Source organism: Lepidochelys kempii, chromosome 14 (assembly GCF_965140265.1).
Source record: "Lepidochelys kempii isolate rLepKem1 chromosome 14, rLepKem1.hap2, whole genome shotgun sequence".
NCBI classification, from domain to species: domain Eukaryota; kingdom Metazoa; phylum Chordata; order Testudines; family Cheloniidae; genus Lepidochelys; species Lepidochelys kempii.
In genome coordinates, this window is record NC_133269.1 from 16,158,923 (window position 1) to 16,215,911 (window position 56,989).

The following is a 56,989-nucleotide window of genomic DNA, read 5'->3' on the forward strand; positions in this document are numbered from 1 at the left end:
AAAAGTTGAGGGGGGAAACAAGGTCTGGGATGGGCAACACCCCCCCTTTTCCCCATAGCAAATGGTGCCTCTGCTTCTCCCGTGGCCCATCCATTCCTCTTTAAGGTAGGGTAGGGAGAAGTTGGATTTTGATTTTGGCCCAGAAATATCCCAGTTATGAAGAGCAGAACAGGTTTGTTGTCCCATGGGGTTCACCAGTAAAAATGTAATGGGATGTTGTTTGTCCTTATAGGATTGTAATCTGATTAAACCCAAGGAAAAAGAAAAAGCTAGACAGGGAAAATAGGGAGGGAATAATGCATTTATTTACCATAAGTTTTGCCTGCATGAAGTCAAGACAATCTCCATTCAGATTTCTGGTCCTGTCCGTCGTCCATTCCGTTTCTAGTGCATCTCTCTGTTCAATTGTTTCAGCTGGCAGGGTTCCAGCTGCCATATTTGTGTTGCTTCCAGCGCTACAGAACATACCAAGTGCAGACCACTTGGAAAAAGTCTTGTTTCGAAAAAGGTGGGGTGGGCGTTTCCCTGCTCAGAGCCTGGATCTTTGTCAAAGCTGGAGTCAATGACCATTGTTAATTAACACGCCTTGCCATGTCCAAAAGACATTCCTTACCATAAAAGCCAAGGAACTTGTGATGCTCTTACCCTGAACGCTGTGCACTGTTTGATCAGCCCTGAGCAATCAGGGTCAATCTGCTGCAGCCTGGAACATGAGAGTCTCTCGCCTTTGTTCCAACCCCAAATAAAGACGGGGAGACGGGAAGGAAGAGGCGCTAGTGTTCCAAAAGCGGGCGTGGCACTATACCCACTTCTAGCTGTCAGGGGGTCCAAATCAGTTTACAGCACATTCTTCCTCTCACGGGATACACGTAATGAAGCTCAGTGAAATGGCGGCTCTTTCCCAGACAACCGCCAGAGCAGGTTTTTAAAGTGACAGGGATTGAACAGAGGCTAATGTCTTCCCCCTTGTGACTGCAAACAGGGAACCCTGTTCCTGGCTGTCTTTTTAACGACCTTGGTTTCTAGAACAGTCCCCGTCATGCGATCAGCAACATGTGAGATCAACCACATTCCACCCGTATTTCCAGGGCTTTACAATGCAGCCTGTGAGCACGGTCTCGGAGCACCTTCCATGAGGAGTCGGCACAAAAAACTCTCTGTGGGCAGGAACAAGCTTCAAGTTATTGACTTCTTTAGATGTACATAACTAATGTGATCCCCAGCCCATGTCCTGACAAACCATTAACAATACAATTAAATATGATCGGCATTAAAATGATCAGCTCAACAGGAACTCTGCCGGCGAGCTTCAGAGACTCCTTTCCACCCTGGCGTTGACAGAGGAAGCAAACCTTCAAGGCCCCCTCCAAAAACCCTGATTGCTGAGTTGTTTTAAAGATATACAGTTAGAGTTTACCCATGTGGCTGATGGGGGAACTCCAGGAAAGCTGTGTCAAAGAGACAATATCTTCTCACCCCAGAGGAGAGTCCAGCTCACGCCCCCTGACTTCGGAGCTCTCTGCCTGTCCATCAGACCCTCAGGCTTAGTTAACATTGGCCAATGAAGAGGACCTTTGCTGCCCATTTGCGTAAAGGAGAGAAAGACACAGAAGTTCACTATGTCAACACGTTTTGGTCCTGCCATGGCAGGCAGGGGCGAATGCAAGAACGAAGCCTGCAGTGTGCTGAATGCCTTCATCTTCACAGTAGTGAATAGGAGCAGGATTGGGCCATGCAAACTAACTTCAGAAGGGAGGCTAAGGGCACCTAACCTGATGCAACTTAGATGTGACCCCAACAGGCTTGCTAACACATAGCCACATGGAACATGCCCCGTCGATGACACACTATCTTGGAATCTGGCCCATCCAGTCTACGGGGGTCTGAGCTGGTGTATCATGCATGCTGAGGGAGCAGGGGAGAGAAGGGAAGGCAGAAAAGCAGCTAACAACGTACCTGTTAAAGCAGCACATGCACCCCACTTACAATAACTTGCACTTTCTTCTAGCTGCTCAGTGTGTCAGTTACACCAGCTGACTCCTTTGCGCTCAGCACATATTGGGGCAATTTACACAGCACCTTTGGTTCTGGCCTTTAGCAAAGCCTTGGCCACTGTCTGGAGTCCTGGAAATTGATTTCTCTACCTGGAACTGCACATCATTAGTCTCTAGGGAAAGAGCACCAAAGGGGCACAGCATTGTTTATCTGCAGCCACTCAAGGCAAACAGCAGCCACCCAACCCAGGCATCAACAAGGCACTTTGTACAGAGCCATTGCATACAATAGAACCTCTGAGAACAATACATTAGCCACAAGCACCATGCCTTGCAAAACAAAAAAGAGAAGCACTGAACAAATGAAAGCAGCAGCAGCCCAAGTGGGAGGGCTGGTGTACAATAATTGGCATAACAGCTCTGCTGTTTCCCTAATAGGGGATAGGAGAGAAAATTGAAGCAAGTTCCTCTTGAATCGAACATTATCAGGCTCTGAGCAACAGAAAACAAATCGTACCTCAAGAACAAGTACAGGGGCAGCAGGGAGCCAGCAGGCCAGGGGAGATCTTGTACATATAAGTGTAGGAGCAGTTGAATCCCGAGCCATGTCCACAGACTTCACCTTCCTGGGCTGCTCTCATGGTCCCTCTTGCCCCGCCACTGAAGCCAATTAAGTTTGGGAGCCAGTGCCCTGAGCGCTGCTCCTGACTTGGGTCTAGCTTAGATGAGACAAGAACTCATTTGGGAGTCACTGATTTAGCCACTGTTTCTGCATGCTCCACAGCTAGCAAAAAGCCGTTCGGGTTCCTGTGAGCTAGCTAGCTGCACTCAGGCCTGATTAATAGTGCGGTTTTTGCCCTGGCTGTTCCTGCCTGCCTGCAAATGGCACAGAATATTCTGAACTCTAATCTCCCTAATAAGAGAAGGTCAGAGTGTCCCAGGCTTGACATGCAGGCCCTGTCCATGGTGTAACATCCCGGCCTTTCCCTGCCAGTCAGGCTGGGATAAAACACTAATCTTCTCTCTGCTATGTTCTACAGCTAACACCTCCATTGCCTCCCGGCGTGCTGAACAGCCCTTCTGATAGCAAAGGTGTAATAATCATATCCCTATCGATCACAAAGTCCACTGAGAAACACAACCATCAAGAGGCAGATCCGAGACACAATGACTTGGGGGCAGAGAGGGAGCTTGGGTAGAAAACATCCTTGGGTAACCCAGTCCAAGTGTCGAACATCCAAGGATGGCCCATTAAACCCGCCAGTGCAGATCCTCCAGCCAGACACGAACTGGCACCTTACCAGCCTCTGCTAAGCCCCTCTCCATTGTGGAGCCCCAATTCCTCAACATTTGGAAATGCTGAGACTCCCCTGAGACTGAAGTCCACATGTGGCCTCTGCTGGACAGTGGCAGATGTCTGGGAACACTGCCAGGAATTAAAAACACAGCAGCCTCTTGACAAATGTGGCTCCAAGGGGTCCAATAGACAGAGTTTCCTGCAAATCCCCAAAGACCTCACTTGCTTTACCTGACGGCTTCACCCACCTCCTGTTCGTTCAGCGATCGGCAGACTGCACGGGGTGGCATTTCCCCAGCTCTGGAACACCCCAGAAGCATGAGGGAGTAACACACTGAGAAGGCAGCAGATTTCTTAAGGGAAAGATCTCCCTGTGGGGCACTACAGAGGCCAGAAACTCTTTTGGCTCAACCCCTGCCCCCCTCGAGAGTCCTTCACAAAGCAGGGTTCTGCCCTTCCCCTGGACAGCAACCCCACTCCCTCTTAAGTGGGGACAAAATGACAGCTCGGTTTCAGTAAGTCCATTGGCATCGAAAAGTCATGGTGTGAGTATGGTGCCTAGCCAGGGATTCTCAGTGGTGCAGGGGCCAGATGGGTTTGACACGGTGGGTGAAACCCTGCCCTCGGCAGCCTGGGTTCACTAGGAGAGAGTAGGCAGAGAGTGCAGGGACAGCCACACCCCCAAACCCTCCACCCCCTGTGAAACAACATGATTGGAACCTACTGCTTGAGAGCTTGTCAGCTTGGGGGACTAGCTAGCCCCCCAGGTAACACCCACCCCACTTTGTGTTGGCACATCTCCAGCAGAAGGGTTCCTAAGTTAATACCCCCCCAGTACCTTTTCCTTGGCCTCACACAGCTGCCAGGCCTCATCTCTTCAAGTTCCACTCCCCGGGAGCTGCTGACAGTGGCAACCCCATTGGTAGGCAGAGCAGGCGTTGGGTACCAGATCCAACAAAGCAAAGGGGCTTCTCTCTCATGTGGGCGCTCTGCCCAGAGAGGACCCCCGAGCATCTCCCCCTAGCACACAGCGGGTATCATCGAACAACACACTCACACCAATAGCGCACAAAGGTTCCATATACGAACACTATGAACAATTAGAAACTAGTAGCTATAGGCACAGTGCTTAACAGCTCGTCCTGCACCATGAGGGCAAAGCAAGTTTCACCACAGCTCCAAGGACATGGGGCTATAAATCCTGATACAACATGCTCCGAAGGGTCTGCCTGCTTAAAGACACGATCAGGTCATTAACACCCCTGCCCCTCCAGGAACCTCTGGCTAGTTTATTATTTTAACAGTGTGAATTGTGCATTTATGAATAGTCTCAAGGCTTTTCAAGCTGGTACCTGAGTCTCATACTCAGCTCCAGGATAGGCACAGCATGAGCAGTAGCAGGGCAAATCTTCTCCTGCCGATGGGCTTCCACCTTCCTCTGGAAGGTCCAAAGGGTCGAAATGTCTCCATGCTCCTTTAGTCTGGGGCTGCTCTGGTTTGTCATGACTAGGAAAAGTGGTCAAGTCTAGGTTAAGTTTAGCTTAACATGTGCTAGCTAAGCCTGACCTAAACTTGACCTTTTCCCTAGCATGGATGCAGGGTACAAATCTAGGCTACAACTCAACCAGCTAAAGATTGAGCTAAAATTAAATTAACATTTTGAAATCTCAGCCTTAATGTATAGCTTCACAGACAGACTTGTGTGTGATGTACTGGGTACAGGTCTGGTGAGACAAAAAAGATCCCATGGTACATTTCATAAGGGGAGTGTCCTGAAATTCTCTCCCCAGCTTTCCCTCTCCGCACGGCTGTGTGCTTGCTGGTCACACTAGAGATGGCTGCATTTCAACCGTGCTCTCTGAGCATAGGTTCTCATCTCGCATTCCTTGCGCATGCAGACATTCACTGAAGTCAGACGGTAGCTTGCATGTGCAAGGTGGCACCTTTGCAAAGTGCTTTGGAATCCTTTGCTGCTTTAACGACATGGATCATCACCATCACCTCGAGCCATTTAAAATGGCTGCAGTGTTTAAACGTTTTCAAGGTCTAATTGCGCAGACCTGGCCCACCAGTTGGAATTGGCCTAAATAAACAAGTACTTGAAAGTTAGCAAGAGTTGAAGAGGATATTTGTACCCCAGTCAGTCAATATTTAACTCTTCTTTTTGTGTCCGAGGGGTTAATGATACTTTCAGAGAGTGAATAAAAAGACCAAAAAACAAAAACCAGAGGGAGAAAGCAGCATCTAAACAAACAAGAGTCTAGGCATGGGTCTGATCATAAACATGAGACACAGAGGAATGGAGATCACTGCACTGTACTGCAAAGGGAAACAACTGGTCCCCCATGTCACACTCACAGTGGGTATTGGTTACCCTTTGTGAGTGATCATTGAAAGGTACATGAAAGCCCAGGTACATGAAAGTCCAGGAAAGTACTCACTCAGGAACAGCTGTCAGACAAAGGAAGAGGCAGATGGTCCACCGAGAAAGACAGCTCTGTAGTGTCAAATGGAGAGGACGAAAATGGGGAGAAGGGCTCTGGCACCATAACCAAGGCCAAGCAGATACCCCGATGATGGGGGCCCTATAAGAATGCAGACAGCTGGCTCCCTGAGCATTCCTCACACCACTTCATGTCTGGATCACCTGGTGGAATCCCGCGGCCTGCACTGATGCAAAAGGGCACCTTACCCAGGTAAGACTGGCTCTTCGCTTACAGCTCACTGATTGCAGGCAATACCGGCTGGTGCTGTAGCTGGGATTTCCTGTTTAAGCTGACGCCAGGGAACAGTGCGGTGCAGCTGGCGGGAGCACAGACACGGGGGCCAGGGTTCTGGGCCCTGTTCTGCCGCTGACTCACTGGAGGACCTTAGGCAAGTCATTCAGAGACAAATTTTCTAAAGTGGCTTCTAATTCTGGGTCCTTTGGTTATCCTACCTTCAATACCTATGTGCTGATGTTGAGCACCCCAACTCCCACTGGCTTCAGAACCTCTGAAAATCAGGCCCCAACACCAGCATTTTCAATGTGGGGTGTCTTATGTTAGGCCACTACATCCACACTTGGGCTCTGTGACATTCTATACCTTGGGGGAGCGTACTCCCGTATTCCTCATTTCCACATAATCGTGATCTTACATATAAAGCACGCCTTATAAGGTAGCAGGGGACAGGTTATGATCTGCTGAAAGTCATTTCTCTATCCGTGTGTGTGTATCCGTACTGCATATGAAGTTATGAGAGTTGTGTTGTATGGTGGTCACTAAAACATGCTGTAAGTTGGGGAATCAGCCAGATATTAGCTACCCAGGGGCAACAGCAAAGAAAGTAACAACGCCCGGGTGGGGTGTCAAACAACCCACCAACAGTCATTGTCCAGCAAGGGAGCTACAATGCAATGACTCTCCTGCATGAGGCCACACCAGGGGAATTGCTCGACCTTGTTTGGAGAGACTCAGCAATGCCCCCAGACATGCCTGGACTTGTGCTCCCCAAGCACATGGACTGAGGGTATAAAACAGACACAGTGGACGCATACTGGGCCCTTCTCCTGCCCTCACCTTCACTGTAAGCAACTAAGACACTGAGAAGACAAGACTCCAACAGAGGAGATTGGCCCAGGTTTAAGGAACAAACCTCTATATTAAGGACTGCACTATCCAGTGGAGTGAGAAAAACTGCTTCATCTAGATGTTGCCCAGTCTAATAGGGCTGAAAGTTTAGACTGCATGCTTATATTTTCTTTTCTTTTGGTAACCACTCTGACTTTTCGCCTATCATTTAAAATCTATCTTTGTAGTTAAAAAATCCGTTTGTTTATTCTACCTGAAGCAGTGTGTATCCAGACTGGTGATCTGCTAGGTCACTCCAATCCTTGACTCTGGGAGCCAGCCTCACCCGGCTCAGCCCCCACTCCTGGGCTGTTCGCGCACAGCCTCTGGCATGTAAGCCGCTCCTTGGATTGTGCAACCAAATGACATTAGCCAGTATCTCCGGTCCCAGACACAATCCTAGGAACCTCCATCTTGCAGTGTCCAGTTATGCCCGCTGGGCGCTGCAAGCTTATATGCGTTTGTCAATTTAACAAAGAAATTGATATGCACCAGGCTTGTTATCCCAAGGGGAGTCTCTGACATGCTTCAAATCAAATGCACCGCTTCAGGTAGAACAAACAAACAAATTTATTAACTACAAAGATAGAGTTTAAGTGATTATAAGTGATAGGCTCAGATATGCCTACCCAAGAAGGAGGAGTTGTCATGGTCCATTCAAGGCGCAAACCAGGCCAGTGAGGGGTTGTGTCACTACCTGCCCTGTAACCTTGGGCGCCTCACAATGCTTTACCATTGTAGCTCCCAACCTGGGCTACTCACAACCAGCCTACCAGCATGTAGGTCACACCCTGAGACTGCCTGGGTTCAGCATCTCTGACCCCAGCTGCCTGTCTACCGCTCCCACCAGCCTGTTCTACAACTTGCAGGTGACCCCAACGCACTCCCAGACCCAAATTTCCCCAACACCCGTGTACTCTAATGTCCAGCCCTCTCCTAGCCAGGTCAGTGAAATAATATGGTTAATTTTTTCCTCTAAAGACACAAAAACACATGCCAGCTTATGAACTAAACTGGGGGTCAATACGCCCTTCCCTTTAAACACTGCACTGCGTTGGTTTATGGTAAAAATGAAATAAATGCATTAACAAAAATGTACATAGGATTAAGTGAGTTCAAGAATAAGGAATGAAGATAGTTACAACAAAACAAAACATGCTTCTAAAGGTCTAAAGCTTAATTTAGCAAGATATAGCCTTTGTTCCAGATGGTTTCTCTCACCAGCCATTTTTCTTCCCAGCCATGGCTGACTTTCCCTCAGTCAAGACCTTCCACCAAAGTCCAAGGTGCTGGCTCCCCTTGTCTTCTTAGGTGAACGATCTTTGCCTAAGCAGGTTTCTCACCTATCTTCACTTCCAGAGACTTCAAGCCCCACATCCCTGAGGTTGAAGGACCTATCTTTCTCAGCTTGCCCCAGTTCTGGCCTCGTGTCTGTCTAGCGGTGATGCCAAAGATGGCTTCTGTCCTTGCTTATAGCTTTCTAAGTTCAATGACCTTGTTTCAAGAGACAAGGGGATTTCATGCTCTTCTTCCCTTCCTGTGGCCTTCCCATCCCCTATACGTAAATGGGGCTTCCATTGTTTTGATTCTATCATGCTTAATTTACACAGGAACCAGGTAAATAGCTACCCCTCCCCTCATCTGGGCGGGAACTATTCCTTATTTTGTTCAGCCACACTTTTTAAAACATACTATGAATGAGTATTCATAATTCCTCCTATAGCATTCATACAGGCATTTTACAATATCACCCACCAGCGTATTAGAGGCATTCATAAAAGACCTCACATGGTGCACAAATATTGCATTCAATTGGTTGATTCAATTGCTTATTATTTGAGGCTTAGCCTCCCTGTCTTTATAGCCCAGTAAACCTTTGAACTAGATTCTTCTGAAAGTGAAACCCAGACCAAGCCTCTCTCTCCTGCTGGGTACAGCCATGCTGTCTCTTCCCCCGCTTGTTAGCTTTATCTGCCATGCCAACGTGCCTGGTCTAGACATGCTGACCCCCAACCATCTTGGAGCTTAATAATTCTGTTTACTGCACATGTAAATTGCAAGCCCATTGTATCTACTCAACCCTGTGTCATTTGTATTCAAGACCTGGGCGGACCTGTTTTCCAACTCCCTATGGCATGCCTAGTTTAAACACACTTTAATCATAACTGCAGACTGTATTCATAACAATGGACGTCGTGTACTTCCATCACACAAGAATATTAACAATCAGCGAGTTATTTGTTTTCAAATGATACTTCACAAGGCATATTTTGTACCAAGATTATTCCAAAAGCATGTAGGGTGGGAATATAGGGGTGCTTAGCGTCACAGGAGTGGAGAAGAGGACACAAGCAGAGGTTACACAGTGGTTGTAAGAGCCCTTGTGTCCCACACCATAGTGCAGAATGCCTAGATGGCTTCCCTTAATCTTGGCCAGCTACAGGGTCAGGAAGGCTTGACTAATGCCCACTGGTGGAATGGACTCTGGCAGCCAGGGCACCCAAGAAAATCATAGAAGCCTCATCCAGCAGCCTCTTGGCCCTTGCCACTTACAAACTGATGTGGATTCCTCTGAATTCCTCAGTCGTGGTATGACCATCAGCTGTCGTGGGACAAGAACAATTTCACTAGCAGGTGCTTAGAAGAACCTCCCATCCCATCCCATCCCCTCCCCTCCCCCACTCACTCACCAGTCGTTGCAGAACCTGGAAGAATAAAAGCAGACGCAGCAGGGAGCACGTGCAGTGATCTGCATAACACCACACAGCCTGTGGTCCCTGCCCTGTCTCCCCATCAGCTGCTTGCAGCCAACACACTGCAGGACCAGAAGATCTGGACTGGCCATCAGGCGAGCTGGGGATGAAGAACACTTGTTCCCCTTTCATCTTTCCAAAGCCTTCCAGCCACGCTCCCTCTTTCACGGTATGCAGTCACGTAGCCATGAAGCAGAAGTGAGACTCCAGGTCGTTGTCCCTCTGCTGAAGGTTAGATATGGCGTGGAAAATTAAATCCCCCCATGTGACACTCCAAAGCAATGGGGAAGTGCATTTTTATGTCCCTCTGTGCACTGACAGTAACTGAAACTACGATCTCTTTTACTAACCTTGCGATGTCACCAGCTGTCATCTGAGCTTCATCTCTATGAGCAACACAGGTGGGTGAGTGTGAGCTGCCGAGCCCAGCTCCTGCATAGACAATACCCTCTAGAGTCAAGCCACCGAGAATCTCCTCTAGTCTCCTGGAAGTCAAGGCTCAGACTCACTAATCTCACATGAGGCAGATTTGCATTCACCTCTACAAAAGGCAGAGCCAAGGGGTCTCGGCAAATGTCATTTTAATTAAAAAAAAAAAAAAAAGACATGAAAGTGCAAGTGAAGGGTGCTGGATTGAAGACTGACTTCATTATGCATGGGACATGGCAGCGTTCACGGCCACATGTGTTGCAACTAGGACAGGCAGGAACCACTCAGACTGGAGAAAATTGTTCCGTCTACATGGCCTAGACAAGGCCTTGGGCTCTCTGCAAAGATTGCCAAAAAGGAGGGTGGCTGAGGGGGCGACTAAGATGTGGCTGCTTAAAATCACCAACTCATTTCACAGAAGGCGCCAAAAAACTGCCAAGACAATAATGGCTTCTGGGAACTTGTATTGAGCCCAAATGGGTCAGTTCCAGAACCTGCCATATTAGCAGATGCATAGCCCCCGCACTTGAGTTACATTCCAGCTGTCGTGAGAGCAAGTGGAAGATCTTCTGTCTTGTAGGTATATATGAAGCCGGATAAGAGAGAATCTATAAGGTTTATCATATATAATTGGGGGCCTGGTTTTCTTAGGCCCCTTTGAAAAGCCCAGCCTAAGTTCTCAGAGGTTGACACACACACCGTAGCTCACTGCAAAGCTCTTACACAATGGGAAGGCCCAGGGTTTATTTCTATTTCGCTCTGATTCTGTGGAATAGGCTCCAGGCTACACTACTTATTGCCATGCGGACGCAGCAGGAGTGCAATCTCACACCAGCACACCACAAACAATACAAGGCAGGGACCATCTCTAACAGCCCCCCATGCACTCCTTTCACATCAGATGCAATCAGACATTTCTTAAAACAATGCCGGTGCTGGTTCCACTGGACCAGGGGCTTGGGGCAAGTCCAGAAGTCAGAGGCCTCAGAAGCTCAACCACTGCACAGTAAATTGGGCTGGTTCATCCCCAGCCCACTCACCATGGCTTATTCAGTAAAGACCTAGCTCTACACAATACGTGAAACCACAAGGAAAGGAGCTAAGCCAGGAACTCTCCAGTTACAGAGGATGAACAGGGCACTGTAGCTTTCTGCACAGCCTCCTGTTTGTACAACTGGCCTTTCTAAAGGGAGGGCCTGAAGGGGGAGTTGTGTTAATCTTGTCATCAAAGAACAACCAAACAACTAGCCCTGGTCAGCCAAAACTGAAATTTGTTGCAAGCTGATGGCTATTGGGTGACCTATGAAAGGAGAGCCTGGTTGCTGTCACTGTCCAGTTGCCCGATCTTTAAATCAGACTACTAACAAAGCTGACAATCTCGGCAGGAACAAGGACAAAACGGGCAGAGAGACTTCCTAGTAGGAAAAATATTCCAGGTCCAGGTGGGCTGAGGAGTGGGTTTGTGGGGGATCAGCTCAGTCCCTACTGTAACCGTTCGGTAAACTGAGGATTTCAATCCAGTATCTTTTGGCAATACCACTGTAAATTAATTTACACATGCAGATTAAAGCCCACTAAGCCTTTTTTCACCCTGATCTGAATCTTTCCATTTCAAATAGCTATGTCACAGACTTCTAGAAAGAGACTCAAAATATACAGCAGAAGTTTGCAATTTTTTCCACTATAGAACAAACGCCATTATAATATCCAAACGCCCTATAATCCTTATCCTATAGCACAAGGCTCTCCACTCACTTAGCAGGGACTGGCTTACCAATGAAAGAGAAACACTGCTGGGCTCTAAAAAGAACATTCTACAATCGTCAGTGACTAATATATGTTTGCAACTTATGGACTTTAGTGCAGTGATGGGAAAATCCTTAGAGATCTAAAAGAATCCCTCAGGGGGAACTGAGATACCAGAACACTTCTCTTAGCACATCAGAGTTGCAAAGAAACCCATATATTCTCCACCAGGACCAAGGATTTCACCCTGAGGAGATAAGTATTTACAGAGCTCACACATCTTGCCTCTCCACTAAGAACCTCTCCATCTGGAGACACATGAACATAACAAAAACCACTCTGGAGTATTTCATCTGTCATCTAAAAGCTTTCTCCGTGATCCACTTTAAAAAGGCAAAGGCAGACAGGATGGAGTGTTTTCACATGTTTATAAATCCAATAAATACAAGTATAACACCAACCCACCAGAATGGGGCAGGGAAGGAGGCCCAGAGGTGACCAGGAAAACACTGACTACCATATAAGTCAGCGGTTCATGCTGATGTGTCGAACAGCTTCTCAATCATCTCGCCCACCTGGTCAACTCTATACTTGATGTACTTCTCAGGGTTCTTGGTGAAGGGCACATTGCCATACCTGCCGAGGGCAAGCAAAACAACCCCAGTGTGACACACAGCGGACACTGCACAAAGCCACAGCACCTGGGACTTCCCTTTTCACTACCATCCAGTGCTGCTCTGCTTCTGGCCCCCTCCCAGAGAAGCAATATTCCAGCTCCCACATCTTCTGTTTGAGAGGGTGACAGACACTTGGGTAGAGCTCTTCACGGGAAGAATACCTTCTAGCAGGGTTGGTTCAAATGGGTATTCCTGGGTTTCCATTAATATCAAGAGATTTCTCAATGGAGCCCAGCTTTCCACTAGCTAGAACATGGCCACCAGTTGTCTTGCAATTAGAAGCCATTCACAAATGCCGCGATCTAACTGAGAACAATCATATCAGCCAACCTCAGCTTGCAGAATCTCAAGGGCATATTATACAGAGCTGAGGATAGCTTTGGAAAGCCAGAGTGCAGCAAACTGCCTCACTTTTGGTCTGCTCTGGGCCCAGGAGAACTCAGCATATCCCCAGAAGAACCAGGACAGAGGACACTGCTCCTGGAGAAGAGTGGTCACCTGTGTAAGAAGGCACTGTAGGTCTCTTTCACAATGGTTTTCTGGGCCTTGCGGATTTTGTCCCTCTGCTCCATGTCAGGGATGGCCCAGGCCTTCTGGATTTTACACAACTCCTCCAGGCCGTCATTGAAACCCTTGCCATTAAAACAGGAGAAAACGGTTGGACACAGATGTGTCTAAGTTTCATATGGCGCACTGTGCCAGGCAAGCACAGCTCAGGGTTAGCACTGATCCAGGGAAAGTTCTCTGGCCCCACAAAGGCTTCTTACCTTAAAACGCTCCTTTATCATCTGCCTCTCCTTATCCTTGAGCTGTGAGGAGAGAAGAAGAGATGTTATTTCCCCCTCCCAGTATAAATGTCCTCACTGCTGCTCACTCTCTGAATTCATGTTTATCTCCACCTGGACTGACGAGCCTTCAGGAGAAAAAGCCAAAGGCTTTATTCTTCAAGAGCCTCCGAAAGGCTTTTAGAATCCCACCACCCACATGGTGCCATCTTTATTATCATTCACTGGGTCCCACTCCCCACACCAACTCTCTCCTGCAAGTTTGTCTTACATGCTTTAGCTAGGACTCAGGAATGGGAACATGTTGGGGAGGAGAGAATCCCACTTTCAACGAATGTCACTCATCTAAAGATTATTTAAATAGGGAAATTTGGGGCCAGGACAGGTATTACTGTGCTAGTTGTGCTAGGTTCTCAGGAGTTTTACAAGTAGCATCATCTGCCCCAGTTTCAGAGAGAGGCGCCGAGCGGTGAAGGGATTTGACCATGGTCACACAGTAAATCTGTGACAGGAGAAAATAGACCCCAAGCCTGATTCCTAATGCACTCTCCACAATGTAACTCTGCCTTCCAGTAGTATTACTGCTTTCCAGAGACATTCGCCCTGGATTTTAAAAATATATATCTATATATAGCAGAGAAAATGCTTTGGCCGATTTCCATTGTCTGAAATTCATCCTTATCTATCACCTCACCTTGACTCCTGATTGAAAGACAGGCAAGTTTCTCTCCGAGATGTATTCTGTTACTTTTAACCAGCTGCAATTGACATGAGAGGGGATGCATTACAGACATAAGAACAGACACTCTGGGTCAAACCAATGGTCCATCTAACCCACTATCCTGTGTTCCAACAGTGGCCAATGCCAGGTGCCTCAGAGAGAGAATGAGCAGGCAATCACTGAGTGATCTATCCCGTCGTCCACTCCCAGCTGCTGGCAAACAGAGGCTAGGGACACCCAGAGCATGGGGTTGCAACCCTGACTATGCTGGCTAATAGCCATTGACGGATCTATCCTCCATGAATTTATCTAGTTCTTTTTTGAGCCCTGTTATAGTTTTGGCCTTCATAACATCTCCTAGCAATGAGTTCCACAGGTTGACTGTGCATCATGTGAAGAAGTACTTCCTTTTGTTTGTTTTAAACTTTCTGCTGATTCATTTCTTTGGGCGACCCCTGGTTCGTGTGTTATGAGAACGAGTAAATAACACTTCCTTATTTGCTTTCTCCACATCAGTTAAGATTTTATAGACCTGTATCGTATTCCATCTTAGTTCTCTCTTTTCCAAGCTGCAAAGTCCCAGTCTTTTTAATCTCTCCTCACGTGGAAGCTGTTCCACACCCCTAATAATTTTGTTGCCCATCTCTGTACTTTTCCAATTCTAAGATATCTTTTTTGAGATGAGGTGATCAGATCTGCATGCAGTATTCAAAATGTGAGCATACCATGGATTTATATAGAGGCATGATGATATTTTCTGTCTTATTAGCTATCCCTTTTTATCTATAGACAGTGAGTTATCCAGCAAGGAATCTCACAGGAAGCTAGTACATACTCTCCTTAGGGCTAGAAAGTGGGCAGTTTCCACATCACATGTCTAGATGTCTTTCCATGATGAACACTTCCCATACTATGTTAAACTCTTTCAAATCATATTGTTTGTGGTTCCCTTTTATACTGTTCTCTCCCACCACTCAGTTAGAACTGGACATTAAGGTCTATGCAGAGAGTTGACGGTCTCTCAAGCCATAATGAGGGCTAACGAAAGAGAAAAGACAATCCCTCCTGACCTGCGCTGGTAGGTTTGGATCTGCTGCTCAATGTGCTCCTTGTAAGACCTCTCTGCTGTTTTCTGAGTCACGGCCACCAACTGGATTAGCTCAGACCTGGTAGAAGGAGAGAAGAGCTTATCGAACACCCACAAACCAGCTCATCTCCTGCCAACCCACTGTTGCTAATTGGGTGGTGGGGTTTCAAACCTTCATTAGCAAGGCCCCTTGGCCCTTTTTAAATTAACAATCCCCCATTTTGGAGTGACAACATTCAGAACGTACAAGCCAGGACACAGAAATTGCTCCAAGCTGGATGCTTTCCAGTGCTGGATTCTTACTGCTGAGAAGATGAAAGAATCTGATGCACTCAGAGGCCTGTCTTTCCCTCCCTCTTGTGCAATGTAAGAAAGACTTCAAAGGGCAGTTTCAAAGGGGGAAAAAATACCAGAGAAGATAAACCAGTGAGGAAATGCATTCAACATATTGGAGTTAAAAAAGGGGGGAAAAAAACAACAACAAAAAAACGCCCACAACACTCAACCTAAAGCCCCCACAGCAGTGAAATTCAGTTTGTTTGGAATACATGGGGATTTGTCGAGAGATGCACTTACTTTTCAAGGGATTTAAGGATGTAATTGTAGTTGTTGTGCAGGAAGATGGCACTCAAAGCTGGGTCCTCATAAACCTTGGATTTACTGAGAAGGTTTAGTTGCAAGTTGCCCAATACTTTGCCTTAATGAGAAAAAACACATTAATAGAGGACAAAGGATTTTTAATCAAGACTGCGGAAGATGATGGCCCACAATACCTTATTATTACAGAAGATAACATACAGGGCTCAATCTTCAAAATCTTTAGGCGTACAACTGAGCATACATCTACTGCATGCAAATCTGCTCAATTTGTAGACATAATCATAACCGTGGCTTGTCTGAAGTTTCCGCGCACAATTCCTAGTACTCATGCAACCATTTCCTTCAAGGAGCAGCTGAGAGCTGCACAAGAGCTCGTACCCCTGCTGCACCATTTCCTACAGTGGCATCTCCATGTATTGCATGCCATCATGGATTCCATTAGCAGCAGAGGACCAAATTTGGCCCTCACATCAGCAGCCACTGCTCCCATTGAAATCAATGAGTATTCCATCTGCTCGTGCCAGGGCTAAATTTGGCCCAGGACCTCTCTTCTGACATCAACCAAGTTTAATGCTGACATGCCCCATCTAAGTGGCTGCTGCATGCTGAATTCAGTAATAGTCTGGCACTTCGGTCCCAGGCCAGAATTACCAGTCAAATAACTTTAACGGCAACTACAACAGCCTTAGCTGTGCCACCCATCTGAACAGTCCAAACACTGCACCAGAGAACATGCCTTGCGGGGCACAAGCAGAGGTGTGGAGAAAGCAATTGAGGGAGAGCTGTGCATGATACTCACAGATGTAGGTGCTGAGCAGACGTCTGCTAAATTCAGAACTGTAGCTGCTAGCTGAAGAGCTGGTCTCTGTAAGGAAAAGAACCTTAAACCAGTTAACATGCCACCCACGGAGCCTGGTTTGGTTAGTCTGCCTCTACTCAAACAAGTCATTTTATTGTTGCTATGGAATTATAATGCCACTCAAGTTGTCAATGAAAATTACTCTCCCTCCTCACCCCAGATACGCATCAGATTATTTAGAACAAGAAAGGACAGACTGCACTCAGTTTGACCCCAGTATTTGCACCTACTGCTAGAAAGCCATGCTACGGGACAGACCTATTCCTTCTTTACTATCGTTTTAAGATTAAGAGAATAGGAACTGAGATATAGAAGACACCCTATTAATCAGAAATCAAGCAATTGAATGTAATAAAAGGTCTTTTTTTAGCACTAGATGTTCTCAACCAAGAAACAGAGAAGTTATTTTTGTTAATAGCAAGCACTTATTGTACCGTACCTGCAACATTAATCCAAACAAGCAGCACCACTCTGGAAAGTTTCAGCTAACACCACCCTTGCTGATGGCAGCCTGCCCAGGCTCTGCACAAGCACTGTTCAAGTACCATATCCCATCCACACAGGTGATGGGCTTGGCTTGTGTAAATTCTATTGCCTGCATGTGCAAATGTTTTAAAAGTGCACACACAAATATTCTTCTGCAGGCCACATGGTCAGGAAACAGTGCGTGAGCAGAGTCCAACAGAGGCCACTGTTGGAAAACGTGGCCCATAGAATTCCGCATGGCTGTAAGCCAGACCAAGTTTGCTTGAAGGATTGGGAGCCTTTTGAGTTTGTAACAAAATCCCAAACTGCTTTTGGAGCTGGGTCTGGTGGCAGCCACCAATGAAGCGAAGAGGGTCTTTCCTGCTGTAAGAAGTCTGGACAGTTGTCAAAAAAAGAGCTGGGTCTGCAAAGGACAGCATGACAGAACAATTGGGCCAACTCCCCCTGGAAAAGCCTGTCCCCATCAGCATAACAGAGAGAATTCAGTGCAATGATACAGACTTTATCCCATTTTAACTAACATCCTCCCTACAAATTAGCAGCCACATCCACATGTTCACTGTAATACAACACTGACTCCCCTCTCCCACTGAGTCAGGGAGCTTCTGGGTTATTCATTTTTTAAAAAAGACAACTGGTTTTTAATCATTAGATATTGGTTTAAGAATCAACAGAAATATGCAACTATAGTCAAAGGTGATATAACATGTCGAGTGGGTAACACACACACTCTGCTTACCTCTGGGATCTAAAGGAATATTGTATGTGTCCCCAAGAACTACAAAGTTTAAGGCAGAGCGGAGAGAAAAGGGGAGGGAGGAGAGAGAAAGAAATGCAAAGTGCAAAAAGACAGGTTAGAGACCACCATCCCGTCAGGAAGAACAAAGCAGATATTAACACAGAGCAGCCACGGAGCTGATGGCAGAGCAGGCAGGATTCGCTCCTTCAAGACCACAGAAATGGTGCTGGTGATTAAGGAGGAAATGTATATTTTGTACTAGCGCAAGGCAGGATGTAATGTAACACTGTCATCACTCAGAGGATAAAAAGTATCACCAAGGGCCTGACCAAACTCCTGTTAAAGTCAATTATTTCAGTGGGATTGGTCCCCCAAGCAAACTGGGTACTGCTGAATAGAACTGAGTGGCTCTGGCCCCCTCCCTTAGTGTGAGCTACATACCCTTTCTAGGATATAAGTGGTATGTCTGGATGAGACAGAGTCTGCCTGGGTATTGTTCAATGCAGGCAGAGAGCTGGTATTGGTGTTCACCACACTTACTTGTCCTCAGGTGAAAACTCATGTTTGAGTGAAACGTTTCACCAGAGCAAAACACCAGCCAATCGCTTCAGACAGAATTAAGAAAGTGGCCACAGCAATAGAAAACTTTACTGAGATGAACAACTCTGCACCGGCAGGGTTAGGTACCCTGTGCTGGGCTAGGCTACCAATGGCAGTGGGGCTAATTTCTTTGATTCAATGATAGAATTCCCTCGTGTTGTTGGTGCTGCATGAGAACACTATCGGCAAAGGCAGACGAGTGCTTCTGACACTGGGGATCCTGGAGGAGAGAGAACAGGTTATAATACTTTGGTCACGATTCAGCTCACTGCCAGTTCTGAGGCACCAGATGCCAAGCTGAGTTATCAGCTCTGGAAGCCTGCAAAGGTCTAATTATTCTGACCTATCATTTTACTGAGGAAACTCACTGAAGCAGCGTTTTCTCCTGCTGACTTCCACCACCATCTTTCTACACCTGATGGGACAGTATGTTATATTTAAAAATTGAATGAGCTTCAGTCTGATGGTTTCCCAGGCATTTCAGGATATGAACCACACTAAAGGCCATTGTAAACTTTTTGTATGGTCTCCTACGACAATTGTCTTCCCTGTGACACAGCTGCAACTTTCCCTCCCTTTAGTAAATAAGGTGAGCCTCATCTTTCAGGAAACAAACAAGAAAATTGAATTTGCACCATCTCTTTGGTCAATGAAAGAGTTAACTCCACAGATGTCTTTTGCCATGAACATAGTTTATCAGGGAAAGAGAGCAGGTGTTAGAGTGGAGGAGGAAATGATGGTATGCTGAGGAGATAGTCGCTGAGATGGGTTAGCCACTGATATGAATATTCTGACTGCTGTTACTGAGAGATGACTGCATGAGGGGGCATAGTGTGAACATGACAGGTAAAATGCAATTCCTCATTAGTCAAACCTCACTACCAGGAACTCAGCTGGAACAACTATTATTCTATAATTCACTCTAGAGATTAGATCTGCACTGATCTGCCTTGCCTATTCTTTATAGGACAGGCCATTTGTTAGCCATCTTACTCTACCTCACTTCATAGCTAGAGAGTAAAGGTTACCCAGCTGTGCATGATGGCAGCACATCTAGAAGGCGAAAAGGGAACCAACTGCAGATCCCCTTGAGCTCTCCAGGAATCAGGTCATGGCAGGTCAACCGATAAGACAATCTACTGGCAGAGGAGAAGCTGGCATGCTAATGAGAGTTCTTGTTAAAGAGGTTTAACCTTCAGGAAAATGGCTCAAACATTGTGGGAAAGTCACCCCTGCAGCCAGGGAGTCCCATGCATGTACCTTGGGATGCCAGCATGGCACCTGCTGTCTCCTGGAAATCCAGCAACTGCTGCAGGAAGAGAATGGCCTTCAAGAGAGGGGGAAAGAGAGAGGAAAAGTCAAACGGAATTCACATTGGGTTTCTTATCCTCCCTTATTAAACACAATGAAGATGCCCTCACCCACATAAAGTCAGCCACAAACCTGCAAGAAACAACAGTACACTCATTTAAAGTGGCCTTTAATAAAATCTTGTCAGCTCTCAAAGCACTTTATAAACCTACACAGGTACCAACTGTACAAAGGTCACCTGAAATGCAGTCATCTCCAGGGTGGAAGACAGCACCTCTTTAACTGTACACAGCTACACTACAGTTTAGGACTAGAAGTGAAGAGGAAGAACGTATTTAATAGTAAGTAAAGGGGGAATTTTGGCAGAAGGATGTAGCTACAGCTGGAGTTTGGCCAAGCCACTGAAGTTGGCCTCCCTTTCCAAGAATTACCATTTGATAATTAACATGTAAAAGAGGTCAGGGAATTGGTTTCACGGCATCTCCAGCAGCAGCACAGAGCCACGCTGGGACACCATGCTGGGACACTGGTTCTGTAAAGACCGCCAGGGAAGAGCGCTATGTACTGAATCACCAACACTATATCCTGCAATTCTGTTTTTCCTGGAAGTCTCCCATCCACATACTGACAGTTACCATTCTGCTTAGCAATAAAAACAGGCATTTTCCAGGCTGTTGGCTAAGTATATGTTATATCTGTGCAGTGTCCAAGCACTGCATCTTATCTTCAGATCTCCCAGGTTTGGTGGGACACATAGAAACCTTTAATTGCAGCCCCAGCCTCCTGCATCCCACATACTACCCTAATGCCTTGGGCAAGAAATCAGTGCAGGAATCTAGAAACCATGAAACCTAATCTCTTAATGGAAGCCAAATAATTCCTCTACTGATATCAAAGACAGCCTAATTTAAACACATGCAATTTCCCTGTTGCTCCTGTTGAAACAGAGATACTGGTCTCTGGGGGACTGATGTAAGCAGGAAGAGAGGAGTGGATTTTACAAAGGGACGTTTCAGATCATTGCCACATACATTGCTGGTGAGTTCGTGAACTGTCCCATCTTTCGGCATGTTATACTCCTTGTCTGGATCATTCTTACAAGGGAGGAGAGAAAGATACAGATAAAATAGTTAATGAAAGTAAAAAAAAAAAAATCAAACATTGCTTTTCAGGCAAGTTTATTGACAAGGTTGTTTTTCCAAGCTTCCTCAATATTGTCCTCACCCTAATGCTCACAACCCCATCTACTGGTGACCAGAGGCTACAACTTCAAAGCAGTCCATAGCAAAGGCGGAAAAAGACAGCTAAAGGCAAAACCTGCTTGCTCCAAAACGTATGGATTCATTAAAGACTATCTTACGGTCATCATAAGTTCGGTTCACCAATGTTAATGGATTGATTTAGCGAGAACTCTCCCTTTAGCTGGAGACTGTTTCAAAATTTGGGGCAGGTAAATTTAACTCAAATATTTTCTTATTTTTAAAAAAAAAGATCTCAGGTCATTTTCAAAATGTATGTGCAGTCTTGGCTTTCCCTGTAAAATGATTTGCAGTACTGTGCATTAGGAACATTAAACAGAGAACTGCATTACAATGCAGGTTTAATTATAAATACATTTTAAAACAAGGGTTAGCAAAGTCTATTCCTCCTTACCCTAACAAGTCAGCACTCTGCATTTCTTTTGCAACTGATACCTAAGGCAATGAAGGGAATGCAGCTCTTGAATTACTTAAGTTGTTGGTAAGGTTGCCATCTCGCAGAAGAAACAGGAAGCTGAACTCAGGTCATTGTTCATTAATATAATATCGCCACAGTTCAGCCTGGTGATTGATTCTCTTAGGTTACTGAAGAAGAGACCAGTGGAGCGGCAGTTACCTTAATGTTGTCTGCAAAATCCTCCAGTGCTTTTGCACCTGTGGTTTCCATGGAGGTGATCAGCCCTGGAAGCTTGTTCTTTGTGCTGGCTGCAGTGCCCTGGAATGACCCAGTGCAGGGCATAAGATGTCTCAGTGAAGATGGCTGTCACTACCTCCCCTTTCACCCACCATCCAACCTTCCCATCATCCCTCAGGGCATCTCTCAGTCTCAATTCCCTTAGTGGTGGGACTTTGCTGGAAGAATATTTACAGTCTAGTAAACCATAGATTCTCATCAGAAATGCCACTGATTGGTTCAGCTGGCAGCAGAAGGGAAGTCCCAAATGAGCCTGGAGCTGAATCCCCATTTTATAATTTATTGATTTCCCCTCTTAAAACACTTGCAGCCACGAGGCTGCACATTGTGGCCACCAATCTCCAACCATGCGGGGGGAGGGGGCGGGAGGGTGTGTCCTTTGGAAAAAAGAGTGACTCTTTGCTCAAACTGACCAGTGAGGGGGAGGAGGCAATTTAACAGCTGAACCCAATGCAATGATAAGGAGCCTCACCAAAGCTGGACATAGTGCCTGGCCCCTGGAGAGTTTTTTTGCAGCCGAGTGGCACACTAGTTTTTAAACCCATTTACAGCTGTTACAAATGAGCTTAATCCACCAATCTCTGACCTAAAAGAACCTCTATTTAACACCATCATCTGCTAGGCCCCTCCTCAGAACAACTAGCCTTTCAGATGATATGAGAAGACTTCCTTAAGAGCACATTCTTAACTAGATTCAATGGTATTGAAGATTAATGACCACAGGCGTGGTCAGAGGTGTGGTACAAGAACCTAGACATAGCCCATCACCTGGTATCTGAGCTCCAAATTACTTCTTTAACTGGAGAGAACTGTTACTAACTGATGCACGATTCTCCTTTCTCCAGGGATAGAGCAAACTGCCTCTGCATCATTCCCAGTCCTTGATGGCTCAGGGAACGAGAAACTGGGACTCCAAGCTGGGTCTACTGCATGTTAGTGAGTGGCACAACCATATTGCTGGTTGGGTTCTGTTCTAAGGTTTTTAATATTTTTGGCTATCGTAAAAGTCACTTAAGAACCACTACAGACAAAGCTGCAGGACTTTCTCCAGTCACCACCTACCTGTAAGACTTGATCAAACTCTGGCTTTGTCTGCTTCAGGTGTCTGAGGATGGGGAAGATGGTGAGCACAGCTGAATAGTCATGCCGAATGATGGCCTTCCGGGCTGCTGAGACAATGTTATCCCCCTCTATCATCAGGTTATCCAGAGACTCCTACAAGACAACCACCAGAAACAGGGAGATGTGTCTTCCACTCAGGAAGCACCAGGTGAACAGAGGGAAGTAGGCAGGGAATGGTTCTGCAAACCAAACAATACAAATCAAACCAAGATGATGAGCTTAAGGGACCTGAATGAGGGAGTCAAAGGTCTTCTTCTGGTGGTGCTCTGGGATGATTTCTGTCAGGAGCTGGTACTCGCTCTGGGCCAGTTTCACAAAGGCGCTAACACAGTGAATGTACGCATCAATCTCGATGTCCAACATGTCATCCCTCCCTGTGGGAACAGCACAAATATATGAGAGCCAGGCCCGTACTGATCCCTCCAGGGTCGCATTGACCCCACCAATGACATTTCTCATTCCAAGACCCTGGTTTACATACAGCTCTCTGGGTTCCCTCTGGAGCAGACAGTTCAGATATTTCACTTTAAAGTCATGTGCAGATGTGACCAGTCTGAGCACAGATCCCAAGACTGTGCCACAGATCCTGCCCCATAAGACTTGCTCCTGAAAGTTATACACACCCAGTAATGAGTGTGCATGGAGGTTTCAAGCTATGGAAAAAGGGACGCAGGAGTGCCATTTGCTCTCTCCAGCATCACAACAAAGCTTGTATTGGAGATGTTTGCTACCAGGACTGCAGGGTTGTGACTACATTTATTAGGGGTAGGAACAAGCTGTTCTAAGACTGGGAAGGGATGAGAGGACTGCAGTGAATTGTTCAACACCTTTTCTGGTTTTATTTTTAGTGAGTCTAAATGGTTTTCACCCCTCACGCTGATGAACTACTGCCATTGTGAATCGGCATTTCTGGGAATGCAATGCTTCCCTGGAAGACATCTGCTCCCCACGGAGAGCAGCTCAGTACTAGAGTGCAGGAGAACATTTAAATCCTATGCTCCTGGAATGTCAGAACGGTTATGCATGAGATTTGCCACATGGGGCTGGATGTGCACACAGGACAGCCAGGAACTCTTAAATCATCTGCTATTTGAAGAGTCTACCTGTATCTGCTACACAGCGAGAAAACCGGGGAGGGGCTGGCTTCTCCCAGACACTATACACAGTTCCTTTCCAACCCAATATCTGTGGCATGTGATGGAAATAGAGTCACTCATCATACCGATGGAAGTCCTTTAGGTCAGCCTGTAACAGGGATGCTCAAAGTCTGGCACAAACATGACACACAATTCTAAAATTGTGGTCTACAGACTAGAAAGGACCAAAATGGAGTATTGCATGCTGGGACCTGTAGTCTTTTGGCTCCTTCTCAGTACTGAGGAAGCCAGTAGCTGCAATCTGTTCCATTTTCTATGAGACAGGAACAGCCCTCCAGACAGAGGATAATCTTTGGTTGGGCAAAGTTTGGGCCCCCCTGCTTTAGAGAGTAGGGCATGCCTGCCTAGTAGGAACAAGTTCTCTTGAACAGACAAGAGTAAAAGCTTTATAACCAGAGATGGCCCCTGCTCCATGACTGCCCACATGGAAGAAAAGTCACTGGCTAAGAGACTCCGCAAAACATGCTGAAAAGAAGGGACATTAGCCAGCTTGTTATTACGACGCGGTACTTACCAGCAGCTGGCCCATGCTTGTCGTTCAGGGTATCGGAAAGGTGTTTAACTCGTAAATCATGCTCATGACCTAGTGAGATGTCAGCCGGCACAAACAGAAGGCTCAGTTTATCCAGGGTGGGTACAGCATGGATGCTCACGCAGGCCGGAAGCCACTTCAAGCTTTGGTTATTCAGTCTGTCAGAAACCTACACACACATGCTGTCCTGGAAAGCCTACCCATGTCCCCTCTCTGGGCACCATAGCAGGAGTAGCCCTTTGAAGCCTGAGAGGAAGTGTGAACCAGACATACCATTTGCCAAGCCCAAGATGCCCTTCACACCTCTTGGCACAAGCTCTACCTGAGATAGTGGGCATGGGGAATCCAATTTGCACATTGGCTGTTAAGAGCCAGAACTCAGTCACCTCTGCCACTCAGTATTTGGGAAGTGTTTTTGAAACGGTAATTGTAGCTCCTGAGGTCCCTTTTACAGTTGTGTGAACTAAAATATAGGTGAAAATATCTATATGCAGATGAAGTTGCAATCATTTCCTTCAAGCTGATCTCTTTATCATTACAGGAATAGAAAGAGCCTGAAGATATTTTAAAGCAAGTGATCTCTCTGCTTGCCCATCTTGTTCAAGTCCCCAGGCAGACAGCAGAGCCAGGGATGACATTTTGGGATGCAGGGGCAAACTTGCTTGTTGCTGCCTTTTGTGCATACCTCTGAGGAGGAGGACAGCAAATTGGATCTTGGGCCGGTGCTGGTCTGACACATTCTTATCAGGGTTGGAAGGGCCACTACCAATCTGAAGCCTTCTTAAAGTTCAGGCAAAGTGAAACAGAGATGGAAACACCAAGGGGGATGTCACTAAGGCAGAGCAGAGCTTCCCTTAGCCAGCCAACTGTATAATGGATTGACTTTTCCAAGATCAGTTGGCCCATGACCTTACAGAGCCAGCTGAAGAATGGCTTGCTACCCTGGTTTTAATGTTCCATTCCTTTATCTTGTACCATGTTTTGAGTCCTACACAAATTAACACTCTTCAATCAGTGTAGCTCCTTTGTCAAGTTAGCCTACGATCCCCATAGGATAAAGGTTAACACTACCCACACAGTGGGGCTGTGGGCTAATGGAAGCCCTGCCTGGGGAAGTAGATCTGATATATAGTAAAGATCCAAGGGTGAAGAGTGAGAGATGTGATTACCTTCCATAGGAATGAGGTTAGAGGCCCCCTTTTTCCCATCTAGACCATGCTGAGAATACTGTTTCAGAAGGTTCTGAGCCTTCCGGATCGTGCCTGTCACCAGAGCCACAAAGAGAAGAGACAAGAAGACCTAGGAAATGAGTGAGAAAAAAACACCAGCAGCCCTCCACCAGTGCTAGTCATTGCAACCCAGTGAGATTATAATGGGCAACAGTGAGCATGCTCAGTACACACACACGAACCCCAAACTGGGTACCAGATGTGCCAACACAATGGCCTATCCAAATCTGTGGCTTCCTTCTTACTTGAGAAGGCAGAACTCAAACCAAGCATTGTGGAATCAGCTTCAACATGCTTCGGAGGTACTGGGGATGGGGGAAAAAGGTCAAATCCGCTGAGAAAGGAGGCCAGGAAGCATCCCTCCAGGGACACTGTGATTGAACTTGGGCACAAAATGCTTAAGACGACAATTCCCTGCTGTGTGAAAGCAGGTACTCACGATCAGTCCAAACCTTCATATTATCCACCAACAGTCCCCCACAAACCAAGGGCATCCAGTGACCTTTACTACACACCAAGAAACCTGACCAGGCAATTAACACTACAGAAAGATATGCCCACCCTGGGAGGTGTTTTATGAGCATGCTCAGTGTGGATCAACGAGGATTCTAACAGCGGAGGTGAAGGAGAATCTCTTGCAGTACAGGGCTAACAACAACAGCATCAGGCACCAGTAGCCAAAGAGTGATTAGGGCACAGAATCTTCTCATCCCCCTTCCCTAGTTCTAGAGTAAAAGGGGGCATGGTGAAGCCAATCACCAGGACACTATCCTTTTGAGGAACTGCAAATCAATTAAGCCACAGAAAAAGACAATTAATATTAAAAAATACAACAGACAGCATTAAACAATAGCTGGTGCTGGACCCCCTGGCTAGGAAGCGCTGCAAGCACAAAACAGAAAGCATTAAAGTGTCAAGTGTAAACTAAGCACTGCTTACATATGGAAAGGTTAGTTTTAGCTCATGGTATGAACATTAACAGAAAACCCCACAGACACATACACACACGGACACCCCAAGGCAGATACTGCTGTCACATTGCTGCATGAATGTGGAACTGAAAACTTTGGAAAGGTATAAGCCGCTCTCTGGAGGGTTAACATGAAATGCAAATAAATTAACAAAAAAATCAAAACATAGCCAAAATACAAAGCAAAACTTGCACTTTTTATTTTAAAAAATCATAACATGCACCAACGCCCAACTTCCAGCAGCAACTCTGGCTGCCACATCACAGGTGCTATTAGCTAGTCTGGAGATCAGTGTTAAGAGAACTGGTTTACACTGTCTGAAAAGTGAGAAGTCTTATCCTAACCTCCTGCCAAAGTTTAAACTATAGGACAGGGCGTAGGGGTGCTAGCTGTTCCACCAAAGGACAATGGTAGCTTCCCTCTCCCCTTACCCAGGTGCTCAAGGGAAGGTTTATACATGTGTGGATAACTGGGAGACACAGGAGGTAGAATGTCTTTGGGAAGATCAGGCTCCCAAATTGGGTAGGATGGGAGTGGGTTGAAGACCCCAAGTGTGTTAAGTTCACTTCCCAATTCTAAAACATTAACCATTGAGTAAAACATCTCACTTGCAACATTTTCTTTTTCTGATTCATCCCACCAATTTACAAAACGGTCTTAACCACTTATTGAAAATATCTCAATAGAACAAATTCACACGGTGGTAATTTTCTTACTTCCACACATTCCAAAGGCTTGGGAAGAGTCACGTCCACTTCCTATATTGATATCACTTACTCCACAGGCCTCTGCAGTATTTGTTTTTATGTAATCTTCTACCCAGATCCTAACTGATTCATCTGGGGCAGTTTTAAAACACATGAGTTCTTTTCATACCAACACCTCCAATTTGTTACAGGCACTTTCAGAAATCTTACTTACAACAGAACTTATTTTATTGTTTCCAATGGCCTAAAATGTGTATGAATCCTGGAAACATTTCTGGTGGTCTCTGGTTTTATAAACATTCGTGCAACCCCTCTCCCCACATATATTATAAATTGGAGTCAAATGTAAATTGCAGATATCACTCCTGCTGATCTGTCATGTTGTCAGTAAGAATGCATTTAGCATGCATGCAGCACACATCAGTAGGAATAGCTAGTCCTAGTGGCATGGCCCACAACCTCTTGACATGCTTGTCTCAGATAAGAGCTGCGCTGTCAGTTGTGCATTTTCTCATTTGCACACAAACAATCAGATGCATTCACATTCAGACATAGCAAGTGTTTGTGTGATTATTTCAATGCTGCTGCATCCCTGGTACTTTGTATCACAATTAGGCCTTAATGGATTCTATTGAAGCCAAATGCCTTTGTTCTATGATTATTTCCTCTGATTAGGCAGCTTTCAAATCAAATGGGATAGTGCAGCAGTTACTAATGAAGGCATCAAATTCAAGAGCTGAGTAAGGATCTAACTGGGGACACAGACACAGGCTATTCATCCTGCTGCTCAAAGATTATATTGCCTTCCGCATGGTACCACCTCCCCAACCGCTAGGTAAACTGGAACTGAAAGAAATTAACTGATATGAGCATAAGCTGATGCTTATGGAAAAAGGCCAATACTCTCCTGGAGAACAGTCAAGGTCACCTCCAGAAAATTAATGAGCCTTTCCCTCCCACTAGGGTCAAATATAAGGTGCAAATTCTCAGACTGCTCTGCTGTCGTTTCCAATATGGCAGTTTCCCATCCTCTGAGCAGTTTTCTAATGCAACAGAAAGTAGCTGTGCTCCCTATTTCCTTGTGAATTGACAGCAGGGTGTCTGTAGGAGAGTGGGTGAAATTCAATGGCCTTTGTACGGAGAGGGTCAGACATGATGATCATAATGGTCTTTTCTGGACTTACAAGTCTATGAACACCCAACAGTTCTGGAAAGAGGTTTCTTTAGTTAGCGCCTTCTACTGGCTCTAGAACAGCAGTTAACACAGTGGGGTTTGGTGTACCACACAAAAATGGCAGCTTTTTAAAAGCTTCTTGCCAGCAGAGTGGCAGATGTTTTAAGAATGATATTTAGAACAGGGGGATTTTTCTCGCTGTGCTGTAGCAATTTTAGGGCAAGTACCCCTTTGGAGCCCCAACTACTCTTGCTCTCTTTGATGCAGAGCTAAAATTTAGGAGTGGGAAGTGATCAGTGTTTTAAAAGGGCTGTAAAGCATTATGCCTCCAATGAAACATGTGACAAGTTCCACTCATTTGCCAGCAGATGCCTTCATTTTAGGTTAGCTTTAAGAGCGTCTCCGTCTCACGATGAAGGATGTTGGAATGCATTTCAATGAATCGCTGAAATTTCATTCCAAAGCTTTAGAAACCTTGTTCATTTTATCTAGCCCACAGCTGTGAAAAGGATCATTTTGGAGAACTATGAAGGCCTTACAAGTATGTGATGTGACCTCAGGAGGGTGCTGAAGTAGTATGTGGTACAACTGCAAAAGAAACGGTGATGGTGATACAAGACTGCATTGACACAACGAACAGGTATTGATAAAAAGCTCCTCAGAACCCAGCTTAATCCTGGTGGGTTCTCTGGCTTGCAGCCCTGCCCTCATACCTTGCCATCATTTTCACAGACACTAGCACCCTTGGACTTTGCTTAGCATGTGAAAGGGCTGTAGCACAGATTTATTTAGTGATTTATTCTTTGCAACAGATTAAAGTGTGGGTCAGGGTCTGTGCTGGGATATTGTTCCATTAGGACTGGGGAGCTCTTAACCTATATGCTTGAACTACCAGATACCCTCCTTTTAATGCTGCCTGAGATTTGATCTGGAGTTAGCTTTGATCACTGAATCAATGGCATAGAAAACATAGCAATTTCCTTGCCCAAACTTCAGAACTATGAAGATTAAAATAAGGGGCAATTAAACCCCAATAGAAGAATTTTGTTATGGAGTGCCACCGTTCTGATTTGGAGATTGGTTAGATCATCTCCAGAGCCGTCCCTGAAAGCTGATAAGTCTGTGGGAAATAAGATGGGCCAATGCCAGGAGGTGAAATAGGAAAGGCTAGGAAAAGATCTCATTTCTGGGTAACTATGCAGTTACAACACATGGCAGGTGTATTTGGAGATGGACAAGCCACTAAGAACTTGAGCCTGGTTCAGAGAGAGACTCTGTCCTTGTCTGAGAATATGGAAGACACGAATTAGCTACTATTATTTCTTGAGACTCACAATACCCTAGATGATCACTTTATTGGATCTCTATTTGACACATGTAATGTCATCTCCATTTGCTCATCTTCTGATTTGTTTCTGTAACCCAGAAACACAAATACAAACACAGCCACTGCTTGGCTTATCCGACAAACTCTCTGGCTAAACACAGATCTAGGCCAAAATTTCCAAAGTGACTAGTGGTATTGGGTGCTCAAATGGAGACCTTTTGAGCCTGGTTTTCCTGTATAGTTTCAAAGTCAGATGGTATTGAAGGTTGGGGAGCAGATCCTAAATGTAAATCAGCGCAATTAGACTGACTTCAATGAAGGTAAACCGCTTTACGCCTACTGAGGCTCCAGTCCTAAGCCTTTTTTGCCTGTCTAGCTGCAGCTGTCTAGCACAGAAGTGCTAAATAACCAGAAAAAAAAAAGTCTTAACATCTGCTTTCCTTATTGTAATTATTTGATAGAGCAGGTGTTCCCATCAGGGATGCAGAACACAGAATCAAGTATTATTATGCTTAAGAATTTGGGCTGGATTAAATATGGAAAAACACCGACTCCCCTTAGCAAAAATATCTACACCCACAGCCATTATCTTTCTGGACAGAGGTTTACATGATCTACTCCATTCTGCAAAACTCAGCAGTAACGCCAATGGCAAGAATGGAAATTCACACCTCTCCAGGTGGCTCTCTGGAGACAGGAAGAGAGCTGTCAAACTCAGGTTCACTGTAGCTGGTTATACAAGTCGTGCCAAAACCTTCCATAGCTCTCTGAACTGTCAGCTTTCAGGAACAGCTCTGATGCATGGTACTGAATGTGGGGGTGCACGTTTTAGTATCTAGTTATGTGGTCACCAGTTTTAAAGGTCTTCACTAGCAGATTTTCCCTTTAAATATCCCAGGCACACCCTTTGCTATTAGCAGGAAGAGGACTGACTAGGAAGTAAAGAGGGACCTGGCAAGCTGCAGAGGAGACGCACACAAAAACAAAGTTTACCTGGAATGAAGACTGTCATTCACATAAGGATTATAAAAATAAAGACAACACAATTAAAATGCATACTTTCCTTCCTCCTCTCTGGGTCCTCCACCAATTGCCACTCCCTCCTCTCCAATTTTTTTTTGCATATAGGAAGAGCAATAATCTGGGATCCATACTAGAAATAGCTACATTTGAAATGATTTCTTCTGCACAAGCAAACAAATTGCATATTAAGTAGATTGGACCAGATGTGCCAGAACCTTGTGAGTGCTATGTTGAAAGTAGATCCTAACAGAGGATCTGATATTCATTCTGAATTTGTAGGTGATTCTTTTTTAGTGCTACTGAAAGTGTTAGACAGCCCTGGAGAGTAAAGTCCTTACTCCACAAAACAGGGACAGTGGCGGGGGAAGCCTTCCCCACAGATATGCCATAACCATGACCTGGGGAGTCCATCTCTGGGGGGAGTGGGCAGTTCAGTTTCCATAGCTTGCTAAATCCTTGGTCTCTTTGCTCAGACACAGTTTTAGGATCACAGGACTTCCCAGACTGGATCAGGCCTACTGTCCATCTAGTCCAACATCCCATCTGACAGTGGCCAGAACCAGATGTTTCAAAGAAAGGTGTAAGAACACCGCAGTAGGCAGATATGAGTTAATCTACCATCCACACAGGTCTCTCCTCAGTGTCTAATAGTTAAAGATTGGCTTAGGCACAGAACCACAAAGTTTCCAAAACTGTTATTAATTATGACAACTCTGGATAGTTACAATGTCAATATACATGTCCAATCCCTTTGAGACCAAAAATTTAGCAAAATTCAAAATGACTTCCTGTGGCGGTGAGCTCCACAGTTTAATTACATGTGGTGTTAAACAGTATTTCATTTTGCCTGTTTTGAATTTCCCACCTTATAACTTCATAGAATATCCCTTTTCTCTCACGTTATGAGACAGAGAGAACAGAAGTTCTCAATCTGCCTTCTCTACATCATTCACTACTTTACTGACTTATGTTCCCTCCTATCTGTCTCCTTTCTAAGGTAAGCAATCCCAATCTTTGCAATCTCTCTTCATACAGGAGTGTTTTTTTAAAATGTCCCCTGAAATATGGACTGGATGAGTCAACAAAATAAGAGATGAAAAAGGGTCTATAATCTAGGAGCTTGACCCAATGTGAAAGTCCCTTATAAGCAAAAAGGTGTTTGCCATTCAACTCCCACCCACCCTGCTGCCTTCAGAACAACTTTTATGACTAGATGCTACCCCATGAGATGGAGAGGCACAAAGGAAAACTCAGGTCAGTGAGAGAGACACCCATCACAAACAAGTGGAACAACATGCTTGGTGGATGTTCTTTCGCATCAGGGCAGGAAACTGATCCTTAAATTCTGGAACTAACCTGGTCTCTTGATAGGCTTTTTGGTCGGTGTGTCCTTCCTCTTGTTCTGAATGGCGGGGGAGTACGGGATGCCTGTGGAGGAGCTGTTCTTACGGAAATGCTCCTTCAGACCTTTGATGGAGCGGTCGAGCTGGCTAGAGCGGATTTGGTAATAAACATTCATGAAGTCTAAGGAGACAAGACAAAGGTATGACCGGTAACCAAACTCAAGGCATTCTTTGCACAATGAGGATGCTGTTGCTGGATCTTTCCTGAAAACAGACTGCACAAAAGAGACTGACCTGCTTTGACTGGGGTCCCACATTCAAGTTCTTACCTATAGATCTGTCCTAGGGATCTTTTGCTTTAAAGAAATTGATCCTACATTGTACACTCTTTGGGGAAGGGAGTAAATTTGCTATTCTCTCTATTTAACAGAGGGGGAAACTGAGCACAGAAGGGTTAAACGACTTCCAAAAGATTATTATAAGCACTACGGAGAAATAGGATTTAAAAAGAATGATAAAATGGGTTGATACAAGGAATCTGATTTACACTACTCACCTAGAAATGCCTTTAAAAGACAGTCAGACGCTTTGCTACCATTCTTTGTCAGTTTCCAAATGCAATGTGATCTCTTGGCTCCTTAGCTGCAGAACTACCCTGAAAACAGACCTGACTGCTGAGAGGAGAGATAGCTTACTGGCCAAGTTCCACAGTGACACAGACAGCCCTCAGCAGACAGGTTTTGCTCTCAGCAACGTGCAATAACATGGTTGATGGAAACCACTGGAGTGATCAAGATAAACATATCATGTATCACATATCTGCTTGTCTCAGAGATTGGCTCACTTAGGGATTCGTTTTAGTTTACCTTGGTTTCTTCCATACTCCACCAGCCAAAGGGAGATACGGACAATGTCTTGCAAGACACTCTCAGGGAGGTGTTCCAAAATCATATCTTCCTGCGTATCAATCTCATCATCCCCACTGATCAGATCCAGGATGAGGATCGGAGGAACTGGCTTGGTGTGTCGCGTCATCAGACTGCGAAATTCTGATTCCAGAGATTCCTTCCCCCTCTCAAACAGGGATTTCTGGAGGAGAGAGAGCAGAGACAAGAGAAACAAAAAAGTGTTTCTGCAACCTCTCCCAAAATCTTTAAACATCACCTAATCTCTAGCGTTCCTAAATACTGTGTACCACTGACATCTGCTACCAAATGCAATGTAGCCTATTGTCAAGAGAGTTTTAAAAAGTAAGGAGTTGGGAAAAACAAAGTCAAGGAATTACTCTGCAGCTGAGCAGCACAAAACTTCATCACCTGCTACCTCTCTAGCTGTTAAGGAAAAGGCAATAGATATTCAAAGGGAGTTCTAAGCATTTGCAATGATCTGGAAAGATGGGGTCACATTCTGCTCTCAGTTACACTGCTGCAAATCCATTGAATTCAATGCAATTACTCCAGGTTTCCACTGGGGTAACAGCAGATCTGGCCAATAGTATTTATCATAGGAGGTCTTGAAAGAGAGGAGGAAAGCGATCAATGGTCCAGCATTAGTGCTTGGAATAATTGGTTCTGAAAGTACTGCCTCACCAAAGTGTCCATAGCCCAGGTAGCTTAACAGAAGCTAAGTTTAGAAAGAAAAAAAAATAAAAAAGTAGAATCTTACGAATTGTTCTGATTCCTTTCTTGTTTCCCCCACAATGCTTCAGTTGGGACAGTTTTAGCAGCTGAGATCTCAAAATGTTAGTTAGCAATTAATGCTTTATACCATGTGAAAGCTGGAATTTCAAGCTGCTTTCAGATGGTAAAGCCTTCTAGCTCTAACTGTTCTTGTGACAGCAGCTGTTAAAATAATGCCAGAATTTAAGTTGTGGCACAGAGCGGAGAAGGGATCACAGGTGGTGGTGAAAGAATTCAAGATAGTGATGAGCATATGGGATTAATTTAAGTGTTGATACAGTATTTGATCTATTTTAGGTACTTATATGACCTCCATTAGTGCAGTATATGAATGCTTCATAATCTCATGTATTTATCCTCACAACTCACTGTGAGGCAGGGCAGTATGGAGTCTGTGGTGGAGCAGGGAACTGAACCCGAGTCTCCCAAATCCCAGCCTAACCACTGGCCTATCCCTCCTCTCATATCACCAGAGCTAGAGACTAATCTGTCATAGCCAGGATTTCTAGAAACCTAAGGGAGTTAGGCATCCAAATCCCATTAAATTCAAAGCACCTAACTCCCTTGGGCACCTTTGCAAACCCCAACCTATACTAGTTAGCAAAGCTCAGTTTCTCTGTTTTCGAAGTGCATGAACATTTGTTTCTTATCCTGGGGATCCATGGGCTACATTACCTCACACTACCAGTGTTTCATAATGATCCAGGAAATGAGCGTAGCAAACCCTGGATGGCGGATTAAAGATATTTTCTATCTTTGCTAGGAGTAAGAAATAATTTAGGTGCATGCAAGGTACATGCTTTCAGCTATTGTAGATCTTATTGGTACAGAATACTAGGAAAGCTAACAGTCAGGAGATAAAGCATTATCCTTGCTAACAAATCTAATCGGGATCCTAAGAGAATGCTCCTACAAACAAACCTCACTTTGCCACTACTTGCCAATATGCTGCAGATGTCAGAGAAGCAGATGCCCACACAATGCCCCTGGTTTTCAAGCACATTACATACCACCCGGTTCAGTTCTGGGCTGTCAGGATTGTTGTCCTGGAAATATTCTACAGCCTTCTGGATTCTGGCCATGCAGCCCAAATACTCCTCTAGTCTCCCCGTAGGGCTGAAATTGAAATAGTGCACGCATGAGAAAGACACCAAAAACCTCAACAACGGTTGGAACAAAACCAGGGAAGACCTCAACTCCACTTTCTTCAGTCAGAGATTAAAGGGAATTTTACAACTGCCTCCACTCACCGCCACCTCCCCCCACCACCCCAAATCACTAGGCGACTTAGAAAGATTTGCTTTAAAAAGACCTGATTCAAGCAAAAATGGCAGCCCACAGAGCAGCCCATGGTCAGTGTACCACAGTGCTATGAGACTGGGTTCAATCTGCAGGATCTCACTTCCCAAGCCAGCAATTGCTTTCCTCGTTATTCCCACCAACACACTAAGCTCCTGGTGGGATGGGAGCATTTCATACAGCACCACAGTAACCCCTCTGGGCAACCCAAGTGCAAGCATCACTAGCTCCGTAAAAGGACACCCATCCAGTCCACGTTGGCTGGAAAGACGGAGGCAACTACAAGAAAGCAAAGTGCCACTGTAGAAAAATTTGGAGAATGGGAAGAAAGGAATGAACACAATGGATGGGAGCTCCACACAGGGATCGGGTGCAGAATATGTAAGAGGACCCCAGTGTGGATGTGAGAGCAGGATTTTACCCTTAGAGGTTTTGCTAAAAGTTCACGCTGAGTTTCCTCTGGGGTAGGCACATAGGTATATAAAAATACAAAGAACAATAACAAGATTTTTGTAGAGACCTGCCCAATCAACTGCCCCTATTCAAAACAGACATGGGAGAAAGATCCGGCAGAGGAAAGTAGGGGCCTGCTACTTGACTTACCCTTCCTTTATGATCTTCTCTGTGTCCTTAGCCACATGGTAATAACTAATGACATGATCCAGACAGGACAGGGTCTTCTCAACATTCTCCTGCAGACGTTGTAGATTCTCTGTCTGCTTATGCACAGGGATGATAGAGTTCTCCAGCTTCATCAAACGGCTCTCAAAGGAGGAGAGGATGGAAACCTAAACCCCCAAAAAGGATCAAACAGCATGGAGTATTTCCTTCCACATAAAACACAAAACTGTATTGTGGGCTAGTAGTTAGAACAGGGTACTAGGAATCCTGACTCACAGCTTCTATTCCTGGCTCTGCCACTGGCTTGCTTGTCTCCTTGGGCAGGCCACTTAACCTCCCTATGCTTCAGCTTTCCAATGTGTATATGAAAGTAATATTTACCCACCACATAAGCATATGGTGATGTTTAATTAGCATATGTATAGCACCCAAATCATCACACAAATTATTTGACAGCCTGGGAAACCTATCCAAAAGGAGACAAACTGTAGGTGCCTCAGGTCAGGGGAAAGGCTGAAGCAGAACCTACTGAATACTTTGCTCAATTGCACTGAGTACATTTGAATGAATCTTACAATGAAGAAGCCATTTGACTGATGTTCACAGCTCTGCTCTGCCATGGCTATTTGGCTGTCAAGAAACTCCAAGTTTGCAATCTACTGAATTGGCGGGCAGGTGGCCTCAGGAAAAGGGGATGTTATGGAGGAACAAAGTTCGTCAAAGTCCTTCCTGCTTTTCGCCAAGATCACCTCTGTCTTGTCTTGGTTCAGCACAATCTCTCAGCTTTCCCAATACCTAGCTGAGTTCAGGTCCTGGACGAAGAGCAGCTGAAGCCAACACTTAGCAAGAAAGAGGGGATACTGGCATGAAAAGTATGTTAAGAACTCACCTCCTTTATATCACCCCTTCTGTCAGAGGTTCCTGCCATCAGATCATGACAGAGGTTTACAATGTTAGGGTTATTTTGGACATCTTGCAACAGCAAACAAAAATACAATCCATCCGTATTCCATCCAGTCAGACTCAGATCTCGCTACAGCAATCCAGACTCAATTACTGACATTCAAAAGTAGGAATAAGGAGTGGTGGTGGGGATTTATTTGGCACAGAATGCAGCAACCCACCTGTTAAGCAATACATGTGCCCATGAGCACATCAACGGTTTCTCCCTGTGCATGGGCTCCCTAATTCATACCAAATCCAATTCTGGGCCTCTGTTCTGATGCGATAGATAACCAGTCACCTCTCCCTCCACAACCAAGATTACTAACATCAGCTACATTCCACTGACACTACAAAACTGTCAACCAACATGGGAAGGCTTATGAGCTTAGGAGACAGATCTTTCAGAGAGGAACTGGACCTAGGCTCCAGAACTCACTACCAGATGAGTTCCGAAAGATCTCTAAGTACATTGTATTTTTAGAAATAAGTGCAAAACTCATCTCTTCAACTTAGCTTTCCAATAGCTCTTCACCCCTGAGCCCTGACACACAGAACATTAGCTGTTTTCCCTGCTAGATGGAGAGAGTTTATTTCTATTGACATAGACTTGCGAGGTACTAAAATACTGAGATGAGGAGAGCCATATAGGAACCTAGATAGGTTAGATCAGATCAGACTGAAGGATCATTTGGACCCAAGTTTCCAGAACTGACAAGCTTGTGCCCCAACACACACTGTAACCTTTCCTCAAGATGTCTAATCTAAAGAAAGTACCTGTTGAACCCACAAGTTCCGCAAAGCCTATCCGACCCTTTTAACTTAATTTACGGGACTCTACTTACCATGTTTTTGGTGAGCTGATCACTCTTTTCAAGACTCTCTCTTATAAAGGACAGCGTTTCTTCTTCCTGTCATTGGAATGAAGTAGGATTCAATAGTTCTGCATGATAGGTGAATTTCAAACCTTACACAAAAGGGTCAAAGAATAAATACTTCTGTGCATTTCTAACTCCTGATAAAGAAAATGGCAAGTAATTTTGGTTGAGTTTAAAAACACATGCCTTTAATTAGAACAGAAAACTTAACATGATATAACTATTTTTTTAATTTCACTAAAGAGGTATCCTGGATTTAGACATTTGTCTCTGGTGTTACAAACTTAAACACAACAAAATAGTGCTAGTGGGTGAGAATCAACTGATAATCTACATACAGAGTAGCACCAGTTAGACCAGGGGTCTCAAACACGCAGCCCACGGAGTTATTTGTTGCAGCCCGCCAAGCTCCCCCCCGCCCCGAGTTATTTCCTGCAGCCACCAAACTCCCCTCCCTCCCAGCGAGCCGCATCCCCGCTCCTCTGCCTACTTCCAGGTGCTTCCCACTACCAAACAGCTGTTTGGTGGCGCTTAGCGCTTTTCAAGAGGGAAGGGGGAGGAACGGGGAGCTGCACGCTCAGGGGAGGAGGCAGAGAAGAGGCGGAGCAGGGGCGGGAATTTAGGGAAGGGGTGGAGTGGGGGCAGGGACAGCGGGGGTGTCAATGAAGCAGCCCTCGGGCCAATGTACTAGACCTCATGTGGCCTCGTGGTGATCCGAGTTTCAGATCCCTGAGTTAGACTATAGGTTTTAATTTGTTTAAAAATCAATTAACCCAGTGTAGCAAACCCTTTTAATTCAATTTAAACCTGTCTTACGCCTGGTCTACACTACAAATTTAGGCCAATGTGAGTCACCTTGTATCGACCTCGTTGTGCATGTGACTACATTCAAATTTGTCTCCCACCAATGGAAGCGCCCCATTACGACAAAGCAATAAACACCACCTCCCTGAACGGCATTGAGCCATGGTCAATGTACTGTGGTTGACAGTGCAAGCGTAAACACCACATGACCTATATTGATCCTAACAGTCCTCCAGCAGCTTCCCACAATGCTCGACATCGACTGCTCTAGTCACAATTGTGAACGTCACTGCACAAGGGGCATAGAGACCCGGAATCCCCGCTTTAAAACCCCCACGTATTTTCAAAATGCCTTTCCCTGAACTCTCAGCTTGGCAAGCACACCTAGCAGCTCTCCCTTGTTGTGTGCAACTGCCCAAGTGAACATGCCACCTACACGCTGCTGACACACTCCGGCCTGGAGCAGATAGGATGTCCTGATCTTCTGGGATTGTGGGGAGAAGAGGCTGTAAAGGCACAACTATGGAGCCGCTGTAGAACCGTGGACACTGGGCATGCCGGCAAACGGACATGACAGGGATCAGCAGCAGTTCTGCATGAAAGCAAAGGAACTGAGACAGGCATACAGAGTGGCCAACAGTTGATCTGGTGCCAAGCTGTATACCTGCCGCTTTTAAAATGAGCTGCAGCCATACTTGGCAGAGACCCACCAGCACCTTGCAGAGCATCGTGGATACCTCAGTGGAGCATGAGGCACAAACCCCTACCATGACCGGCAAAGGAGGAGGAGGAAGAGGATGGGGGACGGGTGACCTGGTGGTCCAGCGATACTGCAAGCCAGGATTCATTCAAGACTTCACTGCAGACTAGTCGGTCCTGGCAGCCAAGCATGGGCAAGCCCTATGCAGAGGAAGAAGCCTCAGGTGTGTAAATGTATTTCCCATTACAATCTTTTAATGAACAGATGGTGCCTGACCCCAGTGCAGCAGGACACAGGTCGTGACTTTTCATTAATTTACTCGTACTAGAAGAGTTAGTGGTACAATAGAGGTCAAGTTGTAATTTGCTGTTCATTCCCCTCTAGGGTTGGGAGCAGTGGGCCCGAGAAGCAGTTTGTTCATGTACACAGGGATGTGCCTTGAATCCTGCTGCGTGATCTCGATGAAACTTCCATGGAGGTTCTCTGAAATCCTCTTCCTAATGTTTCTAGGGATGGCAGCCATCTTTCTTCCTCTGCAGTAGGGCGCTTTCCCACGCTCGTCCGCAGTGACTTCGGCAGGCGCCACTGCAGTACACAGGCTAGTGGCATGTGGGCCTGGGCAGCTTCGGGACAGCTGTGCTCTCTGTGCCTTTGCTACCCTCAGGAGCAAAATAGCAGCTAAAATCACCGCCGCCAGTGGAAAACAGTGCCAGTGCTCAGTGCCATTGCCCTGCACTCGTACCCAGGGAAACAGGCTGAGATTTTAGTGCTTCGGGTAGCCGAACAATTTCCTCCTTGTTTCCCCCTCCCCACGGCTGGGACCACACAGCAGTTCTGGGTGGGGGCGCTCCAAAGCTGAAGTGTCAATAAGCATGTCTTGATTAAAACATTTGGAGAGCAAGGGGAGGGAGTTCTCAGTCTTAACTTCCACTTTCCGTTGTGATTATAAAAACAAATGACACCTCTGTGTGCTTTATGTGTAGCTGCTCCCTTTGTGGCCTTGAGGGGTCCCCACTCAACACTTGGGAACACCCGACCATGATAAGGAGGAGAAAGAAGAGGACACGGAAGGACATGTTCAGCGAGATCCTGCAAGCCAGGATTGCACTGGATCGTGAACAGAGAGTGTGGAGGGTGATTATTGCAGACAGTACAGGAGAGGGAAAGAGCAGACAGGAGAAAGGTGCAGGAATCAGAAAGGCAGGTACACCAGGAATAATGGGACTTCTCCGGCAGCAAACACAAATGCTGCAGACTCTTGTGGACCTACAGGTTCAAAAGTCAGGATCTTGCCTCCTTTTGCAACCAACGGGGAACTCAATTTTAACACCTCCCAACACGCCCCTCAACATTCAACTTCAGGGGCCTTATCCCTACCCCCACATCTCCATACCGGGGGACAGTAAGGAGAACTATAGCTTCACCTACACAGAGCTGAGAGAGCCATGGTTGCTGTATGTGTAGCCAAAATGGACACAAATATTCTTTTCCACTTGTTAAATTCTGTTCCATTAATTTATTTCAGAAGTATTTATTGTACTTGTTTTTTATTGCATATTGTTTTTCTGCAGTGGTTTTGGTATGCAAAAAAAATCTGTTCACAACATATGCTACAGAATGCCTAGCCTGAATGAAAACACCCACAACTTCTTCCACTACAGAGTGACAGAACTCACAGATTCACTGACAAAAACTGTGTAATTATAAATGTACAGCAAGCACCACAAAATTAACAGGTGCATTAACAGATAGTGTTATAATAGATGTACACCAAATATCACACAATTCCTACCAGTGGGGGCCTTCCTGGCCCCCCAAATTAGCACAGGGCACCACACCTCATTACTGTTGCTGACTGGTAAAATGCTCTTACAAGGCCTACCTCACCCACATAGCTCTGCATTGAGCTTTTCTAACTGCAGTTATGTCTAGCTACTCAGAACAGCGGCCTGCAGAGTTTATCTCCACCCCAGTGGCAATATTTCCCTCTTTGCTACACACAACAGGAGACAAACAAGCAGATACAACCATTAGGATATTTTTCTCACCGAGATCCAATCTGGTCAGTAAACAACATCAGCATCCCTTCAATCTACCAAAAGGACATTCAACTGTCATTCTAGACCTGCTGTGCCAATAGCTGAATCTTTTGCTGGTGTATGGCTCCAGGAGCCAGGGGAGCAAGGAGAAGGCTGCGTCCCTCAAGATCACTATTGGCATTTCAACATTGCCAATGGTAATCTGCCAGTCAGGAAAGAATGTCCCTGCCTGCAGCTTTCTGAACAGCTCTGTGTTCTTAAAGATGCGAGCATCAAGCACCTTCCCTGACCTGCCAACACTGATGTTGGTGAAGTGTCCCTCATGATCCACCAGTGCTTGCATAATGCTTTTGTTGAGTTACTCTGTCGCAAGGCGAGCTGGTGCCAAAATAGGGAAATGCATGCTGTCCATTGCCCACTGCTGTTCAGGAACCCCATTGCTGAAAATCCATCTATGTCCTGCACACTGAGTAGCAGGAGACGATTAATGGCGGTGCACACTTGCATGACAACAGCCACTACTGTGGATTTTTTCAAATCCAAAACAATTTCCCACTGACTGGTAGCAATCTGTCATTGCAAGCTTCTGCAGAGCAATCAACACCCACTTCTCCACTGTCACGGTAGCTCTCATTCAGACGTCCCTGCGCTGGTGAGCAGGGGCAAGCTCAGCGCACAGATCCAGAAATGTGGCCTTTTGGATCTGAAAGTCCTGCAGCCACTGCTCATCATCCCAAATCTGCATTACGATGAAATCCCACCAGTCAGTGCTCGTTTCTTAGGCTCAGAAGCGGTGCTCCACTGTCTGCAGCTGCTTCGTGACCACCATTGCCAACTTCGAATTAATGTTCAATATGTTCCACAGCAATTTGTCCTCCACCAAACTGTCATATTCCCCCATCGCTGTGGTTCTTCCTGAAGCTCTGCAAATTTTGGAAGATCGTTCATCCTGGGTTTGCAATGCTCATGACAACAGCACAGAGCTGTATGGGCTCCATGCCTCTGTCAGAGATGATGGACTGTGAGAAGTGCCGCACGGGGTTGTGGGATTTTTTAAAAGCATGAAAATTATGGGATAAGGATGGCATTATGGGATGGAGAAAGTTGCTTTATGGAAACTTGACCCCTTGCTCCTGGCCACCACTGCATGATTCATTTCTGCCTCACCATGTACTGCCACAATTTCACAAAAGACAGCAAGCTGGATGATGGTAACTTGCATACTGGGACACCTGTCCACGGTGCACCACACTGTGCATTGACCAAAGCACTCTTGGGTGAGTATGTGCAGTGATGACACAGGAACCAAGTATGCATGCACACGAAAGCTATACTAACTGTGGTGGCTTTAGGCTGACGTAACTTGCATCAACCAAAGTTTGCAGTGTAGACATGGCTTATCAAGTTAGTTTATGCCTGTAAATTTAGGCAACAGACACAAGCTAAACCATTCTTAAAGTGATAAAATTCTGCCCACACAGGGGGTTGCACCAGTTTAACTAAACTGGTTTAACTGAGGCTATTGGCATTTCAATTTTTTTTTTCTCAAAGTCCAAATTTCTTGGTCAAGGTATAGTCCAGGTCCAGACTCCAGAGAAAAACAATAATAATGATAATAAAAAGAAAAGGAGTACTTGTGGCACCTTAGAGACTAACCAATCCTTTCCAAATGCAAACAGATGGACATCATACCAAAAGGACTGAAGGTAAAAACTGGTTAGTCTCTAAGGTGCCACAAGTACTCCTTTTCTTTTCGCGAATACAGACTAACATGGCTGCTACTCTGAAACCAATGATAATAAAGTAAATAAAAAATGTTTGTGGTTCGTTCAAAAGCATCTGGCAGTCCAGAATTGGCCCCAGGCCCACCTATTGATTATCCCTGGTTTAAATTATCTTAATTAAACCGCTGCAAGTTGTGTGTGCAAACAAGGCTGGGGATCAAGAGTGAAACTGAACGGACAGTTGTCATTGTCTAGGATCAGAGAAATGCAAGAAGTCACAAGAAATGAGTCTTCTCTTTGCAAGGGAAGCATCCCCGGACCCTATGGAGTGCTGTAATCACACCAGGGGTGGTGTCTATAGGTTAGTCTCCAGCTGGGGAAAGGACAATTCTCATGGGTGGCATCCAAGGCCCAAAGTGGGGGAGGGTCTCTCTGGAGGGAGGGGGTGTCACAGGAGTAGTGCTGTCTAGTCTGGCTCTGTGGGAGCAAGGAGGTCTCAATTCCAGCGAGGTCTATCTGGCAGGCTCGGCTCCAGAGAAGCAGAGCAGTCCAGGGAGGAATCTGGCTCCAGGGAGGGTCCCCTGAGCCCCACAACGGGGGAAAGTTCTGGGGTGGGTCTCTTAGAGGGGGCCAATTCCAGGAGAAATGAAGCTGTTTAGGGAGGGAGGATCTCAGACGGCAAGGAAGGAAAAGCAACGTGGAGACTAACAGATGTATGGGGGAGGTGGGGTTGTTGGAACTGCCCGGCGGGGGCTATTCCGGGGGTGTCTCTCGAAGGTTGGAGCAGTCCAGGGCCGAGGAGTTTTGGGGGGTGGAGGATCGGGGGAGGGTATGTCAGGAGGAGTCTCGGGGTGGGGGTGGGGCTGTCCCGGTGGAGGGGGGGGGCTGTGTGGTGGCCCACAGACAGCCGAGCCCCTGCGGGCTTCCCGGGGAGCGAGGTGGGGGTGCCTGGGACTCCCCGGGCCGGGCCCGGCCCAGCGCCCCCCTCTACCTGCTTGAGCTTGTCCTCTATCTCCCTCCTGCGGGCCGAGGCCTCCTCCGGAGGGATCATCCTGCCCCACCCTGGCGCGGGGGCTGCCGCGGGACCGCTGGGAACAGCCAAGGGGCACCGGGCGGCCAAGCACCCCCAACACTGCCGCGCCCGGCGCTGTCAGCCTTCCCGCCCCCACTTCCGCCTCACGCCCACCGCCGTCAGCGCCAAACCGCCATGTTGAGGGTGGCAGACGGTGATTCGCCGGCGTCCGTCCACAGGCAGCCATCTTGAGTGTGGTGGGAATCAGTACGCATGCGCATCTGGACGACCCGACGGGAGCGGCTCCGCCCTGGCAGTAATGCGCATGAGCGCCTCCAATAGGAGCCATATTAAGAGTGGCAGACATGGAATACCACCATGTTGGGAGTGGCACTGGGTCTCCCTTGGCATATTTAGTGCTGGGCTGGGCGTATCATTAATGACTGGGGAAGGAATTAGGAGGCACATATTAAATACAAAAAGGAAAGGAGTCCTTGTGGCACCTTAGAGACTAACAAATTTATTTGAGCATAAGCTTTCGTGAGCTACAGCTCAAATACAGCACACTTGTTATTACACCCCCTGGACCATACAGCTCCCCCTCCTGCTAATAGCATGATGGGGTGTGGTAGATCAGTGTCCTGCACATATACTTTCCACTCCATTAAACCAGTTTAACTACTCCAGTGCAGTTTCCCCACAGTAATGGAGTGGGGGGACCAGGCTCAAAAGATCCTGCACAGATCCCAAAAGCCAGTGTCCATTTTTAAAAGATTGTGTCCACATCTGTTACACAATTAACATTCTCTTCAGTTCAGAGGGGCAGTTATGTGACTATTAAGACATTTTAGGATTAGACAACCTGTACTCCCTCCACATGGAGATGAGGGCAAGTCCCTAGACATTCTCTCTCATTTTGGGAGTTCACATCAGCACACTCACCTTCTCTTGATAATTCTGCTCCCCGAGTGGCTTGCCCAATACAGAGATGCTCAGAAGATACGATGGTGAGGAGCAGTGTAAAACAACCTAGTGAAAGTACACATATAAGGACAGCTAGAGAACATCTCACGGCCTCTAGCAGCAGATCTTGATTCCTTTTGAGCCTTCCAAACTGAAAGCCACACAAGAAACACACATCAAATACTGTTGCTGAGATAATGAGAAGAGCAATTTCAGTGGGACCAAAGATCAGCAACATGCAATGAATTCCCAGAACCATTAAAGTCTGAGAATTACATGTAAAATGCAGCACATCCACCAGATGTCCCCAAGCACCAGCTTTCCTCCTTTTGCTACTTAGTAGGGGAGAAAAGGGGGGAGTCATACAGTAGAGCATCCGATGAAGTGAGCTGTAGCTCACGAAAGCTTATGCTCAAATAAATTTGTTAATGTCTAAGGTGCCACAAGTACTCATTTCCTTTTCTTTTTGCGGATACAGACTAACACGGCTGCTACTCTGAAAAAAGTTCTCAAACTGTGGCTTGGGACCCCAGAGTGGGTCGCGACCCTGTTTTAATGGAGTTGCCAAGGCTTGTATTAGACTTGCTGTGGCCAGGGTCAAAACCCTAGCCCCAGCTTCACCACCTGGGGCCAAAGCCTGAGCGCTTCAGCCCTGGGTGGCGGGGCTCAGGTTACAGGCCCATGCCTGGGGCTGAAGCCTTGGGCTTCGGCTTTGCCCCCACTCCCTTGGGGCAGCGGGGCTCAGGCTTTGGCCCCCCGCTCCTGGGGTCATGTAGTAATTTTTGTTGCCAGAAGGGGGTCACAGTGCAATGAAGTTTGTGAACCCCTGCAGTAGAGTCTCTAGGGCTAGCCAGGAACCAAAGAAATACAAGAGAGGACTTTCCAACTATTAACCAGAGCAGCCATAGGAGGGAAATTGTTTTAGGCAACTCGTCCAATCCAATCCAATCCTCCAACACCCTTCACCCCTCATGTGCAACATGTGCCAACTGTAATTTATTTGAGACATTCCTTTGGGGGTGGAGGGAAAGGTCTTAATGCCACAGATCAAGGTAAATATTATGTCGTAAGCTATTTAGCAAACAATAATGCTAATACACAGGGAAGTGGGAACTATGTTACCTGGCTGGGAAGCCATTAACAGCTAGAAACACAGCATAAAGAAGGGAATTTCCCCACCTTGGTCCCCGATAAATGAATCGGCACATCATGGACTACCCAGTTTCCCTGAATCCATTACTGGGGAAGGGAGCTGTATTTTAATGATTAGAAGGAAGTCTGAAGTGTTGTCTGTTATTAAATCAGAATAACAGCTCTTTGGAGCAGGGACTGTAATTTACTATTTGTTTATACAGCATCTAGCACAATGGGACTATGACTTAGGGGAGGCTTCTAGACAATACAAAATTGTAATAAAATAAAAACTTTATATTTTGCCCTTCACAGCATCTCAAAATGCTTTACAAATAAATCACAGAGTATCACAGGTCCCCTGAGGGTAGGGATTATTATCCCCATTTTACTGAAGGAAAAACTGAGCGAGAGAAATATTAAGTGACTTGCCCAAAGTCACATAGCAAGTCAGTTGCAGAGATGAGGATGGAACCTGACTTCCATTTAACTCCTCCCAGCTCCACCCATTAAAAAGCATTACCTCCCAAGCAGAAAGGGCACCTTGCCCCTATCAGCATCCGTCTTCTCTGCTCCACAGGGAGCTGGGTAGAGTAGTTAGATTTATTTGCACAGATGATGCCACACTGTTGGCACCAGACTCACTTGCTGCCCTCACACTGCTCCCAGCAACCAAGAATGTTGCCGTTTATGGGGCGTTGCCCTTTCATCGGGACACCATCCAGTCGTTTTGGGTTGCTTGCTTTTTTATTTTATTTGCAGCTAGTAAAACCCTCTTAGAATCTTGAGGGAGAAGGGAAACGTCCCCTTGCCTTTTTCCTTCAGTTGGCAAACATTGATTCCCCCACCCTGGTGTTTTGGATGGAGCTGAAAGTAACCAGGGGCTGTCTTTGTTCAGCGACAACTTCAGCATGTATTACAGAGCACCTTATCTTGCTGCAGACAGCTGTGTTTGTGCGCCAGCCTCATTGAATGGGGTGTGCACAACAGTGTGTTTCGCCTGTGAAATTACCTGGCTGTGACCATGTGTGCAGGCTCAGCTGAGGTTCCTCGTTTGGAGACTTTGGTCCTACGTGTGTAGGGAGAAGAACCTCTCTCCAGACCCCTCTGCGTTGGTTCGGTGCCCGCGTTTCAGATGCCTCATATTGCTTCTGCGACAAGCTTTATCCTACAGATATTTGAGATATTAATGGGAACACAAAGATGTCAGATCAGTTCCTTCCCCCCCAAATGGCTGCCGTCAATAACAGCCCTTCTGCTGCTCTGGCTGCATAAACAGCATCCTTTACGTCAAAGCTTGCAGTCTCATTCAAAGGAAAGTGCAAGCTGAAAGGGCTACTGATGAGAGCTTTCGAAGTTCCATCCTTTTTCTGCACCATGCAATGATCTTACTGTATGTTTGCTCCCCTCCCACTGTCCCACCGCCTCCCCCCTGCCCTCCACTAAGGGACTTGGATGCCAGAGGTGCTGGCTAGACTGTGGCCCCCTTGACATCAGCCTATTGTTTGAGGATCTTCTGAACAGAGCTTTATGTTTGTCCTGAAAGGCCAGTGAAAAGGCTCTGCTCAATCCCTATGGAATTACTCGGCCCATTAAGGGAAAGAGGTGAAGCTGGGGTCAGATGCCAGAGAGAGCGACACAGGCCATTTCTCAGAAGCTGACCCTGCCCCCTGCTCATGGCCTCCTTACCAGGCAAGCTTGCTGTTTTCACCGTAGGAAGGAATTGAATTTGTGTTGGCAAGTTTGGGATGGAGGGTTTGGAGCTTCTGAGCTGATCTTGTTTTCAAAAAGCCCCTATGAAGCACCTGCCAATAATAAATTGGGCACATAATCAGGCAAGCGTAATCAAAAAACGTACAATAACCAGATAATCACAAATCACCAATAAATCATCAGCCCAAACACAAATCACAGATATAGCGCCACATAAAAGATAAGACTTCAGATCAAACACAGAGTGTTGGTAAAACATACTGTCATTCAAGAGGGGACAGCTAAGGAGTTAGTAAAAACACCAGTTATTTTTAAAAAATTTGAAATAAAAATATGAAGGCCGGGACACTGGGTGGCTCGGGGGGTTTTATCTCCAGGCCTCCAGATTCAATCCGTCCCACACTGATAATGACTGAAAGCTGTCACCTTCGATGGCTGTTCTGTGGCCTATGTGAAATTAGTCTCAGTCCTGTTCCCTGGTGCAGGGGTGACCCCCCCCACAAAACAAACTACTGTCAATTGTTGTCTGACTCAGCCTCAGGAGAGCAAGGATTGCAGGGCCCGTGAGGACTGAACCCCCTGGGATTTAAGGGCAACACATGTTGATGTGATTGGGTGAGGCAGCCTAAACTATGCAAGAAATTCCAAGAAAAAGATTAAGGGGTTAAATATAAGGGTCCCAGCAAAGCAACAATAACCCCTGTTGCACCCAGCAAATACAGGCAGATTAAGTGCTGTGTCTGGATTTAGAGCTGGTGAATGGGGCCAGCCAGATAGACCTGCAGAAGGAACTCTTCTCTCCACAAAACAGGCAAGGCAGGGCAGCAGCAGTGCAAGCTTTTAGATGAGGAATGGGAGCTGTACTCCCACTGCACCCCCTTTCTTTAACACCTGCGCATTCCTGACCCTGTGGGACCCCCTGGTCTGAGAGGGGTGTTCAGTCTCCAGGCCCCATTGAGTATTTGGCTTCTGCTGTTCTCCAGTCAGTGGCAGGGCTGAGTCCGACTGGCAGGCAAGGATTCCAAAAGGCAGAAGAGCAAAGGCCGCCTGTTTCAGTGGCCTGTCCCCTTTTCTCTGCCTCTCTTTAGCTTTGTTCTCCAACCGCTTGCGTGGACCAACCTGCCAAACCACCCAAGAGAGGGAAACTTCTTGACCACAAGCTTCTACCTGCTTGGCCAAAGGGAGGGAGGTGGAAGGCCAGGAACACAGTTATGAGTGACTATGCCTGTTTTGGATCCATTGTCTCCAGAGGCGAGACATGCAGGGCGGTAACTCTGGGGAAATGGGAGGGGAGGGGTGAGCAAGGCCTGCATGTTTCCTGAATCTTAAAGGAGGAGGAAACACTAAAAAGGCCAAATTCTTGCTGGTGCCCCAGCAACGAAACTGCAGTTGCTTGTAGGAATGGGAGGTCAAGGGTGGAGAGTCAGCGGAAATTGTGTGCCCCCATGCTGGCCCCTCTAAGAGTCATGGAGAAGCCACAGATCTTCCGTAACCAGAGGGGCATTGCAGGATGTGCCCTAGAGTGGTCTAGAGGTCAAGGGGCTTGATCCAAATATCAGTGTGTGGCAATGAGCCAGCAATGGCCTTTCTGCACAGCCCTGTGTCCACTTAGAGACCTGAGGGGGTTGGCAGCCTCTTCTACTGGAGCTGGTAGCTGTTTTGGGGCTGAACGTGCGGTCCCTGTACGAGCAGTTCCCTACATGACCACCCAGGTATCCTAGGCCGCCAATGGGAAGCAGGAAGTACCAAATGCCTGCTCTGGAAAGATTTCCAGTCCCTCTGTGGGTCAAACAGCCATGGCATTCTAGTTTGGGAACATCCTTAGAACCCACTCCCATCTTCAGTGCAAGATGCATCCTAATGACTTTTTCCACCAAGGATTTTCTCAATAACAAGCTGCAGTATTTAGATTACTTGTGTCTCCATGAAAACTGTCCTGCAGTTTTGCGGGGGCAGGACTCCCCCAAGCATCTCTTCCAGTCCGGTACAGCAACTGATACTGACTTGAGAGGAACTTTTCTGCAGAGTGAATGAAAGTAGGAGAGACGTTGATTCAGCACTGGCCAGGGGATGTCAGCAAGGGGGCTTCAGCAGAATGACAAGTCATCAGTTCCATTCTGGGTGCGGGAAGCCTCCTTAGCACCAGGCAGCATGAGGGGGAGAGGGAAAGAGCAGCCCTCCTTGTTATTGCAGGAGTCGGGGCAGACTAGTCCAATTAAGCTGAATAATAATACTGTGGGGCCTCTGTGGTTGCTTGACTGAGGTGCAGGGAGCAGAGCTTTCCAGTGTCACTTTCAGAGCAGTGAGACAGGTGACCGTGCGCACGCACAGCCAAAGCAGCAGCGTTGGGAAACAGGAGGAAGTAAACAGAGAAAATGGCTCTGAATGAGAATCTGTTCCTTGGTATTGTTTGGCCAGGGGCACCCGTTGTGCAAGAGTAACGATTTTGTTTGCAGGGTGTGTTGAACAAAGATAGAATTGATATGCCGAAAACGTCACTACCTGGGATGCTGCGATCAGATCAGGGCTCGGTAGCTCGGATCATGCTGTCTGGTTCAAAACAGTCACCACTGTCAGGCTACTTAAAGGGCCCCGTAGCTTAGATACAACTTTTAAAGGTAGGTTACAATAGCAAATGTCATAGGCATAGGGAGGCTGGTCAAAATTGTCATATTTTGCATGACTCTAGCATTTTCCATCCAAGGATCTGATGGCACTTTGCAGACATTTATGAATTCCACCTCACTGGAAAGTTTAGCTAGCCCAGTTTACAGACAGAGAAACTGAGGCATGGAGCAATGAAGTGATTTGCCTAGAGCCGCACAGTAACTCGGTGGGAGAGCTGGGAATGGAAGCCAGATTTCCAGTGCTCCCTCTCACGTTCCGAAGGGCTACTACGCGAAGGATATAACTTTGATCAGAATCTGGCAAAACAAACCAAGTATTCGTAGCTCCAGAAGTGAATGGTTTCCTATGGTTAAATGTCTTATTGAAAAATTAAATATTCTACAAAAAGTGATGCAGTTCCTGTAGGTCCTATACACAAAGCAATGTAAGCATGCTATGACTGCAGAGGAGCACGTGTGGATAAATATAGAGGTATATGTGAAATTTGACAATGCCCTTTTGAGTGCTGAGATTCCAGGTTTCCCAGTATGTTACAATGAGGAAAGATTACAGCAGCGAGAAGTCTACAAAAGGCTTTTGCATTTGCTGTGGGAGAGGAGAGACAGAACAGAGTGCAGAGCAGCCAGGATTAACATAAAATTACAAAACCTTCATTATCGCTTGAAGGGACGTCCCACACTGGGAGCACTCCCCCACCTCAGATTCCTCCTCCCCTTCCTACGTGACCTCCTGATGCCCTAGAATGATAGAACGCGTGGGAACAACCTCCCCAATGCCACCAACCACCACCTCCCCATGCTCCCGCCCCCCTCCCCCGCCCCGTCTTACCCACAGACACAGAGTCTATTATCCGTTTCATTGGGTCATCCAGATTTCACTTGCAGACAGGGTTAAAATAAGTGTGTGTGTGTGTATGTGTGAGAGAGAGAGCATACAGGTGTGTGTCTGGGAGCGAGAGAGTGCATGCAGGGGTGTGTCCATGAATTTGGAGGTGCAAATGTTAGAAGGGAACCATCCTTCCTGTTAAGTACCTTCTGGGATTGTTGTTTATAACATCTCACGGGAAGCTTGAAGCTATATTCAGGCAAGGCCAGGCACCTACAACCTCCTCAAGGTGCTGAGCCCCACACATGGGAGTTGCAGGTACTCAGCACTTCAGGGTTCAGACCTGTCTCAGTGAGGGCATGTCTACCCTGTAGCTGGAGGTGTAATTTCCAGCTCGAAGAGACATACCTGCGCTAGCTCTGTTCAAGCCACTGTGTTATAAATAGAAGTGTAGCTGTGGTGGAGTGAGAGGCGAGAGGGGCTAGTGCCCGGAGTACGATCCCATGCAAGAAACTAGGTATGTATTCAGGATGCCAGCCTGTCCTGCTGCTTGTGCCGCAGCAGCTACACTCTACTTGTAGTGTGCTGGTGCGATCAGAGCTAGCGCAGGTATATCTGCTCGAGCTGGAAATTACACCTTCCTGCTCCAGCGTAGACGGACCCATGGGTTCTAAGGGCCTGGTCCAAAGCAGACAGAAGACAAAGGATAAAGGACCAAGAGATGGCCAAGTCCACTTCTCCTCCACTCCCTGCTCCAAATACCATAGCTAGGATCAAGCGTCCCCTCCCCACCGGCCCCCATTGACAAGAATTAGGGACAGAAGCAGCAAGAGACGTCAGGCCCAGGACAGAGCAGATGTAAGGGAGGAGCAGAATTACAAAAGACAGGTACAGAGGCCGTGTCCCAAGGCAGCACCGTGATGGGACAATGAGAGAGCAGCCTTAGCCTGGAAACAACTGCAAAGTCCAGGAGCTCAATATGTAATGGCTGCTGGCTCACCTGCTAAATAGTTTCCCCCAGGCTTAGGCTCTGTACAGACTTTCTCTTCAGTCTCGCGTGCAGCATATAAATAAATTGAGTGCTGGTGAGATTTGCTAGATAGGCAGCCCTGGAGAATGTGATGCACAGAGCAGCATAGGCATCCGTGCAAGCTTCCCACTGAACTCTGGGCGAGAGGGTGGTGCAGCTGCCACATCAATGTCATCTTGTGCTTCAGTCCTGTGGTGATGGTGATGGACCTTCCTCTCCTGGGAAAATAACTGAGACCACAAACTCATTGACACGGGAACCCAAATAGGACTGAGAAGGTAGTGGGTTTTGGTCACTACTGACCTGGATTTAAACTGATGACAAGTAAGCTGCTGAGAGAGGCCATGGGCAGTGATCAGAGAACTTGCAAGGAATTCACTTTCCTTCTCTTTAAAATTTGGCTGGGACCTTTCTTTCCAGTGTGGTTCAGACTGAAGACCCTCAGTGCTCCCTAAGTGTGGGATTTGCGATAGCTATTAGTCTCCCATATGCGCAAGGGTAGAATAGAGAGCAGAGTTTGGCAAACTGGCTCCAGACAGTTAAATTCTACAATTTATTGGTGTAACAGTTCCCTCACCATGGGCATCCAGTGGAGATAGAAACCTAGACCTTCAGCTGAAATGCACAGGTCACCATTACAGAGATAGAGGAGTGACTTCTTGGCAGTAGTAGTAGGAGCTTATCCTCTTTGTGGATCAGCCACTAGAGGGAAACACAACCTATTTAGCCAGAGTGTTACCATCAGTACTGTGGGTTCTGAGTGACTGGTTAGCAATGGGATCCCTCAGGAAAAGTTGAAAATCCATCATCCAAGGCCCTGCTCCTGTGCTCATTAAAGTCAATGGCAAAACTCCAGCAGTGGCAGGATGAGGCTCTGTATGTGGATTAGCTCCCTATGACAAAATACTCCTGGCTGGCCCCTGAGGAAGACCCCAGGCTGAAATCCCAGAATGAACCCCCATTAGTGCATTACAGGAACAAGCTGTGGTCTCCCTCCCCTGGGCTTTATTTGCGCAGGGAATTATGGTCCTGCTGGGAAAGCCTTCCTTCTGCACTGATAGCTGCCTGCCTTGTGGTCCCTAAATGGCTATTTGTAAATGAATTATCAGGATTAACTAGTCTACGCTTTACAGTGTTTACTTAGTGTTCGGCCCCCTGCAACTCTGAATCCTCCAGCTATGCTGTCCAAGGTCCAGGGGCACAGGAAGATCCCATCAGCAGGCAGAGATGAAGAGATCTGGGAGGCTAGAAATAACCCCTCCCCCACTCGCCTTTCTCCTTAGAGCCGGGTTTCTGCCAGGGTTCCTGGGACCACCAAGAAGCCAACCTATACAAGAGAAGAATGAGATGCTAATAACTGCCCCAAATCCCATGTGCACAAACCAAGAAAGGTCTGTAGGTCTCTGATCCAAAATGCCATGGAAGGAAATTCCCAACCAGACTCGGAAGAGAGAGTCTGATATCACCGGTTGCATGAGTGTGAGTGAGGGCAGGATCTGATCCCACATGTAGGTCCCACGTGGTGCTGGCTGGATTTTATGTCAGGTGAGATGCTGAATCACGTCTGTCACTGTGCAGATCTATGCCCCATCCTGCAGTGACCCAGAGCGCAGGAAAGGTAGCCCAGGATGATCTTTCCAACCCTGATAGCTATAGATCAAGCAAACTTTGGCACCACAGTCAGGGAAATCAAATTTCAGACAGCCATAGAGATGGGTATTTATTTTCCTAGTGTCTGCAGTTTTAAAATAAACTGCTCTGCAAAGTGGGGTCCAAACCGCCAGCTCCTCTCATTCCTCAGCTTCACCATAACCACTGACTTGTGTGCCATGTCCCCTGTCCTGTCGCTGGTGAACACATCTCATTTCATTGACGAGGCAACAGGCGCTAGTAGATATAGAACTAGAGGGGGAATCAGGAGTCCTAGGTTCTATTCCGGTCAACGCCACTGACTTATTGTATGACCCTGGGCAATCGCTTCATCTTTCTGTGCCTCAGTTTCCCCTCCTGTACATTTGAGAGATCTCTGGAGGAAAAGGATTATTATTTCCCATGTCCAGTAGAGCCTCCTCTAACACTTTCCCTTTGTTTTTATCTGCTCGTTTGCTTTTGGTTGTTACTAGTTCCAGAGATTGTGGCCTAACCTCCCACACAAAGTGCAACCTAAATTGATACCTGCTGAGTTAAGAGGGCCCACCCAATGGGGTGGCACCAGTTTAACTAAATCAATTTAGCAACAGATCAATGCAATTCTTGTGCGCAGAGCAGGCCTATGAGTCACAGAGGGAGAGAGACAGCCAGGATCCAGCCATTTGGGGCTTCACAGGTTGAAATCAACACCATAAACTTCTAGGGCGTGATTCTAGGTCGGTTATATTAAGGCCCCTTTGCATCATCCTGGCAGCACAAAGGGGCCTTAAAGTGACTATAAAGTTGGCAGCGTAAAGGCTCCTTAAAGCATGTAACTGAGAATCAGGCTCCTTGAGTTGCCAGAGCTTCAGTTTTTACTCCAGTTCAATCACAGTGCTAAAGCATCTGAGCAACGGTGATCTATTGCGCTTATGTTTTTAAAGAGTTCTATAGCTGTGCATGGTGCCTTAGAGGCAAAGAGAAGAACAGGTCCCATGCAGGCTGCCTTTTGGAAGCAATATGCAAGGACATAACCGTGTGACTCTCACTGATGCCAAGTGGAGTAGGATCCAATTTCAAGCACGTTAGGAGGAACAGCAGAATAAGGCAGAAAATCTGGGCTACAGTTTTATCCTCAGTCTCTATATTGCAGGCAGGCATTGCTTGGATTTGCCTCCGTCACGCAGAAGCTCCTGGCTTTTGAGAATGGAAGGCTCTGGGTAAAATTCTGGCCCTAGTGAAGTTTTGCCATTGTTACCGGGAGTGAGGGGGGCAGAATCTCCTCCTCTTTCTCTCTCCCAGGGTTTCCTATCGCCCCCCTCACCATAGTGTCTGAGTCTTATGGCAGGCTCCTTTAATGTGGTGGAAGTAACTTCAAATCACGTTCTATCTAGTGGAGCTCAGTGACCTTTGGATATTTATACATTCCTCCCTGTTAATATGTCTCATACCAAATGCTGCTGGAGCAAACCATTACCTCCCGCAAACACAGCACACATGTGGCCATGTGGGTCACCTCTCAGATTCCTCTGGCCAATTCATCAGTGTCCGTCTCTCACATCCTCCCCCATGCCATCCTTCTAGTCTAGCGTGTGTGCACACACACATTAACAGATCTCTTCGCTCCCATGCACAAGCAGATAGGTGCACACACCCAGAGATTGCTTCTACACAAGCAAACAGCTGTAATTCCCCAGTTGTGTAGCGCCATGGGTGCTAACTACAGCGTAAGTGCTGGTGTGGCTAGGACACAGGCTTTTGTAATCACCACGTTGACTCTGCCTCGTTACCGCTCCCACCTCTGAATATGGCCCTGCCTCGGCCAAAAGAGGTTCAATCAGAACTCAGGAAAAAGTCCATGGGTTGGGAATATTTGCAAAGCCAGGCTCATATCCAAGGTCCCAACAGCATTTTGATGTTCGAGTACTGAACGACATAGCAGATCCACCCACGGGGAGCACTTTTCCTGCTGTGGCTGGATGTCTCCAGTTACAGTAGTGGGGTCTCACATCATTACTGCCATATTGGCCTGGGGCTAGCTGCTTGTGTGGGGCACTCAAGCTGAGACTGGGGGCTCAGTGACACTGATGAAAACAAACACAAGCTAGCTTATCGTGGTCCAGTGGGTCAGACACCAGGAGACTTGGGATCTATTCATGGCTTGGCTGTGGGTTCTTGAGATGATATTTAGCATCTCTGTACCTCACTTTCCCCACCTGTAAAAGACAGATACGAATACCAGCTACTGCCATTATAGCACAAACATATGAAATCTGCACTCAGTGGCACAAAAAATGGTATATAAATGCTATGCATGATCATCACTGAGTTGTGACACGAGCTTGCATGGCGACGTACTGACACCATCACGGTGAGGGAGCTCTCCTTCAGATAGGTTGGGTTTAAAAAGCAGAGTCACTAGTAGCCATGGCCATTTAGACCCTTACAACTCTGCAGGGTGTTCTGTCTCATGGTTTCAAACTCATTCCTTATCCTACAGGAAGAGCACGCCAGAACCCTGAGAGCTCCATTCTACTCTGAAAAGTGACAATGTACAAACAGCGTCTTGAGGTCTATGTTCATTGCGTCTCAATGGCTTCCATGGGAAATGTGCTCGCTTTGCAAGCAGAACAAAGTTTTCTTCTAACTACTAGCCCTGCAAACTCCCCCCAGCACATGAAAGTCAAGCTGGGTTGTTGTAGCTTGTGCACCAACACCAGTAACGTTCTCCTTCCAAAGAGAGTGGACTCCTCTGTTGATGATGATGCACAAGCCAAAATAGAATCCAGCTCATTCTCTGCAAGACTAACAGGTGTGAAAACCAGCAGAAACCTATTTTCATAAGAAAGGGCAGCAGCCGGGACTATGAATTAGAAGCAGGTCTAAAGTTTCCCAGAGTTCAGGGTGGTTGGCTCCAAGGGGTTGGTTTGGATCATTTCAAAGTACAGCAGCCAGCTGCAAAGTTCAGGTTTGGAACCAATCTTACCCCAAGTGCAAAGGGGGTTTGAACCTGATTCTCCTTGGACTCCACACTGGGCCTGATTCTTCACTGCTTTGTACCTTGCGTGGCCATGTACACTGTTGTAGGTGCCTACTCAAGGTGCACGTCAGTGGAGTAGCAGGCCCACAGGAAGTAGAT

The 56,989-nt window shown here is 46.5% G+C and overlaps 1 protein-coding gene across 14 annotated transcripts; it reads right to left on the reverse strand.

Moving 5' to 3' along the window:
- Positions 1–283: 283 nt before the first annotated feature.
- EXOC7 (exocyst complex component 7) lies at positions 284–44,177 on the reverse strand. Of its 14 annotated transcripts, XM_073311265.1 has the most exons (22): positions 43,911–44,176; positions 37,620–37,685; positions 35,815–35,999; positions 34,923–35,028; positions 33,100–33,322; positions 32,247–32,414; positions 30,861–30,872; positions 25,629–25,721; positions 24,442–24,510; positions 22,999–23,144; positions 22,711–22,863; positions 21,571–21,669; positions 20,727–20,789; positions 19,645–19,711; positions 17,785–17,823; positions 16,500–16,565; positions 15,677–15,797; positions 15,084–15,179; positions 13,987–14,050; positions 13,275–13,316; positions 13,006–13,139; positions 12,242–12,466 (listed from the first exon to the last, which is right to left on the reverse strand). In XM_073311265.1, exons 1-22 carry the CDS (start codon positions 43,968–43,970, stop codon positions 12,364–12,366), a joined length of 2,175 nt encoding a protein of 724 aa, XP_073167366.1. In that variant the 5' UTR covers positions 43,971–44,176; the 3' UTR covers positions 12,242–12,363. The 14 variants fall into 14 exon arrangements, with proteins under 14 accessions (XP_073167374.1, XP_073167372.1, XP_073167369.1 ...); XM_073311273.1 differs by lacking the exons at positions 12,242–12,466; positions 25,629–25,721 and adding an exon at positions 284–1,157 and having other exon boundaries at positions 43,911–44,177; XM_073311271.1 differs by lacking the exons at positions 12,242–12,466; positions 24,442–24,510 and adding an exon at positions 284–1,157 and having other exon boundaries at positions 43,911–44,177.
- Between the last annotated feature and the right edge of the window lie 12,812 nt (positions 44,178–56,989).

Coding starts and splice junctions, on each gene's coding strand:
- EXOC7 (XM_073311265.1), bottom strand. CDS start 43,970: ATGATCCCTCCGGAGGAGGCCTCGGCCCGCAGGAGGGAGATAGAGGAC. Junction 35,029..35,814: donor GAGAAGATCATAAAGGAAGG/GTAAGTCAAGTA, acceptor TTTCAATTTCAG/CCCTACGGGGAGACTAGAGG. Junction 16,566..17,784: donor TATTCCTTTAGATCCCAGAG/GTAAGCAGAGTG, acceptor TTTTCCTTACAG/AGACCAGCTCTTCAGCTAGC.